Genomic DNA, 51,172 nt, shown 5'->3' on the forward strand with positions numbered 1-51,172 from the left:
TTGACACATGCTTATTCAGAGGCACAACAGAGTTTAGTACACACCCTTCCGTAGGGCGACCGGGTAATCATTTACATTGGAGATAAATCTCGGGAGGTGGGGGTCTTCGCTGGCGGAGGGGGGAAGTGACGGCAAAGATGCAGCCTGAGGACGAAGGGAAGCAAATATCTCGGAACGATAATACCAGGAGTCATCGAGTGGATTTACCGCCATCTAAGCTCACTGAACATATTGACACACAAGAGACTTCAATTGGCTGCCTATCGAGCTCAAACACTTGCTACACACAGCACCGATGCAACAAGCCAGGCCAATTCATTACTCTGCCCATACTTGCGAGACATTTCTCGAGATCAACCCTTGAACACAGTCAAAGCCGGGCCTGGGTTTGGTCGGCGCCAAGTTCTTGCTTGGCCTGCTCCCGTAGAACACGCTTCAAGATTTTCCCACTAGGATTCCGTGGAATAGACGCTAGGAATTTCACGCCGCCCACGAGAGCTTTGAATCGTGCCAACCGCGCAGCAATGTGTTCCTGAACGGCGTGTTCCGTCAAGTTCTGGCTTTGAGGGCCTGGACGACGAACGACGTAGGCTCGTGGCAATTCGGTGTTCGCGCCCGGGAGAGTTACCCCAATGACAGCGGCGTCAACAATCTGTGGATGCGAGAGCAGAACAGCTTCAAGCTCAGCCGGTGCCACCTGGAACCCGCGAACTTTGATCAACTCCTTTTTCCGATCGACAATGTACCATTTGCGAGTTGATACGTCGCAACGAGCAATGTCTCCGGTTTTGAACCATCCGTCTGCGTCAAAGGCGTCAGCATTGGCCTTGGCGTTTTTGTAATATCCAGACGTGACTGTAGGACCTCGGACGCAAAGCTCTCCGCAAACACCAAATTCTGAGATATTGTTGCCCTCTTCGTCGATAAGTCTGAACAAAAGTCAATACAATTGTGTGGCCCACATATAGGATAATCAAGTCCTGACCCCGAAGAAGAAAACACACGGAGCATGTAAAGATACATCTGAGCAATATACTTACTTCGCCTCAAGATTCGGGATCAGCCGTCCCACGGAACCTGTGTCATCGCATTCAGGGTATCGGAACATGGTCGCTATGCAAGAGGTCTCTGTCATTCCCCAGACTTGATTAAAAGGGACATCCTTCCCCAAGAGTGACCGAAATCGAGCCTGGATATCTTTGTCCAAGGGAGCCGCACCACATATAACCATGCGACTCTTTCGAAGGAAGGCTCTCTTGGTGGCGACAGGCGACATCAGTATCGCGATTGCAATCGGTGGGACCATCAGTAGGTCAGTCACGTTATATTTTTCGACGGTCTCGAGATACTGCTGTAGATCGAAACGGCGCAGCACATAAGCAGGTTGGCCTGCTTTTAAGGTGGAAATGTGAGTGGTTGGGGCAGCTGCCGCATGGAAGATTGGAACAGTGACTGCACGAGAGACCTGTGTTACAATGAGAACGGGTTCACAATCTGTTGAACTTTCGCAAACCCCTCTATAGACGTAACTGGAAAGTCACAATCACTTGCACGACTGAGATAACTTACAGGATAAGGCCGTGGATCGACCGCTATGGTCAGCTCATGCTGCGCAACTAGATTGTAATGCGTGATGATCACAGCTTTGGGCAGACCAGTTGTGCCACTACTAAATAATCGGGCAGCAGTCGTGGTCTGAGTACTCTGCAGGTCATTGAACCTGATCCAGTCCTCGTGGCCAAAGTTGAACAGCTCTTTCCAGGACTTGTGACCTGGTGGAATGGACTGGTGGAGATTATCAAAAATCCACAAATTCTCAAGGGGCAATCCTGTCTCTTTGGCGGCGGCAAGAAGAGGAGTCATTATCTCCGGTTCGGTAATCAGAAACTTCGTGTCAGAGGCTCGAATATGGTGAGCGAGCTCTGCGTGAGTATAACCAGGATTTGAACCGGTAAAAACTCCCCCGGCGCCGATGATGGCGAGGACCAAGATGCTGTAGTTGATCTGGAAGGCCACGTTCATCAGCTTCCGCCGATGTTTTGGACACGGTGATAGTCATTTTGCAAACCACTGAGATGAGAAGCAGAAACACGCACATCATTGAATGAGTGTATGAGAACGCAGTCTCCTCGGCGAAGTCCCGCAGCACGTAGCCCTGCAATCAATTGGCGTATAAGGTGCCTAGCTTGATTGCACGAGATCGAGCGTGTCGGGCGATGGGCATCAACGTAAATCTGACCGATATTTGCCAACCATCGATCAGTTTGGAAGCTCTCAACGAAAGACTACTTACTTGGAGCATGGCCTGAGTAGTTCATACCGGCTTGTTTTGGTCATATTGCGGACTGTCAAAAATATACGACAACAAGTCTGTTGTAGGAATCTGGGCTCGTTCGGAAGGCTCAAAGATCATTGTGGAAGGGATCAAGAACCAATAGTCATGCACAAACTTAGGATTAGAAGACTGAAGACCGGAACCAAGGGTTTCTTTTGAAGTGGGACTCTGATCGGTTCTGATATGGACGAGAGGTCACTCGGGCCCGGCTCATCGCGATATAAATAGGAGAGTAGGAGAGACGGATAGACGGAATATAAAAACGCGTCCAGACTGCTGATGCATAGATCTGGCCTATGGAACGAGGCTCAAATAAGCCTTCCACTGCCCCACGATCGACCGAGACACAAAATTGATTGCACATTGTTGGCCTGACTGCGTCTGTCGTGCAGCCAACAGTCAGCCGCCCTTAGGCGTCCAGCGCTTGAGCCCTCATGAACAAAATCACTGCTAATGCAGCCATAAACGGTGCAACCCAAGAGCCAACAGCCAAACGGGTTTATAGTTTAGAGTTGAGCCCGGTCCAACCGTGAGAGTTGGAGACTGCGTTGGGTGAGCCGGAGAGATCGGCGCCAAAATGGGTTTGTTGGTGTGTTGGAAATTCTATCATCTGCCAGGGGGCCTTAGGCGAGATCCGTAGGCCAAAGGAGTCTTCGAGAGAGCGAGACTTCCGACAGCCTTCATGTCTCTCTCAGTACAGACTGTTTCCGATTTCTTGGAAAACAACATCGGGCCACAGGGTGTGACAGGCCCGGCGAAGGCGTCTTTGGAGTGTGGAATCGTGGATGAAAGTTGACGGCCGAGGCTGGAGTTAAATGGGAAAACCCTCAGTTCAGCTCGAATTCCCGTCCCCGGCGGTGGCCCCTACTGCCTCCGCCTCGTACCCTGTGGGAGGCCTTGGAGATGCGTTAATTACGTGCGCCTGCGTCCAAGGCGAAACTGGGTTGTATCTACAAGCATCCATATCCTTCGGGGCAGAAAACTAACTTATGATGAGGCCCATGGCGCTCTTTGGAGCATGTTGCCCTCCCAAAGCCCATTCATCGAGAATTTTCTCAAAAAGCCGATTTTCTTCATTGGATGATGATCATGAAGCTCCATCTTGTCCAGCTGTCATGTCGTTCCAATAGCTCAACCCCACACAAAGAGATAGGAAGAGGTCTGCTGGATATGTACCGGTCCCCTCGCAGGTGTCATCCTCAGAAGCAAAACGAATGTTGCATTCATTTTCCATCTAGTGAGCTATCATGCAAGTGTACCGTCGAGCCAACGTAGCAAGTTTCACAGCCTTATTTGCAACGAGCTGGAGCTTGCAGTAAAGCGTGATTCAAACAACAGTCTATCAGTATTTTGATCTCACAGTGCCGTATGATACTCCGTTGAATTCCAGCTCAAATAGCAGTGACGCCAATTGGGGGGTAAGCTTCAACTCATACTCGATATAGTAGTATTTTATACCTTTGGAATTTTCTCGTATCTCGAAAAGCTCCTTTGGAATTCGGGACAGGTCTGATTCGAGGCGGCACAGCGTCGAGACCCCTTGAAAGCGTCCAGTCAGAATATCGCGATTATCAATCCCGAGCGGGAGGTGTTACTCACTAGAATTGCAGTAACGGGGTGCATCTTCAGCCAAGCAGAATTTCAGTTCGTCTTCGAAACGGTATGATTTGCGAATCGCGGCCCCGAAACCCACGGTGCGATAAAAGGTCAATTTAATAGGCTTGTTCTCGGCAATATCATCGCCCTAATATAACACAAGATTTAGCTGCTGTCGCCGGTGCTTGAATTGCAAACAAATATTCGATCCGCAAACCTTGCCAATAAACCATTGCATCCATCCGTCAACCACCCACTTCTCCTCGAGAGGGTCCCAAAACTTCTCTCGATCAGAATGAACAGATTCATAATACGAAGATTTGCAACTGATTCCATAGTGATATCTCGATTTTCTGTTGTCGATTTGACAGCCGTCAAGCCCTCTGTGAACTGCGCCACTTTCATGGAGATAAGCCATTTTTTCGCGTTCGTGGCTTGAGACCATGATGCACTCACCGCACAATCGCAGACCATCTGCCCGAAGTAACATATCGTCAATTTAAGACAGTCATTGGATCGGGGATTGGCCCACTCACGCATTCTGGGGTTGCAAAACCTGAACCTCGTCAAAAATCTCCTTGACTTGCTCTCGTAGGTAAGCCGAGGCACCCAGACCGCCGACCAGAATGATTGCCTAGCGGAAGTTATTCAGGGTCGCAATTGTCGAGATAAGCCCTTAAAGGGACTTTCTTACCTTCAGGAGATTTCCAGATTTCTCTACCTCCATTTGTTGCTCCGTGATGAGCTCCTGGACTCGTTTAACCACGGGTTGGAAGATGCCTTCCACTTCATGGCTGTAATGCCAGTCAACTTTGTTCTATTCTCGCACCCTTTTTTTTATCTTGACTTACCTCTTGATATTCAGGACTCCATTCTGTAGACCGGCTTCTAGATCATCAGATGCTCCAGGGATAGGAATAGTACCATACCCAACATCAACAAAATCGTCGATCTCATCAGGCCCCTCGAAGTTAGGCTTTATATAGTCTCGCCATCGGCTCATGGCAATCCACTTTGCCTTGTCGGAAAGACGACTGTACTTAGATTCACCGATCTTTTGGCGAATGAAAGTTTCAAAGTAATGGTCCAAGGCCATGGAGCCACAAACATCACCTGAAGTACTTCAGTTATTTCTGGCGTGTTGACGTACAACGAATGAGTACCCACCTGTTCCTTCAGTGACCTCCACGAGTCTGAGAGGGTCAGTCTGTGTGATACGATACGTAATCAGGTCCTGAGCATTGTCAATTAACATTGTCACGTCGGAAACATGTAGGCCCTTTCAACGTACCACAGTTCCTCCTCCAGCGTCGCACACGATTATACAGTCGTCTCTCTGTTTTTTTCTTCGGTTAGTGTGTTACCACGGTCAGTCATCCGCGTTTCCAGCCCCGAGTGACTTACGGTCAAGTTGTTTGGCTGAATTGTCTGTATGGCGTAGACTGCAGCTGCCTCGGGCTCTGAAATGAGATACAAGTCTTTCTGAGCGATACCAGCTCGACAAGCGATTTGCATCGTGGCATCCTTGGCTTTGTCGGACCAGATAGCCGGCACAGTCATGAAGAATTGCAGATCAATACCTTCAAGGGCAGACCCAAATCGGTGATGCAGAACGCTCTTGGAGTGATCCACAAGTTTCTGAACGTAGTCACCGGCTGCACCGATCGCGTCCTTGCCCATGTACTTAAGAGCCTCAGCAGCAGTGATAGATGGGCTGAAGAAGTATCTTTTTTGATCGTCTAGCAAGAGCTTGACGCCATGGATTGCTTCGGGTGCATTGTTCACTTGATAGCCCCAGTGAAGGTTCTTATCTTTGTAGACGAGAACTGAAGGAACCTTCTGTGAGGTAGCTGAGTTCAGCTGTCAGTTACACGTATCACTCGAATTTCTTGTGAGGAATTAGGTCTACCATTTCCCCCACCGGGCCACTTTTCGATCACCTCCACATCGGAGGAGCTGTCTTGGAGTGCCCAAGCCACCCTGTTCGTGTCAGCAATAAGTCGAGCCTGGAAGTCATTCATGGAGGGAATTCAAGCCATGCATACCCACTATATGTGGTTCCATAATCGATACCAACGATTATTTTGGGCTTTCCCTGTATGTCAGTCATCTCGGCAGTGACTGATGATCGTCTGGAGTAGGGTAGTAGGGGACCTCTGAACAATGAGTCCAAGACAAGTGATAGCACAGAGAAAGTCAATCTTCTCTGATGGATGCCCAGCAGGGAAAGAGGATTAATAATGTATCCGCATGAGTCCATAGAAACGGTCGACCTTTAGCGTTAACCACATCATTAAACGTAATCCATTTGGCGCCAACGCCAAAAGGAGCCTGTGATGACGAGAACATTAGCCAAGCTTCAGATTGGCGTTGACCAAACATAAGCTTCCTCGCTTTCAATTTCGAGTAGCCTAAATACTGCGTTCAACCATCTTTTGCAGAAATACTGACTTGTTCGACTTGATGAGCTTCATCGTTGAGTTCTTGGATAACGCGGCCCGCTTCCTGAGTGTGGTTTTCAAAATGGAGAACGTCCCTTGCGACGGGGAGCCAAACCGGCCGAGAGAGATTGACCCCCGCAAAACACCCACCTGCAGGTGCAAAACACGCTCAAAGAACCTGGAGCGAGTCAACGCCATTTTGCGAAAGAAATTGCATGAGACTGAAGCTTCATTGAAAATCTCACAGGATGCCCAGCTGACCTGGGCAGAGAAGACTCAGCAACAAGAGGAGCAGCTCAAGAAAGCCCGACTCCTTGAAGCAGAGAATAGTCGCCGATTCGAAAAAGATCTCGAAAAAGTACGCCTCGTTGAAGCAGAGAAAACCAGGCGGCTAAAGGAGCAGCTCGAGCAAGCCAGTGATGCAGCTGCTAAGGCGAACAAGCAACTTGTCCAGTGTTTGAAAAAGGTCAATGAGTTGCAGAGACGAACTGAGTCTGTCGATGAGAATCAAATTATTGACCGAATGCGGAGTCTGTTTCGAAAGTCTGAGACTTGGACGACACGACACTTTCCACCCAAGAGCGAGAGGTCCGCCATGGACGGAAATACAGACAACAGTAATGAACGCAATCTCGGCCTTGATCAGAACTGGCTTCCAGATCCTCAGTATATTCAGGCTGTGCTATCGTCTGCGATTTGGTTCCATATATTTTCAAAACCAATGATAGGGGCGCCGGATGAATTGGGGGGCCACTTGAGTAGACTCGAGATTGAAGTCGAGAGATCCTGTGAGACTGCCCCAAATCCCGAAAATATGCCGAGTGCTAAGATGTTATATTCAGTCCCTTCCCACATATGGCAACACTGGCGCAGTGCAACGAGCCAAAGCTTGGCCAACATAAATCCAGCGAGTGGCGATAAAGCTTGCAGCGCCATACTGCAGTACATGGAGGAAACATGTTCAGACCACTCCGTGTCCAGTCAGAACTTCAGGGTCTCACAGCTCGAAGATCTACTTACCGCTTGTATCGATTTCAAGAAGCAGCTTGAAAGACAAGAAACCATCTATCGCTTCGAGCATAGTTACCCAGACACGCCATTCTGCGAGTGGTACATGCGAAGCCACAATGGGACTTCTCCCGTCAACTCGTTTGTTTGCAGGTCATTGTGGCCAGGTCTCTACAAGGTCACGTCTGAAAAAACGCCAATCATGATCGAAAAACAACTTGTGGAGCTTGCTGAGGTATAATCTCTACCACTCGATGATACACTGAAGCCTCAATTCAGTTATAGCTGAAGTATTTCCCTTTGTTTCGAAAAGATGAAGCATACCTATGCTCTTTCGACGTTCAACCTAACCTTTACCTTACTAATATCATATTGACTTTTTTTAACTCATGGACTGACGCGAGAAAATGCTAGAATATGAAACATGGGTTCTTTCAATTTACATGAATCTGTCTGGCTGGGCTAATCTGATACTGCGTGTTGACTGTATCTCGAAGTGAAAAGGAAATTAAATTGGGCACGAAGAAAATCAAGGAGAAAAGAAAACACTCTTCACCAATCAAACTCCGTTAGCAAAGCCATCACCTCCAGCCTCGGTATCTACCTTCATAGATTCAGACAGACCACAAACCTCGAACAATTTGCGAGGGGAAAGACCTTCGGGGGTTCCAACAACACCCTCGGTCAACAAGCGCTGGAAAGAATCACGAATTCCCAAGTAAGCAGGTGCAAGAGAAGCAAAGGAGAAGATCATGATGCGGAATCCCATCTCTTGGGCCTCTTTGGTGGTGATGATGGGGGTAGCACCATTCTCTACCATGTTGAGCAAGAGGGGCCAAGGAGCGAGATCTTGCACCGCTTGGCGTGCCTGCTCCTTGGATGTGAATCCCTCAAGGAGACCGACGTCAGCTCCAAGATCCCTCGCAGCCTTGAGGCGCTCAATACACTCCTCGTATCCGTGTTGCTGGAGGGCATCAGTGCGGGCAATGAGGACAATGTCCGAGTGCAGACGTTCTTTGGTCTGCTTGGCCGCGCGAATGCGAGTCATGTATTCCTCGCGGCCCACGACCTTCTTGCCTGCGAGATGGCCACAACGTTTGTTCTGAATTTGGTCTTCAATGTGGAAACCGGCGACACCAGCCTGGATATATTGTTGGACGGACTTGGATACCATGAGGGGACCTTTAAAAATCATGTCATCTCAGTACACGCTACAATAATCCTCGGAGAACTGCGTATGCTTTCTGCTTACCTCCGTATCCAGTGTCCATATCAGCGATGAGGGGGGGTCCGAAGGGATCAAGGTTGGCAATCATCTCTGCATTGGTGCGCATGTCGTGAAGCTGGGCCAGGCCAAGATCAGCCATTCCGAGTCTGGAAGCAGTGGTTCCTGCACCGGTCTTTGAAAATTCAGTATCAGTACAACACTCTCGACGACCTGTCGCGTAGTGGGGATCAATATTCATACCATGTACATGGCTTTGAAGCCGAGCTCCATCGCAATACGCGCAGACAGACCATCGTAGACTCCAGGACACACAATCAGCTCCTTGGAGTCCTTCAACATGCGGCGCAACTTGGATGCGGCGGGAATGACATATAAGGAAACATTTGGCTCTTGACGAGTGCCGTTGACCTCGTAGAAGCCATCCTTCTCCACGGTGATAGTGATAGTCATGATTGTGATGGAAGTGTTTAGAGGGATGACAGTGAAATTATTGGAGTGGAAGTATGAGAGAGAAGAAGAGAGAATAATATAGTAGATGAGTGATTCTGATTGTCAGAGATGATGATGCTCAAGTTGCTACGTCGTTCTCGGGCTACTTATACTTTCGCCATCTTCTCCGAAAGCACCCAAGACTACATCAATAGCCCTGAGTGATTCAGGTCGGATTGGATTACTCCGATTCGAAGGCGTTATCGTCGTCGATCAATCGCGAACTGTGAGTGAATTTCTCTAGGGTTGCAACATCTGACCATGCGCCAAGATACGAATGTATCGATTGTATTTTCTTGGGTTGTACTGTCCTGCAAACAGGGGCCGAACGCTGGCCGAATGATCTCTTCGATGCATTTGGTACATCAACAAAGCTAATACTTGACAAGACTACCACTGAGTCGGCGGTGCGTCATGCCCGATAAGAACAAGCCATCTGCGGAACGGCGCGACGGCACGAAACTGGAAGAAGAGAGCCCGCAAACCTTAACCGCGATAAATCAGGGCTCGTCCAATCGGGAAAAAGGAAGAAGGGGTCTGATAAGATGGTCACTTCTTCAGCCTACGGGGCATGAGCCCGAGAGGATCAGCGTCGGAACAGCCATCGGCCTGAAGGGTCCTGGCAACGGCAAGCGAAAGCGCAGACGCTAGTAGGGAATAATCTCACTTGCATCTGCAATGCTTTCAAGTGCATCGAAGGGGGCAGTGCACAGCAAGCGACAAAATCACCGACTCGGCAGCAGACTTCGTCGACCACGGTCCGCCGAGCTGCCGTAACCAATCTATGATCCAGAACCTCAACGGCCACTTGTAAGAAGAGGGCATATCAACGTGGTATTTTTTGCATTGGGAAACATCTCACAAAAGGTACAAATTTATGTCCCCATTGATTTGTTTGGTTCTTGCAAGTGGATCCGGAGGGTGAGATTGGCCATCACCAGGCCTCAGCTCTCTCCCCTTGAAGATCCAAGACGGTCCACATTGGCGTCTCCATTATCGGGGAGCCCCGACCAGCATTTAGTTCGGGTGTAAAATCGGGTGTAAAATGATCACCGTTGCCAAGCCACACTTTCATCTTCTGGCCGCGCATTTTATCCAAATTGAATCAGGAGGGAAGTGACAATCTTCAGTCGAATGATGGTGGATCTCTCGGGACGAAACGTCGAGGCTGGCGGCGCCAAGCGGCTCGGCATCACAATCGCATCCCGCCGAGGTTGTCTTGGCCCCGAGGACTTGGTTGCATTCATCCGGTCCGCGGAGAGGAGGGTACAACCAAGACGGATGATAGAAAGACACAGAATTGCCATAAGCCCAGGGTGTGCATATGGGTGGAGTCTGAAGATGTCGCTGATTCTGCAGGATGCAACCCAATGCCCAATAAAGGGTCCAAGCTAAGTTCAATACTCAGGTGAGGATCAGCTCCTGATCCTGGATAGGTAGAAAATCAGGGTCAGTTTACCCCCCTGTTTTTCTTCTTGCAGCTGTACCAGTCGCTAGCCCCTCGTGGGGGTCTGTTTGGACTTGACAGTCCAGAATTATCAAGCCAAGCGCCAGATGCAGCTCCGTGTCAGCGTGCAGAATGCCCGAAATGAAGTCAGAGGGGCCATTCGAATCTGAAAGAAAGGAATTAGTGAGAACGGTACTTCGATAAGCCCAATGAGACCGCAATGACCCATTCACATATTTTCAGACACTTTCTGGCCGCCCGCGAAGGAAACAGATGTTTTTTTTTTCTTCTTCGTGATCACTTTTCCATCTTTGCTGTTGCTAGATCATATCCATCATCCTGTGTGACACCGAAAAACATGGGACAGCAGAAGAAGAACCTCTCGGGGCTCTCTACCTTTCTCAAGAACGAGGTAGATCCACGCCGTGCCGATCTGCTGTTATTCACTTGCTGTCTGTGTTCTGGTCTCGTGGACAGTACAATATACAAGGGTGCCGACCCCATGAACTTCTTGCGCAACCGGAACGGCAATTGAACTAACAATTCCCGCCAGCGTACAACACCTTCGTGTCTATGCAGACCGGTATGTCTCTTGTGTCATGATTCAAAGACGGTGCTTGTGATTGAGAGTGACTGTGGTCAAAGGCTAACGTTTCTGTGCGACCTCATCGGGCAGGAAACACGATTTTCGTGGGACTGGGAGCATCTAATCAGAACCCGCGTCCATTTGGATGGGCACGCTCCTTGACCTCGATCGGCTGTTTCGTTATTGGCTGCTTCCTCTTTGCTCGACTGAATCGCATTATGGGCGCTCAGCGTCGAGGATCCCTCATGCTATCGTTCTTCATCCAGGCCTCATTGGTCATTGTGACCGCCGCTCTCGTCCAGGCCGGGGCGGTATCTAGTGCCATTGACGACAACTCAGCGAATCCCATTGTCCGATGGGACCAAGAAGTTCCAATTGTGCTTCTGAGTATCCAGTCAGCCGGGCAGATTGTGGCCAGCCGCACTTTGGGATACAATGAGATTCCGACCGTTGTGATTACGAGTCTTCTTTGTGATCTGATGTCTGATCCCAAACTCTTCCTGCTGCGCAATGAAAAGCGCGACCGTCGGATCATTGCTTTTGTTCTGACGATGGTTGGCGCTATTGTCGGGGGGTGGGTCACGAAGTCAACGGGGAATATCGCACCCATTCTTTGGCTGGCGGCAGGCATCAAGTACAGCGTGGCGCTGGCGTGGGGATTTTGGAGGGTCAAAGCCTAAAAGCCTGGGGAGAACGTCCGCCATGGAGATAGAAAGAGATCGGATAGACGGAGAATAGCTGGAATCAATTGGAATGTTTTGATGCATCGTTCCCAGCGCTGTTTGCGACTGCAAAAGTCACCCCCACTCCTCCAGCATATCATCATCATCATCATCAACAACACACCACTTCCAGCAGTAGAGCCAAGACTGCCTAGGCTGGGCATCCCGTCACTAAGCAGACGGGCCGAGATTGGGCGGGAGGGAAGCGGAAAATAGAGGATGAATGTCGATCACCTACCGATTTAGGCTATGAGTATCCTGAAGATCTCGGCAGTCAAACTGCTTTGAAACATGGTTATCAGCGGGTGTCAGATCATCGTGGTGATTGTAGATTAGAGAAGGGCGAGATGTCACATACCGGTTCAATAGCCACAAGTCTCACGACAACTGAATCGTCTTCCTACAAACAACATCTTCTCCCATCGCCACGCGTTCTGCGTCGCATCGTGTTGCCTTGGTTTCTGTTGGCCGGGCTTCTCCACAAAATCAACAAACCTCGCCAAACATGGGAGCCCACCGGGTCTGTCCACCTAAGATACGTGAGGTCCACGCAGACATGCACTGTGCAGCCACACCATCGGTGGTTCTCATGATGATGCGCCAAGTCCCAGATCTGGTGTCATCCATGATAAGTGCTGACTGGTATCTGACCCGTGCGAGATCGAGCCGACGGTGCCTTGACGTCAGTCTCCAAATCAGCGCCAGCAAGGTTTCGGCCCCAGTTAAGCCGGGCGCGTAACACTTCACACACGTGTTGTGCTTATCGAATCGCTCTGTGGTTAAGATCAGATCCCAACTGCCAAGGTGTGTTGAAGTCCTGGACCGACCATCATGGTATACTCGGTGATATTGGACCCTGGGTACCCTGCGTGGTGGTCATCTTGCGGGCCCGTCCGCGTCCTCGTTGGTGAAAGATGTCTGGGCGCTGCCGCGCGAGTCACGATGACTGACTGGTATCTCTGACCGGATACATTGTGTGATTGGTGCCATGTCAAGGTTCTCCCGGATTTATGAGTAGTCACGACTCACTAGTCACGTCGGTCTCATGATTCGATCTTTTCCCCGCCAAAGTGGACTTGAATGCCCGCTGCACACTGGCACTCCCGTAGGTGTCGGTGACAAGGGATCGAATCGGTTCTTAGGTCTCTCCTGTGGAGGCGCTCTTTGTGTTCGGCAGAGAGGAGAGCCCTCAAGTAGCCCCATCAGGTCAACGCATACAAGAATCTGCAACTTGTATGTCCTGAACTGCTACAGCGATCCGGCCTGCCCATCTGCCCACTCCACGCAGTCGAGGTGCGTTCCGTGATTACAGATAATTGACCAAAAGGAAATTCTGCCTGTGAGCAATTCAAGCTCGGCGATGACCGAAGACTTGTAAGCACTGATTGCAATGCTTTTCTGGCACGGTCCGTCTTCCCGAACCCTGATTTCAGGGTTTCGGGGCATGAAGCTGACATGCAGGTTGACTGTCTCTTCTGGGTCAGTTAAAGCAGTCCATAATGGCTTCGTGTAAGGGAATCTGGAGTTGCTCAGCCAAATAGGCTCGTGTTGGCCGTTCTCGGATGTTCCGGGAAATTTCCGACACCCGGAGCTAATCATGATCACGATTTGAGCATTGATCATAGTTCTGCTTCTGAATCTCGGGAAGACGCTTCTGGTTCTGCAACGCTGCAAGATTGTGCCAGCGACCTGACCGGACTGGTGGCGTCAGATGGAGTGTTTGCGAGACGGCCCCTCGAGCCCAGAGGCGACCTCACGATTGGGGTGGACCCGCAGGCGTGGGTTTCGGTGGGGATTGTTGTTTCAGGCCGCTCCTTGGAAAGACCCGTCATTATTATTCCCAGAACGAGACTGCAGAAGAAGACAACGGTGTCTCGTTGACTGATCTAGACTAGTGAAGGCGGAGAATATCAATCGCCCGGTAGGTAGCTAAATTGCTGACGAAGATCATCACTTTTGAGTCGTGTTTGAGGTGAAGCCCCTGCTCACCATCCAACCAGGTATTTTCGCGACGGGTCCTATACCTTTCGCCATTTGCATGGCAACAGATTCGGCAGGCACTGTCTGGTCTACCACACAGCAACAGCTTAAAACGCCTGCTTACAGACTCAACCAGGTACTATTTCGCTTCCACCCACATTGATTGAGATCGTGTACCACGCTGGCATGCAGTGGTTGCTGGCATCATCTCGCTCCCGCTTTTCCACAAGTCCACAGTCCACACTTAATGACCACCCCTCGTCTGCAGCTCGAGATGTTTCACTCGTGATTTCTGCTCCCATCCTGCGAATTCGTCGCCATGTGGTCGCTCCGTTCTTGGTCCTCGCGGAGATTTCATTCGGGATTTTTCATCAATAAGGCAAAAACCCGGATCCTACGCTGATAATGGTATTTCTCCGTTGCGGGGCTTCTGTTCAGGGATGATCGCCACGATGAGCAAACTGCCGCAAGTTGTGGAAAGAGAGCAAGAGCTCCCGTCTCCGCAGGTGAATTCCCAGTCTCGCCGTATTCGAGACAGATCGAAGGCTGAAAACGCGAGTGAAATGGGAGCCTACAGGCTGAATTATAAAGCTCGGATCGCTTTCGTGAGATGAGGTTCCATTTAAAAGCACACTGCGGGCCCACGACCCGTCGCCGTTGTTGATATCCATTCGAGTGATTCTGGAATCTCTTGCGTACCGCCACCTTACGATCAATCAGGTCGACCCTTTTTTCTGTTGGAATACACACTCTTTCTGTCACTGGACTCTGGTGGTACCAACAGCCATGCTCTCCAAGCAACAGTTTTGGCCGTGGGCCTGCACGTTGCTTTCCTTGAGCACTTTCGGGAACGTGGCCAAAGCAGATAATCCGATCGTGCAGGACATTTATACTGCAGACCCGGCTCCAGTCGTCTACAATGATCGTATCTACGTGTTCACGGGCCACGACAACAACGGTGCCACATTCTACGACATGACGGACTGGCGTCTCATCTCATCCGCTGATGCCGTGAATTGGCAGCATCACGGCTCCCCCATGAGCCTCACCACTTTCAAGTGGGCCAATGCGAATGCATGGGCAGGCCAAGTGATCGAGCGCAACGGCAAGTTCTACTACTATGCTCCCGTCCGACACTCCACAGGCGCCATGGCAATCGGCGTGGCTGTGAGCAACAGCATCACCGGGCCGTACACGGATGCGTTGGGCAAGCCACTGGTGGAAAATAACGAAATCGATCCCACCGTTTGGATCGACGACAATGGACAAGCCTACTTGTATTGGGGTAATCCAGGCTTGTACTACGTGAAACTAAACGCGGATATGATTTCCTACAGCGGTGGAGTCAACCAGGTCTCCCTGACCACTGCTGGCTTTGGCACGCGGACAGGGAACGCCCAGCGGCCCACGACCTTTGAGGAAGGCCCTTGGCTCTACAAACGCAACGGTCTTTACTACATGATCTACGCCGCCGACTGCTGCTCGGAGGACATCCGTTACTCAACGGGACCTACAGCCACCGGACCCTGGACGTACAGAGGCGTCATCATGCCGAGCCAAGGTCGCAGTTTCACCAACCATCCTGGCATCATCGACTTCAAGGGAAACTCGTACTTTTTCTATCACAATGGCGCCCTCCCCGGCGGTGGTGGCTACGCTAGATCCGTCGCCGTGGAAAGCTTCACCTATCGTAGTGATGGCACAATTCCTCAAATCGACATGACCACCAACGGGCCAGCCCAAATCGGAACTCTCAACCCCTATGTCCGACAAGAAGCCGAGACTATCGCCTGGTCCTCGGGTATCCAAATTGAGACCTGCAGCGAGGGCGGATACAGCGTCGGCTACATCAAGAGTGGCTCCTACATCAAGGTCAAGGGTGTCAACTTCGGCAATGGTGCCAAGACCTTCACAGCACGTGTGGCCTCGGCCGGTAATGGTGGTGACATCCAGGTACGCTTAGATAGTCAGAGTGGTTCCATTGTTGCTACTTGTACCGTGCGCAATACTGGTGGTTGGCAATCGTGGGCCAGCGTGAGTTGTCCCGTGAGTAACGCCAACGGGGTCCATGATGTCTACTTTGTCTATTCCAGCAGCGACAAGAACTCGTATCTGTTCAACGTCAACTGGTGGCAATTTGCCTAGACGTTTCAGTGATGTTGACATTGACAAAAGTCGAAGGTCTTCAACAATTGCTTCTTACTTCTTCATATTAGGAGACAACCGTCTGGGCCTTTGTTTATTAGCCCGGAGAATGCCAGTGTCTCTTAATCGATAGCGATTTCAAATCCAGTCGCAGATTTGATCCTGAGATTGCTCGTATTCATCTTTCTTGGAGATTTGAAGGGTTTTCTGCTTAGAGAAGAGATTCCGTGTCATAAAAATAGTTGCCTGTCATTCGTGGTTTTGGTAAGACAGCCAGTCCGTCGACACCAACACGGATGTTGAAATAGATCGACGGCCCTCGTACTTGACTCGTCTGGAATAGCTAAGACCAGACACCCAGCGACTTGCCCTCTGGGGACATGTCGGATCTGACCGGTCTTCAGTCCATGTCAATCATTTTCGGGGGCACTTTGGGTAGTATACCTCTACTCCAGCGTGATAAATCATTGACCCTTTCTGCTCCGACCGACCCTCTCTCCCTGCAATGCCCTGACCTGACTGCCTAGCCGTTCCGCCCCGCTTGATCAGAGATTCGTAGACACTGCCTAGGCGGAATAGTCCCGACGGGAAGGAAACATACTCTTGGCTGGAATAGTTCCTCATCCTTCGGTTCGTCTGGAGCGTATTTGACGAACATCTTTGAATGGAGGGGAAGACGATTTCCTCCACTGGTGTTTGCAGTCCTTTCCACTTCCCATGTGGCTTTATGTCCAGTGCATTCCCATGACCCGGGTGCTCATCTTGCACAGCGGTCGTTTCATCTGCTTCAATGCCAAGGTCAGCAATGCTTGCTCATCTCCGAAGAGCATGCCAACAAAAGCGAAACAGTCTAGAGCACAAACGACTAGGGCGACCGCCTCCGCCAGGAGGCATCACTAATTGGCTCGAGAGGATCGACTTCGCTAAAGCCACACAAGCTTCTTCAGCAACACTCACCGGGCGGAGAATCCACCGGTGTTGACGGGCCATGCCAGGGTAGCTCTTGTCTGATTGAAGGAAATTTCCACCCCTGTCTCTTCGTTTGGAGTTTTGCCAAGATCTTCTGCAACAGATTGATACAAGTGCATGCTTGGTACGGCTGCAGATGCATGCACCCCGCAAAGGAGAGACCCTTCACGCGCTCAATCCGGGGTAGCTTTTGATCCTTGAATCACTCACATCGTTGTGCTTTGCTTGGGAATCTGACTCGGGACTTGGGTGTTGGAAACGATGCGCATGACCGTACCACGAATGAACCAAAGCCCTACATGAAATACATGCCCTAACAACTTGTTTGTCAAGAGGACTTGCTCTCGGCTATGGTGGAAAAATTGGCAACCGCCGAAGCATCACAGGTCGTCACAGACAGATGTGAGGTCCGGAGATCGACGACAATGTGAACTGTTCATGGAAACTTGAGAAAAATGTAATCCCCCGACCAGTTTTCGGGGCGCTCCTTGATGAAAGAATTGGTTCACAGGAGGTTTCGTCGTCTCGATGAGTGAGGCTGTCTCTACTATGAGAGACCGGTTCCAGATATGAAATTATCCAAGAACATGCCAAGGAGTCGCAAGTACAAAAGGCAACAGAATCCTTCAACAAAACACTCAACTCATCAAAATCGACTTTCCTTTCTTTTCAGAGGCAGCGACAGGTTACTTCTCAGCGCATTAATCTCCACCTTTTTAACTTCACCTACAAAATGGTTCGCCGTTGCTCTGGCAAGGTGTCTCTCCGGAGCAGTCCTTGCCGCGCCGACAGCGACCAGTGACAACTTGATTGTCAAGCGTGCTGGAATCAAGGATGTCAGTCTTAAAGTCCCAACCTCTCCGCATAATCCAACAAGTACCCTCGTTCAACTTGAGATGCTGACTCTGACTCGGTCAAAACAAGGCTGCAACCGGTTTTGCAAGCCAGAACGGTGGGACAACTGGTGGCGCCGGCGGCACCACCACCACCACTACCACTGTCTCTTCTTATGCTGCCTTTACGGCGGCAGTCAAGGAAGACGCGAAGAAAGTGCTATTTGTGTCTGGAACAATCACTCAGACTGCGGATCAAGCCCGGGTCGGAAGCAACACCAGCATCATCGGCAAGGACTCCAACGCAAAGCTGGTCAACTTTGGCGTGTAAGTGAGCAGTACTGAATTCAACCTTTGCTGTCCTGGAATGACCAGCCACGGCTAGCTAGTTATACCCTTTGTCTAGCCTTGTCAAGGGCGTTTCAAATGTCATCATTCGCAACTTGGATATCTCCCAAGGTCCTAGCTGCCAATGGTGATGCGATTGGCATCCGTAAATACTACAATACCCTGACCCCGTGAAGGCCGGGGGAACTCACTTGGCTTATCGCCAATGATTCGCATCAGAGAAATCGACCAACGTGTGGGTTGACCACTGTGATGTCTCTTCTGATAGAGAACACAATAAGGACTACTACGATGGTCTGATTGACGTAAGTAGTTCTGGTCTCTTGACTTGTCACCTTGCTGTTTGTCGAAAGCATACTAAATCCCGCGATCGGATCACCCACGCCGCAGACTATGTCACGGTCTCTAACAGCTACATCCACGACCACTGGAAAGCATCCTTGATCGGCCACTCGGACAAGAACGGCGCCGAAGATACAGGCCACCTCCACCTTACCCAGAACAACAACCACTGGAAGAACATCCACTCCCGGACTCCACCCATCCGGTTTGGCACCGGCCACATCTACAAGAGCTACTCTGAAGTTGACGACAGCATCAACACCCGCGATGCCGCGCAGGTTCTCGTCGAGTCTAACGTGTTCAGCGGCTCAACCAAGCCTCTCTACTCAACTGATGCCGGCTATGCATTTGAGAGGGACAACGACTTTGGAGCCGGTGCGAACGCGGCCTTGGCCGGCACGCTCAAGTCTGTGCCTTATTCTTATTCGCTGCTTGGATCGAAGAATGTCGAGAGTGTGGTTGTCGGCTCTGCTGGTCAGACTTTGAAGTTCTGAGGTAAATGCAATGTCGAGCGGATCAGGAGGATGACCAGGAAGGGAAGCGGGCTGTATGTGGAGGACAGTAGGGTCAATGTCAACGGAGTATGAGTCTCAGGGTCACAATTTCAGGCACACGCAATTGACCGATAAGGTCACACTACTAGTACGGAGTACCGTGTCTAGTCTGAGATTGTTTCTTATCCAAATAAATCTTACTCTTCAAAGAGGTGATCAGGAGTTCTACACAAAGACTAGAGGTCTTACATGTCCAGGTGCAGTGCCAATACCTTCGAAACTCTGTGACCATCTAAGACGAGTCTTCTCCGTGTCCCAAAGGCAAAGCTTTGTCATCTGACATGTTTTGGTCACTCCACTGCACGTAGTACTTCATCATTATTCAATTCCAAGGGGTATATATCCAAATTAGGTAAGTATCCTGCTTGAATCCAAAACAAGTCTCTCCCGGAAATGCGCCTCGTCGGCTTGACCATATCCAACCCGGTTATCGCTGATTCGTCACACCTTTTCCTCCCTCAGAAACGAGTTCAACGACACCATGTCCTCACTCGGTGTGGGAGTCGGGAGCAAGACCTTTGTAGCATCGAATTCCCACGCAGATTCCCGCTTTTCACGACGATTGCGAATCTGAAACGGCATCATCCATTCCTTCAGTCGACTCTCTAAGAATCCCATGTCACGATTTCGATCCCACATCCGCCTTGATTCTTTAAAAGCACTTTCCACCGTCTCTCGGCGAAGTCGCTCGTATGCTTCAAAGACCTCTGTCAGCGGTTCCTGGTAGTATCGAGAGAGAATGCGAGCGAAGAGGATCGCATCGTCCAATGCGTATGCGGCAGATTCGTCTCGGGGTGGCATCTGGTGGTGGGAAACATTAGCGAAATGATCAGGAATGATGATGTTGAACACGTCTCTACCCCTGAGAAGCTACTCACCGCATGTGCTGCGTCTCCCAACAAAATGACGCGATTCATGCACCAGCGACTCCCTGGTTGCACCTGGTATACTGGATAAAGCATCCAGTCTGCCTTGCTATCTACCATCTCGCGGATGCAAGGCAGGGCCGACTTGGCGAATCGCTCCCGCATCTCGTTCCGTAAGTCTCGACGGATTCGATCCTTCGAAGCCCAATCCTGTCCGGAGTCCAGGCGGTAGTTGCTCAGCTCTGCTTCATCGAATTGCACGATTGCCGCAGCAAAGATCTGTTCGTGATCGGAGTCGATAAAACTCGTCAGCAACGAGCCATGACGCGAGACGTTGAGAGCTGAGGATCTGAAATGTATTTTGGACGAGAGACTCTTGGTCGGGATGGTCGCTTGAAGAAAGGACATGCCCGTGTACTGAGATACACTGTCGGGATCAACCCAGCGGGTGCGCACGGCCGAGTGCACCCCGTCACAGCCGACCACCAGATCCGAGATGACCTCGGTGCCATCACTGAAATGCAGAACCGCCTTTTCATTGATTTCCTCTCCACCCAGCACCTTCTTACCAAAGACCACCTCCACATTAGGCGTGCGCTCAATGACCGCCATCATCGCCATGGAGAGAACGATCCGCATGACACGGCGGCCCTTGTATCCTCCAAACCCATTCCCCTTTTGATCCACAAAGTCGATGGACCCAATAGGTCGACCGGAGCGCATCGAGAACAGTTCAATGGCTTCCACGTCCGCGCCACCTTCGGATCCCATGCGGTCCAGCTCGTCGAGCACCCCCAGTTGTGCGAGATGTCGTTGTGCGACCGGTGTGAGATTGATGGCGCCTCCAGATGTCGACAGAATATCATGGCGCTCGTAGATGGTGATTTGGAGGTCGGGTACCAAGGGTGTGAGTTCTCGTGAAAGTGAGAGTGCACAGGCAATGCCCGCAATGCCCGCACCGACGATGGCGATGTCGCGAGGGGGAGTGAGAGCGCTCATCGTTGCGTTTCGTCTTGGAGAATGTTCTGGTGGTTGTGCAAGTATAAGAGTTGTCCTCGTAGGGAGCCCTTATCTGGGAGAGAATGATCGGCCAGTCGGGATCTCTTGGACACGGTCCGCGACAGCCCAATGTCGAGATTTTGTAGCGTCTGCCCCACGCGGACAGGGACGGGGGAGGTCGTTGGCAGTGTCAATCGACACGGTCGAACCGCTTGGGCTCAGAATCGGTTTGCTCGCGTGAACACACTGCGTTCGAGCCCTCCAGAGTGTTCGCGTCCTCAAGAGTCCGAGAAAGAGACCAGCCGGGAACGCACTGAGGAGAGCACGGAGAATGATCAATCGGCAAAGCCCACGGAGGTGGGGGTGTGAGATAAAAATCGTGTGAAGAAATCTGCACCGTGCTGTGTCGGCTCTTGATAAGGATTTTCTCTCCTCCGGTCTCTAAGGAGGACCTAGACCGGCTTCCAGACTTCCAGACTTCCAGACTTCCAGACATCCCCACGTCAACGCAGCTCTGACCCTTGGGCCTGAATATCTGGTCCAAACCCCTCGTCCATGACGAGGCAACACCGGCTTGACTCTTCGAATCGAATCACAGGCGCCATCCGCTCGGCCGGAGAAGGGCGATCGTTCGGCATTTGCTTATTGAAGAAGTATCTCCCCCCAAAAAAGGGTGTGACAGCGCCACGTCCCGTGGAACCAAACCCCCGAGTGGATCCGGTCTGATCGCCAGGAAAACGGGGAAAAAAAAAAAAAAAAAAAAAAAAAAAAACAGATTTCCACAGTCCGAAGGATGAATTGAGTTGATGGGGGGATGGCTTGGAGTTCAGAGGCTGACAGCCATGCAAAGCTCTGTTTCAGTCGAGCCGATCGAATGCTCCTGCCTGAATAGTTTCGACGAAAGTACCAAGAACAGTATGACAGGTCTGTTTTCCCTGGCACCAAATTACATTTCCAGCGAGCATGGGTTCCATTGATCATGGCCAGCGGCCTTTGGATAGCTCATCTCTGCTGTGGTGGCGGTGCACCGGTATCCTCAAGACTCTCTCGCCAGCGCACCCCAGACCGAGATGACCGTAATCGAGCCCATTTGCAGTCCTTTCCTTTTGCCGCTTTGACGACTACGGCAGAGATCCGATTGTCCCGTTGCCAAGTTTGCTGTCGACATGTCTCCGTCGGCAGACGCATCCCACGAGTCGCGGCGCACTCTGCCGAGAGCCAGAGACACTCTCGACCTGTCAAATCGTGTCATCAAAGGTGAGTGCTGCATTCACCCCCAAAACTCGGGGTCTGTGAGTCCCCACCGTTCGTAACAAGTGACAACTAGTCAACTACAGCAAAGGACCCTTTTTCACTGTTTCCACCCAGGTGCCTCGTTCAACCCTCATTTTTATCCAACATGTAGGTGGCATCAATCATTTTGCACAGACATTTTCATGATGCATCTGGAACGATGGAACGATTTGCTACACATTTTGCATTGTTATCTTTCAAGAAACCGATTGATCGCACGCTTTCTGAAATTGTCAGAAGACCTAAGGATGACTGAGTATCTACCAGCCAACGGCCAGGTAGAACTTAGAAGTGTGGTGGGTCGGCCGGTCAACGTTGCCATGTTTTGAAGTTCAAGACCCGCAGATTCACCCTTTGTACTTGAGACTTTCACCCGTACACTCTCACAGATCTAGGTTTCCCATGCTCCAAGGGCAACCCCGGCCGAAGAGCGAGGCTGTCATCGAATGCACACGCATTCGATGATCAGCCCAGATGCCCACGACCGTATCGGTATGCGGAGAATGTGAGGTCATACAAAAGTGGCCTTGCCCAATGAAAGACCCATATCCGAACCACTCAACCATGTTTACATTGAGCCGATGCTCGTCTCGAAATTCAAACGAGGCCGATGCCGTGGGACCTCCCGCAACGCGCGGCACGGTGTGGGTGCACAGATCAAGTATCAGGTATGCAGCGGGTTCACTTCTAAGATCTAGACGCAGGGTGAACCGGACGTGGGTAGCACACAGTAGAATGTTAAGGGTGTGAATAAATTGATGAAACTCAACCTTGAAGCATCGGCTATAGCAGAGATTGCGCTCAACCAAGAGATACTTTACATGTTCGAGTCAGACACCTTCGAATCCAGTGACTCACCGACGGTTCGGCTAGTACAAGTGCAGTGTATACTTGCATCGGGTCATTTCTACATGCACTCCTTTTCTCAGGAGGACTATAAGTCCCGCGGTTCGATTCCTAGTAATTCCAGTGCTGTCTTCGTCCGGCCCTTCGTCTCCAAACATGGCTCTCGATTTCTGGGTGGGATTCCAGAGGTGGACCAAAGATGTTATGTGGTGATGTCCCCCGGACACACCACTGTTCCGGACCGTGACCATTGACGGTCAAGTCATTCTTTTTTAGAAACCGCCAGAGTGTCTAGGAGGCGAATGGGCAATTGAGAATAGACTTTGATTTTCGCACGAATTTGAAATCCTCTGTTCTTTGACCCCATATTGTACCTCATCGTCGCACTCTATCTGAGATTCCACGCAGCCTGTACAGCACAAGTCAAACACATCATCGCTACCACATGTGACTGGTCAGTCAAGCCACATCCAAAATCGTTTCAGTGCTGTTTGAAGGTCAGGGTGTTGACAGCCGCGCGAGCTCTCAAACTCACCAAGAACGCAACTCATCTCATAATACCCCCCGTTTTCAACAAGCCGGCCAGAAATGATAGGTCCCAGGAAAAGTCCCAGTTTGACGCTGAGACTGCTGATCACCATGGCGTGGGCGACGGCCTCTTGGTCGAAAGCCCTAGTTTGCTGAGTTTCGAGCTCCTGGACAGCACCTGATATGGAAGACATGTCAGTTGAGGACCTGTTTTGATTTGCCTACTCACCCCGACTTTTGTCACATCGCGGGTGACTCTTACAAGCAGTCTCCGTTAATCCAGCTCCCTGCAACAATGACATGAACACTCCGGCGGCAGCAACGGCGCTTGCATAAATCACCGCTGGTCGATCGCCCGAAGCTGCCCATGAACCCTGTTCACTTCCAGGAGTTCCAGCCAGCCACAAAAGTACACCCAACCCCAGAAACCCCACGGATGCCGTGTGATGTGATCCGACTCGGTTCTTCAGCCAGTGCGTGGGAACACTAAGAAAGACATGCGGTCCGTGCAAGACAGCAAACAGAATACCAGTCAGCTGACTGCCCCATCCAAAGGCTTCACCTACGTGCAATGGCATGGTTGTATCGAAGCTGACTGAAACAATGGTAAAGCAAACTGAGATCATGATGCCACCCATATAACGACGGCTAGTGAGCAGGTGGAGATAGAGATTGAGGTCCCGTTTCACAGATTCTACATCCGCCGGTAGGTGAGTTTTGATCGTCTTCGTGGACTCGAAGGATGACGACAGCAGAGAACTTCTTTCATCTGGTCCTTCTTCGGGGTACCGTGGTACGTCACTTACCTCGGGCTCACGGGGCAAGTCTTCTGACGGGACCAGCATCAGACTCTGCAGAATAATGCCGAGAGAACTTGCCGCAGAGGCAGTCTTCCAGGCAACCCAGTAATCAGAAATCTCAAACAAGGTCCCGGCTACTAAAGGACCTCCGGATGAGCCAGCTGCAACGGCAAGACTCAGATACCGTTGAGTTTTCTCATGTCGATTCGACGAGCCGACACTCGACAGGGTCTTGACGCCTTGAACACCCACTATCGTATTTGCCAGTGCCTGGACGGCCCGCCCACCGAATAAGCCGATCACTGGGATAAGTTTCACATGAGTCATTTCTCGCCTGGAATGTGTAGGTGTTGGCTTTACTCAGGAGTGTGTGTATCAGAGTCTGTCCAAGCAAGAATTGTCATTACCTGAGTGCGAAGACGCAACAACCAAAGAACCAAGTAATTGCCCCAGAAGACCGAGTTGGAGCCAAGTCCTTGCCCCAAGGCAATTCGCCAAACGACCGATCAACGGCGTCACCAGGAACGAAATCAGCGCCGTCTGAGCTAGCAACGCGACACTCACGCGCTGCAGAATCTCCGGTTCTAGGTCAAGTCGGTCTTCTAGAATGGATGGCAATATCGAGACCACGAATTGGTGGCGATACATGTCTGTTTGAGAGTTTGATCAGTGTCTTGAACCTAGAACGAGCTCACAACCGGACAATGCGCACCGGTCAATACTGAGGTCGCGGTGGCAATGAGAATGAATCGGCCAGAGGACCTCCATCTGTATCCCCATGGAACACTCTGTTCCTGAGACTCTCCCATCCTACAAATCTGCCTCGGGGTGACTCTTCAGCAGACTCGTCTTGTGAATTCAAACGCAAATCGTCACACCCTGTAATAGAACTAAATGAGTTTGATCAGGCGTCAAGTTTCGCTCATCCCCGGGGATCTGCCGCTTCTTCAATACTAGTTCGCATTCTGTCGATCGCTGCTCGCTCTGCATTGGGTTCTTGTCCCCTGCATACCAGATGCCCAGGATCAACCATACATTGGGCTGCAGGTGGCCAATGTTCTTCGCCAGGCGGAACCACAGTACGCCCCCAAGTGGTGCATCTCTGTATTCTTCAATCGAGATAATTCGTTCACAATCTCCCAAATTTGGGTCTCAAAAGTACATGTATGGGCGAACGAGAGCATATGCATTTTGTGTTGACAATACGAGTGAGACGTCTCAGCGGGATTGGAACCCGAGTTATGAAATGACGGGCTTGATCGATCACGCTAGTGCCATGATCCAAGGGTAATTCAGCCCTATCATCGAGATGTTCTTAATGAAGAGAGTCGAGTGGATTGCGTGCTCTCGGGGATGTACGTTCGAGTAGGGGATCGTTCTCCATACCCACTTCACCAATTGAAATGTTGCCCCCTCCATCATGCTCAGTTTGTCCGTCCTCACGTAGGTCCAGTGGATCCCCTGATCTGAGAAAATATAGAGTAAGTACGGGCGCCCCTTACATTGTCAGCTGAGGAGGGGCAATATTGATGAACGGAGTGGCATTATTGAACAAACCATTGGATTATCAGGTGCAGCCTCGACAGCACGTCAGATTGTCGATCTAAATAGCAGCCAGAAAGCTCGATCGGGAATCACATGGCGAGTGGGGAAATCGAAAATTTGAAATTAGTAACTTTATCAGATAGCTGATCGCAATAAGATCTCCAACCAATTGGCAGGAGACAACAGGTGAGAGTGGCAAGCTGACAACGAATACGACTGACAGATGGCATCCGTTCAGATTCAGAGGTTGCGGAGAAAAAATAGGACGCGGGGAGACAAGAAATGTAAGAAGAAGAAAAAAAACTTCATGAAAAAGAAAAAGCCAAAGACAACTCCTCGTCTCCTTGTGGATATACTTCGGCACTCATTAAAATGTAGACAAAAAATCAAGCACAGGACAATAACGCTCGTGTGATCATGTCGCATGGTATCGTTGGATCGATCCCGTTCCCCGGTAATAAGAATGCTTGATCGTCCTCCTCCTTCTCCAACTCACGTTGCCCGTTCCAAACTGGGTCTCCTTCGACGCAAAAAGTTCACGGATCACATTACTGCAACGTCTCGGAGTGAGAGAACAAGGTCCATTCACCATCCGACCCCTGGCCCCAAGTCGAGGAGCATGTGGCGCGATATTCTCTCTTGCCACGAACGGCGCGAATCTTGTAAGTCACGGCACCGGCCATCAAGTCGATGATGATGACTTTGACATCGTCAAACTGGTACCCGTCGAAACGGTGGAAGGGAGGTGCCATGGCTTCACGGAATCGGTCCTTGTCCTTCATTGACAGGATCTCTGGCATTTGGGGAAACATGAGGACGCCCTCGGGGTTGGTGAGTTTCTCGACGGCGGGGCCGGGGTCGGCAGAAGTCAGGGCGGTCCAGAGGGCCTGCTCCTTAAGGGTCAGGTCCTCACGGATGCGATCGTACATGGACGGCATAACGGCGAATGTGAGAGGAGGTCAGGTGTTTGAATAGTTCAGAGTGGTCGTGAGCGGGTTTGGAGAGAAAGAGCTGCGATGCGGTGGTCAGGTCTGGCTCATTCAACCCAGTCCCCAAGAGCTGGTCGGACGAAGAAGGACTTACACCCGGGGTGGAAGACTCGGTCGCGCAGAGTATGTTATGACTCGGGGTAGTGTGGTGACAGTGATCAAGAGGAATTGGTTCAAGCGGAACAATACGATTATGTATTCAACTGGTTCTGCTCCTCCACCAGAGAAAAGCCTCTTGTGGTGTCTGCGCAACATAGATTAAAGTGACGTCAGGGGAGATGACGTTGGAACGAGGTGGTCAAGGGTACTTGGGATCACTCAGTAAATGAGTTGGACGGGAAGTCAGAGAGACCGAGCAGTACAGGAGATTGATATCTGCGACATCTGCGACCTTGAAGTTATTGTGAACCCGCTTCTCCTGCTACTGGTCAACCTCATCTCTCTGGGGCCTGGTGCGACCGTTGAATCCAGGGCAGCCTGGTCGTGGCTCGGACTTGCTGGTGTCAAGACGGAGTTCATCAACAGAACAACAGCCGACGCCTTACCACTAGTCCGTCTCACTTTTGCAGCGTTGACCTGATGGACAGAGTATTCGACTGCATCTTCCAGTGTTCAATCTCAATGACCCTGCTCTCCCGAGGCTACCCTGCCTCTGTAAGCCGAGTCTCCTTCGTCGATTCCCTTCCATCTATGAGTTGGACAGGTCTCGCCCGTTGGGAGATGCCGTCATGCTCCACTAAGTGGCCGAGCTTTTCTCCCCGTTGTGGCTTGAGCCCCGCGCGTCATCGGGGATTTTCATGACAGCCTGTCACAGCAGACTCAGAAGATCACAGTCCAGGCGGTCCACCGACTGAAGATTCAAGCCCACTGCTGCTGTCAGGTGCTATCAGATGTTCTCGACCCCTTATAGATGCAGAGTCCGTGTAGCCTTGGTCTTCGTCAAGGTCACGGCTAGCAGGTGTACAGAGTGACTAACACGTAGGCACATTACATTTAGTAGTAAGGTAGCACAGATCAACCTTTTACCTTCGTAAAGTGACCGCCTCAGGCTAAGCGGGTGGGCACCGCGACGCTCTGGCTCCAAATTGTGTATCTCTTGGCCTCAATTTATCCATCTTTGGAGCCCGACATCAAAATCTAGGAGCTCAAATAGTAAGTGCGAAGCCATATTGATTGGAGGAGGTTAGTCGTAAGTTACTACCTCCGGTTGTTTATTTGCGCGCGAGGACGATAGAGTAGTTGTGCCTTGGGCCCAAGGCCTCTCAAATCGACATCATGTGACTCCAAGACTTTTGTACCTGGCAACCTTTCGAACCCTAGACGGTTGACCGCCCGGAGCAATTATGTAATTACTTTGCCAGGTCCTCTCAGAGGATCTCAGGTTTTCTTTCTTCGGGGCGTTCCAGAATACAAGTCAGGTCCTCCGGGCAGTACACATGTTGCGTTGATGCGCTGGACACTGCGATGATCAATTGTACCCATCCATCTCCGAAAATTGACTCGATCTCGCTTGGAAGTTATAGAGATCCAGCACAGGCAGATCAGAACAATGACTTTGGTGGGGAAAGCCATAAGGTATTTGCTAGAGTTCAGCGCGGTACCTTATGACTCCGGGACTAGCATCACAACATCGAAACCATAACCGCTGAAGACTTCGGTTCTCAGGTGTAGCAGGCCGCTATCTTCCTCCGGTCGGTAACGTAATTCCCGGCCGTGTCGGTCACCCGGCCGTCCCGGTCACCCTACCATAGTTTAGAATTTCAAAATCGATTATTTCCATTAACACCCATAGAATTTGCTATTACTAACGATTCTTACATTAATTGATCCTATGCCCAATTACTCCACATCCACTATAGGTAGGAGGAGCCCTCCTAACCGGTTAACACGGCTGATCAGGCAGATCGACCTATTTATACGAATCAACCCTATTATCTTCCTCTGGCTGGTTTAGCTACGTAGCTAGCTATATAGCCTCTTTAATGGTTAAACCCTCTTCGCAGGGTATCTTCTTAGTTAACCGATTACGCTTTTTGACTATCTTCTTATTCGCTATACGTAAATTCGCGTTATCCTCTACCAGTAGTATACTACTATAAAGCGCTAGGTAGTAACCCTTAATAAGCTAGTCTAGTATGGTTTTTGATAGACTTAGTAGGCTATTTAACCGTCGCTTTAGTAGGTCTTTTAATATCGAAGCTTACTTAAATAGCTAAGTAGCGGTTCTAGGCGTTTTTGGTATAAATTAGCTAGATCTACTACTTAGCCGGCTATTTAGTAGTATTAGAGTTTATAGAGAGATATTAAGCTTATTAAGTACTCTCTCGGTATCTAATAGTACTAGACTACTAGCTACGAAGCTATTTTTAATAGTAGGATTAGTTAATTAGAAGGCTTCTAGCTATACGTACTAGTAATCTACTAAGAAATCGTGCTTATCGATATAGTTATATCCTCTACGCGTAAGATCGCTAACGAAGTAACTATACACGCGCTTAACTACTATAAAATACCTAATATCTAGTAGTTATAGTAGATATAATAAATACGTAGGTATATAAAGAGGTATAATATTATTATCCGCGTAGATTCGATCGAATTAAGGCGTAAGATAGCTACTATAGCTATTAAGAATTAGTAGCCGAAACCGGCTATATACGCGCGAATTTGTTAACAGGATAAATAGCTTTTATAGCTAGCGTAGGCTAATCTTATCGGTAGTCTAACCGTTAGTAGAGACCTCGATTCGCTAGTCTTTCGGTAGGTTTTCGTTAAACTATCCTATAATAGCTACTTTACCTTTAAAGACTATATACGGCGGTAGTAAATAGCTATCTACACAGATTACTTCGATAGTAGTAACCTATTCGCGATTTCCTAGTTATAGAAGAGACCTCCGACTATAGTATTTAGCTCTTATAACTACTTTCTGCGAAGATATAAGGCCTATTATAAAGCCTATCTTATTTGTTACGGCGTAGCCGAACAAGTTGCGATACCATACTATATATACCGGACTCTGGGCAGTATCCGCAACTGCGGATATTAGTGATCTTTTATGGTCTTGTTGGTTAGTGTCCGCCCAGAACGCTTCCGTAACAAAATATCCGCAGTTACCGGTCTAAGGTCTTAGGTTCGAATCGCGGATGATTCGAGTCTGCGACCGGGGGGCTGACAAGAAATACTAAGGACGGCTAGGTTACCTACCCGTTCCCTGGTTTACGCTTGGGGGTCTACGGTATTGCGTATGGCTGATACCCGCAGAGTGCGGATGCCGCGAGTTATGCGAAGGGGTTTTCGGTATACCCAAAAACCGGGGTCCCACGTTGAAACTAGAGATCGAAAGGATCCTAGGCGTGAGGGCACACCTCAGGGAAAGAGGAGTATAGTTGTTACGGCGTAGCCGAACAAGTTGCGATACCATACTATATATACCGGACTCTGGGCAGTATCCGCAACTGCGGATATTAGTGATCTTTTATGGTCTTGTTGGTTAGTGTCCGCCCAGAACGCTTCCGTAACATTATTAAAGTTATAGATATCCTTTAGTTATATACCGTTCTCGTTAATTATACTTTATATAGTCGCGAACTACTACCGAATTAATTTCGGATCTTCGTTTAGGGCTCTTTAGTAATCGTATCTTCGCGAGAAGCATATACGAAGCTCAGGGCGGTAGTTAATAAAGATTAATAGCTAATTCTTTTTAACGGTAGGCAGAGGGTAGCTACTGCGTATAGTAAGAAGGATATTAGCTATTTCTCCTATAGTTACTAGCCTAGGCGCTACTCTACGTATATCTATAGAGAGAATCTATTCAGTAAGCGAATCCTCTTCTAATTAGGTTAATTTATAGCCTATAGGGCGAGAATCGACGCGGCAAACCACCCCTTTAGCGCGGTCGATCAGTGTTGACTTCGGGATTTCGTATAGGATAGCCGCTACGCGGAGAGATTTGACGCGGCCATTTTTTAGGTCGGAAAGGGCTAATAAGATCCTGCCCTCTTAACTAGCTAATTTATGGCTAGATTCAGTGCGAATTGGTGGCATGGTAGGTGGTTGAATTAGGTATGTTGGTAGAAAGACGCGATTTTAGAGAGGGTGACCGGGACGGCCGGGTGACCGACACGGCCGGGAATTACGTTATGGGCCGGGACAGCCGCTTCAAGCTGACGTGCCTAAGGTTACGGGCCGAAGTTCGAACTGGGCCGAACTGAAAGTGGAAGAAGGCCTTTGGCGCTAATCACGATTAAGCGGCACGACGCGGATGCGCCGATGCTTAGGGTTTCCTCTTCTGGAGGGAAGGACCCTAGCGAGCTCACCTCCCTCATATGGGATTGCTGCAATTGATAATTTGATACACACTGACGCAGTTCCCGGCAGTCTCTCTCACTCGGAACTTGGGATCCATATTCAAGAATGGCATCGGGCAGACAGGGCAGTCTGACAAGAAAAAAGCAAGCCTCAAATCTTCATGCTCTCGTCCACAGAACAACCTTAGTGTTACCTCCACACTCATCCCTCGACGCTGGCGGCCGCTGCGCCTTCCACATGTATGCACACTTCACTAATCCTATCCACTCGTACCGTGCCCCCAAAGCCTTCACCCTCTGCCACCGGGCGAATCTGAATGATTTCGGTCATTTGTCGTATTCGAATGACTGATCAGCTCGGTCTGCTCGCTCCGATTAAAGTTCGTTTTAGGTGGAGCTGGGTCGAGTTGCTGGAGCTCATCCGACGATATGCCAATCATGCCGCTATCGCGGTGAGGCTCCACCGAACATTATCAGGAACTGCCGCTGATCGCTCCTCAATCGAGAGCAGGCACGATCCGCTTGGGAAAAATTTCATGGATGCGGCCGACGGGCCGCAGATACCACGCAGGTCTTGTTGAGGGACCATGACTCAATTGAAATCCCATCGTCGTCAGTCGGGTCCTTGTCGGTTACCGTCATTCGCTCCGACAACTATAAGAGAGCGCGGTCCCTCTCCGTCACGAAGCATTGCGAATTGTTTGGACAGGAGTGTGGTCTGATTGAATCCCCTCGATTGCCTCTCAACATGCCGTCCCTACAGAAGTTTGTAACTTCTCTTTTGCTGGCTGGAAGTGTGTTGGGTGCACAAGTCACTGCCAAGCAGTTCTCCCACCATGACGAGAAGATCACGCCCAAGGTCTTCATTGTCTCGATGGTATGTTTCATGGGCAAAAGGTGGCTGTAGAGAACCATCGCTGACATGTCTGCCCTCATCTGACAGTTCGAACCGGAAGCCAAGGCGTGGTGGAACATTCCTGAGTTTAACCTGCTAGCCCACAACATCACCATTCCCGGTCTCTCCCCGCTCTACCCCGACATTCACTGCACGGAAGACCATGAGGTCTGCCAGCTGATCACCGGAGAGTCGGAGATCAACGCCGCGGCCACCGTCAACACTGTCGCCTTCTCCCCGGTCTTTGACTTGAAGAAGACCTACTTCCTTGTGGCGGGAATCGCCGGTGTCAGTCCCAAGCGTGCCACCCTTGGATCGGCTACTTTTGCTCGCTATGCAGTCCAAGTAGCTCTGCAGTATCAGATCGACATCCGTGAATTGCCCAGTAACTATTCAACCAGCTACATTCCCTACGGCCGAGTCTTCCCTGGCAAATATCCGACCACCATCTACGGCACCGAGGTCTTCGAGGTCAACGCGGCCCTCCGTACAGTCGCCGCGAACTTCGCCCGTCAGGCTACTCTTGCCGACTCTGCAACTGCCCAGGCTTACCGTGCTCACTATGGCAATGGCACCGGAGAGTACAAGGCTGCCACCCTGGCGCCCGGCATCGTTGAATGCGACACTGCCACCTCAGACGTCTACTACAGTGGCAATCTTCTGGCCACCGCGTTCGAGAACACCTCCAAGCTCCTCACCAACGGCACCGGGGACTATTGCTCCTCTGCACAGGAAGACAACGCCACGCTTGAAGTCCTCCTCCGAGCCGCGTCTCACGAGCTGGCCGACTTTGCTCGAATCATCGTCATGCGGACTGCATCCGATTTTGATAGACCCTACCCCGGTGCCTCAGCCGCGTACAACTTGCTCCTAGCAAACCAAGGTGGCTTTGAGCCCGCCTTGGAGAATATCTACCGCGCCGGCATCAAAGTGGTGCAGGGTATCCTCAATGACTGGAATACGACCTTTGCCGAAGGTGTGAAGCCTACCAACTACATTGGTGATATCTTTGGTACTTTGGGAGGCGAGCCTGACTTTGGGCCGGGTACTGCGCAAGCTTTGGCGGGCAGTGGAGCTTACAAGAAGCGGAGCTTGGAGGGTCGTTCTCGCCGACGTGGTTGACGACGTCTCCTCCAGATCGGGGATGGGAGTAGCAATATAGGAGGTACTATAAAAGTTTATAGAGGTATGGATAGATTGTAAGACCATTTCTTATCAAATAAAGAAGATCCATGTTTTGACACACCCGTTTCAAGCCATGGTATGACTTCTCAGGCTTGGTTTCACAGTCCCTCGGCGAGATGTGAGGAGTTCAAGCTATAAAGGTCTCAGTACTTTGTGCTCAGGGAAAGTGTAGCGGGCTTTATCCTGTAACGGAATGACGGATCATAGTCAACGAATTTAGAGGTGCGCGGGCCTTTGCAATATTTTGTAGAGGCGGAGGTTGAATAACGTTGGTAAGGAGTTCGTCTTTCGAGAGCGCTGTAGAGGCTTGGTAATTGTTGGATAGCACGGCCTTCCCTTGTGATGGACTCTCAGTACTCACTGGCTGAGCGCTTGCATAGGTCATTCCTACGGATGTGCATAAGCCGCCTTTTCTGGGCACTTTGTTCAATTTTGTGCCCTTATCGCACAATTCTATTTGCATCGGAGCGACGAACCGATTATCCAAAGGGACACAAAGGGCATTGGCCAAGATGAGTCCAAGCCTTCGGCCCACTATCTCCGGCTAAAATCCGTGATGACATCGACATGAGCGTCTGCCCGTTCAGTTGTGTTGGCGCGGGGGCCCTCCCATCTCCTCCAATTCTCCAATAAAGCCCCCGCTTTCGGCACAGACGATTGAAGTGAGCCTTCAGTCAATCGATCAAACACCAGCAGACACACTCACCTCTGTATTTGCATCCAATCTCACCATGACTTCCGTCATTCAAGATCAGAAGACGGCATTAATCACCGGCGCAGCATCCGGCGTGGGATTCGCCATTGCGAGGCTCTGCCGTAGTAAAGGCATGCACCTCGCGCTAATGGACATTGACCAAACCAATCTGGTCAAGGCCAAGACTTTGCTCCACGATCTCAATCCTCACCTTCTGACGGAAGCATATGTGATTGATGTTGCGGATGCCGAGATCTGGAAAGCCACGGCTCAGCAGATTGCGAAGCTCTTCCCATCCATCGACCTAGTGGTGCTGAATGCAGGGAGAGGATATAAAGCACAGGATCAAGGGAAAGACAAGCTACGCCCCTGGCTGGATGGCAGCTATTGGCAAAAGGTATGTTGGACCCTCTGCGAAATTTCCTCGTCTACTCCTTTTTCGCTCTCTGTTTCCCTTACTCTTGAATCGCGCTGCTTAGACTAATACCTTTCTCAAGACCTTTGACACCAATGTTCGCGGGCCACTAAACGGGCTTGAAGCCCTGCTACCCTTACTTCGCACCGCGGAATCAACATCACCCAAAGCGATCGTCATCACCGGCTCCAAACAGGGCATCACCAACCCTCCTGGCGGCGGCAACCCCGCTTACAATGCCTCCAAGGCAGCGATCAAGAGTATCGCCGAGCATCTCGCCCACGATCTACGCTCGGATCCAGCCACCGCGCACATCACTGCTCATCTGTTGATTCCCGGTTGGACATGGACAGGGCTGATGGGTAACGTGGGACCGACCGAGGAAAAGGACGTGCAGAAGCCCGCAGGCGCTTGGTTCCCCAGTCAAGTGGCGGAAGAGCTCTTGAAAGGACTGGAGACTGGGACATTCTACATCATCTGTCCCGACGGCGAGACCAGTCGCGCTCAGGATCAGGCTCGGATGAAATGGGCCTGCGAGGATGTAATTGAGGGACGTTCAGCGCTGTCTCGTTGGGATGAGAAGTGGAAGTCTCAGGCGGCCGAGTCGATTGAAGCTGATGCAAACTCGCGAGGATCATCGTAGATCTAGAAATGCCAATGTTGTGCAAGAGTCTAGGTGGCCTCTTCCGGGACGGGGCAAGTTTCTTCTCCCCGTTGCCTGCTGAGTATGGTTTATGTAGGTCCAGTACAACCTCAACTTGGGTCATTGTCGCTTCTAACTCGAGCTCAATTACAACCTTCGAGGCTGAAAAGCTACCAACATGACGCGTCAAACGCTCGTTGTAGACGCACTCACTAGATACGTTTCCAAGCCATGATCGCAGCCCAATTCCCAAAGAAGATCGCCGTCTGGAGCACACGTGCTTATCCCCCGTTGTGCTGCCGGAAATGGAAATGAGTCGTCAACTCCTCCAGGTGCAGCACTCAACCACCCCTCGCCGCGTGGGCGAGGAATGCGCCTCCTGGGTGACTGGAAATATGGGCTGATGCTTTTTACTGCTTAAACGGAATGATTACGGCAGCATTCAACATGATGATCTTCTTCTCAATATCCTCGTCAGAATCGAACGACAAGACCGACTATCCGCCAACTGTAACCCTTCCTCTCTGTCCAGTTCCGACTTCCCACCGTCAGCTGGATGCAACCGTCCAGCAGAAGATCGGCAGCCCCCGCTTTTCCCCCCCCCCACAAGCTTCGACAACAACTCGGCTTCCTTCTTCCGCGCAGCTGAACCACTTCATGGCAGTCAATCTCTTGCCTCTAAACCTCATGCGGAGAAAACACAGGGAGGGGTCACATCGACCGTGCCAGTAATGCAACGCTCTGCTTATCGGTTCACTTGGAGGAGTGGGGGGAACTGGCAAGAGCAAAGGGTGTCATAGACATGACCTCTTGATTAAAAGCACCATGGCTCTCGGGGGAGATTGGGACGTCCTTTCGCCTTTGTAAAGACGGCGATGCGTGGTGATACTTGCCTTTCTAAACATCGATTCGACCGATTCGACCGATTCTCTTCGGTTTGGGAAGCTAGAACTGCAGGCTGTCTTCGAAGGCTGTTCCAGCGTCCTGCTTGTTGTCTATGGATCGTGTCACTGGATCACTCGCTCCAAGAACGATGAATCGCGAACATCATAACCAATCACCGATGGAAGAGACTACAAAGTCAGGAGCTCGGGGCTCGGTGGAAGAGCCCGACAAATTACATGGATACCCTTCGGTACCAGGGGCGGTGGATGAAGTCGCCTATGTGGTGGATCATGAGGCTGAACGGCGTCTTTGTCGTCGATTCGATTTTCGACTGCTTCCTATTCTCGCAACCATGTGTGAGTGTGATATGACTTTGCCGGCGGACTGCACGACCCAGCTCGGTTTTGTGGAAAGGACCGTTATTGACGACGGCTATGCAGATCTGTTCAACGCCCTCGACAAGGGCAATCTGGGCAATGCTAAAACAGACCATATGACCGAAGGTAATGATCTCTTCTTCAAGTTGACCGTGGTGACCCTGCTGATACGTTTTTTTTTTTTTTTCAGATTTGCATTTCCAACCGAATCAATACAATCTTCTGCTCTCCATCTTCTTCGTGCCGTTTGTGATCTTCGCGCCGCCAATCGCCATGATAGGCAAAAGGTTGAGTCCGGCTCGAGTCTTGCCTATCCTGATGTTCTCATTTGGCTGTTTTACGCTCCTCTCGGCGGCAGCACAGAACTTCAGCGGTCTATTCGCCCTGCGTTGGTTCTTGGGCATGTCAGAGGCAGCCTTCTTCCCACTGGTCATCTATTACTTGACCACGTTCTACCGTCGAGGCGAGCTGGCTCGCCGATTGGCCGTCTTCTATGCAGCCGCCAACATTGCAAATGCTTTCTCTGGCTTGATTGCATTCGGCGTCTTCCAGTTGAAGGGATCGAGTATTCCGAACTGGCGATATCTTTTTATCATTGAGGGCGGCGTGACCGTCATCTTTGCTATCTTCGCATTCTTCACTCTACCGAGGAGTGCAGCCGAGGCTCGGTTCCTATCCGAGGAGGAAAAAGCTCTGGCCTTCCATCGAATCCAGGTGGACTCTAGCGCCGTGGTGAACGAGATATTTCGCTTCCGGGAGGCACTTGCCATCTTCAAGCATCCGACTGCCTACGTCTTCCTTCTCATCGAAATATGCTTGGGCGTACCTTTGCAAGGCGTCGCCCTCTTCATGCCGCAAATCATCGCTCGGCTAGGCTATCCGACCGTCAAGACCAACTTATACACTGTCGCTCCTAATGTGACGGGAGCTGTGATGTTGCTCGTTCTCGCATTTTGCTCCGACTACACTCGACTACGGTCTCCATTCATCGTTCTCGGCTTCTTGTTCACTTTCACCGGCTTTATCATCTACGCGTCCATCAACGACGTACAAAAGCAGATCCATGTGGCCTACTTTGCGACCTTTATGATGACCTGGGGGACGTCGGCACCCTCGGTCCTTCTCAGTACCTGGTACAATAACAACATCGCTCACGAGGGCCGCCGCGTTCTGTTGACCAGTATCGGCGTGCCACTGGCCAATCTAATGGGTCTTGTCAGTAGCAATGTCTTCTTGGAGAAAGATGCACCAAAGTACATGCGCGCATTGATCACAGTTTCCGCCTTTGGAGCCACGGGTGCCTGTCTTGCGGGACTTTTGGGGTTGTATATGTGGTTCGACAATAAACGACGCGATCGCCGGGAGGGCGTTAGGCTGAGAGCGAGGGATATCCCTACGGAGCGTATGCGCAACGGGCCATCTTCGGAAGAGTTCCGCTGGTTCTTGTGAAAGGTGGACAATCATGAGAAACTTTCGTGCCGAGGAAGTGTGCGTTCAATCGTGCTTCTTTTGTCCATTACACAGCTAGTGTACATTCATTGTAGATGGCCGAGTCTAATCTACGCCTGGATCTTGATCACAACCTTTCCGAAGTGACTGCCGCTCTCCAAGAACTTGAATGCCTCCTTGGCCTCGGCAAAGGAAAAGACCCGATTGACCACAGGCTGCACCTGATGCTTCTCGTAGAACCGGATCATCTCTTCGAACCGATCCTTGGGCCCGTTGATGATGCCCTTGAGAGTGACGTTTCGGCGCAACGCCAGAAGGTTGACATTCATGCGGTCATCCGCGGGATCCGTCTTGCCAGACACGTAGCCGATACAGTCGATCAGACCACCGAACGCAATGCAGTCGAAACTCTTGCGCAAAGTCTGTGCACCACCGGTCTCGAGAATGATATCCGCGCCGTGGTTCTGGGTGTATTCCATCACTTTTTCTTCCCAGTTGGGGGTGGTACGGTAGTTGATGGTGAAGTCGGCGCCGAGCTTCTTTGCTTGCTCCAACTTGTCATCCGAGGAGGAGGTAATAATCGCTAGAGAATTAGACACGGTCAGCATGCCCCCCCGCAAACCTCTTCTTTCTCGGAAAGATCCCGACTCACCCTTGGCACCAGACGCCTTGGCAATCTGTAATCCGGAAATTGCAACCCCTCCAGTGCCCTGAAGGAGCACGTATTCACCCTCACCACCGCTCTGGTTCATTGGTCGCATTCCATTGATAGACATCCACGCCGTCACAGCCGCAATGGGCAGAGTAGCCGCCTCCTCGTCAGACATGTAGCTCGGGGCCTTCACGAGGCTGTAATCGGGGAAGACGCGGTGAGTGGCCAGCACTCCGTTCCTGGGGAGACCCATACTTCCTGCCATCTCCTTCTCGGTGACTTGGCCGGTCTGGTGCTCGGGGAGGAAGGTGGACAGAACGCGATCTCCCTTGACCCAGCGGGTGACACCAGATCCGACTGAGACGACGACACCGCACATGTCCGAGCATGGGACGATCGTCACATTTTGCTCGGCGGTCTTGTGGTGCTTGTATTCTCCCTTGGTGACTATGATGGAATCAAGGTCAGTGTTTCTCTTTTGTTTTCTCAAAGTCCAGCGTATCTGGTGATCTGTGCATAAAGTTGCATTTGCGGGGGTCATTTTGTCCCACCTTCCACATCACGATAGTTCAATGAGACCGCATGTATCTTCACAAGAACCTCGCCAGCGCCGGGCGACGCCATGGGCACCTCGGTCTGACGAAGGCTGTCCAAGCCCTCGAGGGGAGTGATCCACTGCTGAATTGACATTTTGTATGCTTTCCGAGTTACTCGACGATATGATGTTCGAACAAGGCGGATAATTAAAGTTCTGACCGATTTGATTTATAGAATCGCGCAAATTGATCAGTGATGTCATGCACGGGTGGCAGCTAGTCAGATTCGGACTTGGATTCTTCGGTTCGGAGACTTCCAGATCTTGTTCATGAGTCAGCACTGCGGCAGTCTCCCGACCGATTGCTCCAGTTTCAGGAACGCTAGACAAGAAGGTACAACTTCCGACTATACATAATTACATACGCCATACGGTCCTCTATATGATGGTGTGATCATACATCGTATTAGGTATTACTGTGAGTGTGCGCTGAAATCTGCAACCTTGGAAGGTGCGTTACTCTCAATCTGCAATGACGATTTCTACAGTGTGTGGCTTCATCACTCCTCTCTCTCGAGGTACGTAAGTTCATATGGCGATCATGCAGTAGAAACGTTTACCATACAACAAGCTTGTAGTTACCTACATATGCTGTGTCAGTGGGTCACTGTGTTGTACGTGATTTTCTGTACGTCCAGGCATCCTATTCCTTGGTCCTTCGGCTTCCTTCTATTTTGTTTCTTTTTATGGGTCGACCGGGCAAATGACCCAATTCGGTAATTTTTGCGGATCAGCTGGCGGAGACAAGGAAAGGTGGATGGGTTATGGACTCTTGATCCTCGATTCAAGCTAGGTATGATGGACCCTGGACCCTGGACCCTGGACATTAGACAGTGGACAGTGGCACCGACTTGGCACTTGAAGAGAGTAACCGTACGGCAGGAACGCGCACGAGTCAGTTGACCTTGGCGCAAACATTATTCTTATCCAAATCGATGATGCCGATCCATGGTCTTCACACTAGATGATGTGACTTGGCCCTTTCAACCGCGTACATCAGCAAACACGTCGACACCTCAGAAGCATGAGTGGAATGCCGGCGATATAGTCAAGTACTACAGTACTGGCTCTTAGAGTTAATACGCATCACCTGAGGGGCATGACTAAGAGCACACGGTTATTGTGCTGTTGCCCGCGGGGTTCTCTCCATGTGACGCAGTCCCAATTCATGACACGTGGGTCCTAAACTCCGCCAATCTCCGCTCCACCCGGTCCCCCAGTTCACAAATCAAGAGACGGAGATGATGTTGTTCAGGCCGACCAGGCAGCCTACGATTGGTATTTAGGCGGCCGGTCCATCTTTTAATAATGAAAAGCTGGTCGTATATATCCCTCAAGATCTCTTTCACCTTCCCACACTCTCTTCAACCGTCACCCTCACTCCTTTGCCCAAAATGAACGGTAGCCAGACAACATTGGCAGTTCCTCGCTCCGAGGCCGATCTTCCCGCTAGTTCCCTGTCTACGGGTATGCAATGGTCCCCTTGTCACATACGCAGGAGTATAGCGGGAGCTAACGAATGCTGGAATTTATCCCGGACTCAAGAAGAACTTGTCGGATCGTCTTCATCTCCAAGTAAACTAAAAGGCTCCGTGTCTCTCCCACAGACCATATCACACCGTGGATATAAGGGCAAATTCCCCGAAAACACCCTCGCCGCAGTGAAAGGCGCTACAGAGGCAGGTACAGATGCGTTAGAGATTGATCTACACCTCTCGAGGGATGCACAGATTGTTCTCTCACATGTGAGTGTCGTCCCCGATATGAAAATTCGTAATACCATATGCTTTGACTAACTCAGTCGTGATCCTTGTTTACTCCGTGAAGGACCCAACCTTGCAGCGATGCTATGGCGTCAAGAAGAAGATTGGCGATTGTGACTGGGCATACCTCAAGACTCTTCGCACGGTACAGGTGCCACATGAACCTATGCCCAGGCTAGCAGAGATCCTGGAGTATATCAATCAGCCTGAAAAGGAACATATCTGGGTACTTTTGGATATCAAAGTAAGTAGCGGCACCGCGGCCTCTGCAGCCTCTTCGCCTCGAAGCAAGTATACCCGGAGACGACCTACTAACTCACGTTTCCATAAGGTCACCAATGATCCAGACATGATCATGCGCCGTATTGCTGAAATCATCTCCTCCATCCCAGCTTCCTCTTCATCAGGTTCTTCTCGGCCTTGGCACGAGCGCATCGTGCTCGGCTTCTGGTCAGGCGACTACATCCCCCTGCGCAACAAATATCTCCCCAACTTCCCCATGGCCCTAATCTGCTTCGATTTCAAATACGCCCGCAAATTTCTGCACGTCGAAGATCTAGCCTACAACGTGAACCAAAGCGTTCTCATGGGCCCATTAGGCTGGGGATTCCTCGACGATGTCCGTGCCGCCCAGCGGCAGATCTACTTGTGGACTGTCAACGCGCCCAATCTCATGCGGTGGGGCATTCGACACGGCGTGGACGGGGTGATTACGGACGACCCCGCTCTGTTTCGAAAGGTCTGCGAGGCGTGGGAGAGAGAACATGGAGGTAGAGATGGGGCGGACACGGCCGTGGAGTTACGGACCGATCGTCTCAGCATGGGACAGAGGGTGAAGATTGTGCTGACGGCGGTGCTGGTGGTGATGTTCGGATGGATGATAAAGCGGAGGATATCGAAGAGGATGAAGAGTGTTCATCGTACTGGCGGGCAAAAGGGAGCATGATGGACGCCTACCTACATGATGATGATGCTTGATGAGCTTGATGAGTAATGATCATGTCTGTGCCCGATAAATCCCTACTTGTCGCCAGTGGATGGAGCCTTCCACTCGAGAACCTACTTATGACACAATCCCCGAATATATCAGCGCATGCTTCACAAGATGAGTCCAGATCAAGGTGCTCGCTGTTCCAGAATTGACTGGGGAAAAGTTCATTGTATAAAACAAGATGACATTGCAGTAAATGGATGGAACAATCTCAATAAACTGAGGGCGATCTTGCTACGTGATGCCGCTATTCAAAAGAGTAAAGCAGTGGATCACGCAAAGTGCCTGCAGCATTGATCCAGACGATGATAGAAAAGCAGGCTATCATCAAAATGAATTATGAATAAGACTAACACCGTGTAGTGAAGGTGGGGGGTATAAGGTAATCTATCAAACGAATGGCAGACGAAAGACGGCGGCAAGAGACGCCGCAATCAATAAATATATGAGGAATGCAACATCAAATCAGGCGCTTGACAATGTCAACGGTGGGCATCAACGTATCGCTTCAAAATAAAAATAAAAAAACAAGCACAATTCGGGTTGAGTAAATCAAGATCATGCTGCGCATGTTCTTCGTTCAGGTCATCATGAGTTTGGTGGTTCGTCGTTCTGGAAACCGCCTGGCACCACCCGAAGAATAGCGAGGACCGGGTCGAAGACCTCCATTACTTGGGGTTGGGGAGGGAGGCGGGCGGTATCCTGCAGGAGGAGGGGGATATGGACGCCCATTGGGGGCTAATGGAGGCCCGCCAGGTGATCGACGACGAGCACCAGGACCTGGGGGTCCAGGTGGTCTCAACGAGCCGGGAGCACCAGGCCCGCCACCATGTGGTGGTCCCATGGGTCCCGAATGTCCAGGCGGAGGGCGATAGTAGGAATTGGCGGCGCGTCGGGCATCCTGTTCGCAGTAGACTTCGCCGTTCCATTCGAAATAATCACCCTTGAGTAAGACCCGACAAGTTCGGCATTGCAGACACTCGGGGTGGAAGCGTCGTCGTTCCAGACGACTGCCGTTGTGTTCTACGGTTTCCAGGTATTGACCTTCAATTCCATGGTGACAGGTGGAGCAGAGGGATCCATTGCGCTCGTGGTAATGTTGAGCACAATAAGGTCGATTGTTCAAGACGTAAAATTCGGCAGACGGGAAGGGCGAGTGACAGTCAAAACAGACAAAACATCCACGATGATATCGCCCGGTCAAACGACCGTCTGACGATGATATGGACTTTCCAGTGATGGGTTCACCGCAACCTTTGCAGTCTCCTTTGGGCCGGGCTCCGGAACGAGTTGGAGGACGACTGATAGGCTCCGTCGCAGACCTTTGCATTGGTCGAAAATGGGGCACAGGCTCGTGAAATTCATTTTGCGAAGACTGTGGCTTTGCCTCGTGGTTAGGTAAAGGTTCAGTAGATGGCAACTGACAGAAAGCCTCCGTGGCTTGCGGGGGTTTGATGGATCGTGGCGCTTGTGTAGGCGAGGGTGAGGGCAACTGTGATGGCTGCTCCGCAAGTTTTTGTATCCCTGACTGCTGTGATAGTAGCGAGCCCTCACGCTTCTCATCGATCAGTGAGAGACTGCCCTGACCAATTGCGGGATCAGTCGGCGAATCAGGGCTGAAGAAGACGGCAGGAATTCGAGGAATCTCGTCCAAGGTGTCTCGAGGACGACCTGGCATTTCCACAATGGTCTGTCGGGTCCGCGCCGGAAGATCCTCCACCAGACTGCTCAGGTTGAGCGGATCAGAGTTCTTCTCCCGATTCAAGCTCGTATCGGAGGGCAGGCTGGACATGGAACTTCCGCTTGAGCTTCCTGTGCGTGCGCCCGAAGACTCGTATTCAGAGGCCGTAGATTCTTCCCGCGTGAACCCTGAAGGATCATCAAAGCCCATGGCCCGTGCGAATTCCGTGATAGATGTGGCGCTCTCGCTCGTTGCTTCAGATGCCTTACGAGGGAAATTGGCATTGATATTCAGTTCTGTATCGGCTAGATCCAGTCGGTTGGTGCTGTGACTAGAGGACAATGAGGTATGTTGGCGACTCTGCTTGGTAACCTCGGTCTGCTCATGCTTTTTCAACGATGGTTCGAGCTGAGTGGGTCTGACTGTACTCGGATCGATCCCGAAATCGAACCCACTGTAGGAATTGCCTCGTTCCGAGCGGGCGATAGGAGTCCGGTTAATTTCAGATTTAGAGTCGTTTCCAAGCGAAGCTTGATTCGGTGTGCGCAGGGGCGCTGGCGGAAGAGGCGGCGTGTCATTGATAAAGGAGCGTAGGCCTCGGGAAATACTCTGGGTCGATGACCTCGAGGCCGATGATCTTGTCGTCGACTCTCCATGACGCGTGCTTCCAAGCGAACTACGATAGCTACTCTGACTCGCAATCGATTCACCCCGACCGTGGCCCTGTTGACCCAGTTCCGCCTGAGGGGGCAGCGGGCTCGGGGGAAGCTGCACGTTTTCGGGAACCACATTAAGTCCTGGGCGCGGGGACGGAGCCGAGGCGATTCGAGCTGAAGTCCGGAGCGAAATATCGTTCTTCAATGAAGGTGTTCCCACAAGAGCCGGAGGGCGACTGCCGGGCATTGGAAAAGAGAAGACCGTGTCTTGGTCCAGCGTGGGCTCATCCTCGGGAGACGAGCGAGGATTTGATTCCACTGACTGAGACATGGGTGATCGAGGCGCGTCATGAATTGAAAGCGGCGAGGGAAGATGCGAACCAGTACTACTAGCTGGCGTAGTAAGAGTCGATTGAAGGAAAGGGCGATCTGAATCGAAACAGTCAGTCAGTCTCCGTCAAAACAGACCGCATACTGCAGTCATCAAGCATCTACATCGAGACATACTGGCGATCGACGGGTCGATGCGAGGGGGTGCTCCCAATCGACTTGATCTACTACCAATAACCACCTTCAAGTGATCCGGAGTCTCCAAGCCTGCCGACGGTGGAGGAGAAGGGAGTCTGGTCGCATCTGATGTGGCATTGGAAGTCTTCGGGCTGATCATGTTGGATGGGGGTGATCCCATTGCCGTCACCGGTGTCTTCTGCTCACTCGGGGTGCACACATGGTCTCCCATGGCCGAAATCTCGACATTCTGCCCGCAATTCGAACATTTGATCTTGGGCAAAAAGCCCAGGTCCATGGATGTCATTTCTGTTGGTGATTCAGAGGATCTGGACCGCGGAGGATGTCATTTGTATTGGGCTTAGGGCTGATGTGCCCTTGTTTCTCTGGACCCAGGTGCCCCTTCTTCCTCGATCACCAGAGATCACAATCCTCGATGGATTTTTGATTTAACCGATTGGTGACCCGCACGTCTCCAGTTGCACAGGGGAATAATGTGTCAGACTAGAGGAAACTATGGCAAACAATGGCCGTTCGTGGGGGAAGAGAAGGAGGAGAGGAGCGCTGGAGTAACGAATTCCAGAATGAATCAGGAATCACACATCTGAGGATCGACCCCCGGGCCTCAAGGTTCCTTCGACCATATGTAGGGCCACCAGGCCCCATGTCGGAATTCTCCAGCGAGGTCGATTGCGGGCATGTCTCACGGGTCCATCGCCCCAAAGTTCAATCCACGCGAAGCTCCATTGAGAAAGCGCCCGGGCCCCGTGCAGCGCCGCTAGCGCGTAGCGTCTCCAGTGCGGATGCGGGATTCGTCAGTCGAGGCCATGGAGAGAAGTTTTACGGTTCAGGGGTTGGCCAATGCCCGGTGCGCTTGTTGCCCAGGCATCAACATCGAGGCCGTAGAGTTGGTTTCATCCATGAAGATGCTCGGTCGCGGGAGCAGGATGGTTATGGACCATGTCAAGCAATAAGCGGTCTGAATTAAGGGGAACCTCTTGCATTTGGTGGCTACGACCTTATCCATCGTCTCCCATGGCGCTGGGACGGAGTAGGACGAGAGGCACACAGTCACACACTCTCGGCTTGTCTCCGTGGGTCTTGGATATGCCGCCCTGTGTATAACAATCGTCAGAGACTCTTGTTCTCTCTCTCTCTCTCTCTCTCTCTCTCTCTCTCTCTCTCTCTCTCGTGTGTAACTGTCTCCCTCCATTGTGCCTGCGTCATCTGGGTCATCCGAGCCATTGCCAGGGGTTGAACATCTGTCAAGACGGTGATCGGCTCCAGAATTTGAGTTCATTCAGGGGGAGGCGGAAGAGAAGTGGAGCCCGAGCGTAGTCGTCGTCTGCTCATTCGGGAAGGGAGTACGGCTCGCCAGTCGGTCAGACTCGGAGGAACGTGACTGGGGCATTCTGCCGTCCGACTCGTGCACTCAAGGATCTCTCGTCCGCCAAGATGGAACACGACTCTACTCACGGCATTGAGCATTCACATCTTACAACGGAGGGAGCGAAGCGGGCGTTGGCATTGACTAGTGTATCACTTCCGATGGTCGCTTATTCTCATTCGCTCGGCACGCTGTTTTCTAGATTATTAGGTCCCTGTCCTACCAGGTCTACTGAGTAGCTATAAACATATGTCATCACCATCAATGGAGGTGGCTGGATATGTGATTGGGATCAACGGTTCCCTTCTCTCGCACAAGGAACCAGAGCGGGTTGGAAGGCGCGTCTCCATCTCCATCATCGACCCTTCTAGTTACTGTCTTTGTCCCGACGACCATGGATCCTTACTTCTTGTCAAAACACACTGGGCTTGGCCAATGCTACCTCAAATCACAGGAGATGTCGATCACATTATTATCATCATCATCAGCTGCGGAGACGCTTCGGTTGAATTGGCCAGGTGGGGCCCTTGTCTGCTGCGGCCCACGAGGTCAAGATCTGCGATGCAACTGCCGTCATAAGCCCGTGGTCAAGGCTATCTGGTCCATGCTGAGAATGAATCGGATCCTTCTGAGATCTAAACTCCGATTCGAAACTCCCCGATGCTCCTGGAAGGTGCTAATGATAGATCTCATCCGTCCCTACTACGCGCTCCTAGCCAACAAGTGTATGATTCGCCCGCGCTCGAACCTGATATCGACATTCGTCAGGGGTGTCGCTTAGCATGTGTATGTAGAAGGTGATCCTACTCCTAGTAGTGCTCCTGATCGATCTTCTACAGGCCTACCCCTTTCCATACGGAGGATCAGACCAAAGACCCACTCGGCTCAGCCGATGAAGACAGTAGTATGCCCGAAACCTACCGCATGTTGCCTATGTGGGAGCTTAAGATTCTCTCCATACTGGATCAGTGACATTGCCAACGTACAAGTCAACAAACAATCATGGATTGAGTGGACTACGGGTCCGGTGCGCTAAGATCAAGTGGGTTCTTCCACGGCGCGTAGAGGCACTTGGGGTTCAAGCTGAAAGATTCCACATCTCTCATCAGTACCCTTCTCTCCTCGTGCTTGACCATGGGAGATGGCGCTCACGGGCCTCGGAAGATGCTAAGATCTTTGAAGCGCCAAATTTTGCGCGGAAGACTTCTCCACATCTGCTTGGCCCATTGCGTGGGGTCCCAGTCATATCACTCCTGGTTGGATGATCCCAGAACTTGGGTGGTGCCTCATCATGCGTGATGTTATCGCGTACATGGAGATGGTTCAGCTCGTTTGCGCAGAACTTCATCGGCATTAACCTCTCGAATTGGGGTATCACGGTAAGTGTGTGGATAGTGATACAACATCTGACGAAGCACTGCCTTCTAAGCCGTGTCTATCTTTGTCATGACATCTCAAAAGATGGGAAGGCTGCACCGAGGGATCACGTCCAGCGCAACAGAATCCCTCAACAGCCTTCAAATGTATCCAAATCAAGAGCTGAACTCTGATTTCAGAAATACACACTACCCGCTGTATACAGCCTACAGCTGGAGAAACCTATGCGCAATTGGAACATGTCGTCTATGAGCAGCTGATGTAAGTTTGCGGAATAAACGCTGGCGGCGAGGTGTAAGTAATATGCATTGACCTCTGACAGCAATGAGTATTGGAGTATTGGTGCCTGAGACCTGACGTGACGGCAAGTGATCTGTAATGAACCGTAATGTATGCTTGATGAATTCCCCTGGGCCCTGGGGCATGGGCAATTCGAGTTTCCGATCCGATACCTTACAACCTGAATTGTACATATCTGACTCAGCCGTCGTATCCTGCCAGGCCCGCACTTCCATACCGAGGGTCGGAAAAGTCGACCAACCAGCGGAGAGTAAGGAAGCGGCAGAATCGTAGCTGACAATGAGAGCGGTCAATTTCGGAACCTCCAGTAAAATTCATATTACTACATAAACTGCAGCTTCATCGACAAACTGGTTCCATAACTCAGTTGGTTAGAGTGTGGTGCTAATACGAACTAAAAGTTCTGAAACGCCAAAGTCGAGGGTTCGACCCCCTCTGGGACCATTTTTTTGTTATTCCATTTTTACAAGATCTGCTCCGAAAAATATCTCCATTACGGCCAATATTCGCGCTGGGGGATTTTTTTTTCAATTTGAAGAGCCCGGATTACCGTGTGCGCTGAAAAGGCGAGTCCCATCCATCTTGTTTATGTTCTTCGGCATCACGGGCTACTGAAGTACAGCATGTATGTACTATGATCGAGAATCCCGATCCATGTCCGCCGGTCCGACACAGATCACAGAAGGTGTCGCACGTATACATTTCATATCATACTGGTACCGTCACTTTACAGTGGTGGGTACTATATGTGTCTAAAGCATACGGCGTAATGATCAAGACAGTGCGAGCGGTCTGTGCGAACCCTCCCGCTCACGGGCGGAACGAAATCTGCCATGGCGGGAGCAACATGCCGCGATGTACGACAAATCCTTGGCACCGATTCTCGTCAAGACCACAAAAAGGCACGGAGAAAGGATTATCAAAAGAATCAATTGAGCAAAAAGTGATGGTCCCAGAGGGGGTCGAACCCTCGACTTTGGCGTTTCAGAACTTTTAGTTCGTATTAGCACCACACTCTAACCAACTGAGTTATGGAACCGATTTGTTGTGGAGACAAAAATTTGACAATATCAATCAACGTGAGACTTCGAGCTGACGGTCCCCACTCTTGCCTCAACCCAGGACGTGCCCTAGCCGCTTTTGCCCTAAGAGTGGATACATTTCGCTGTGACGTCGTTGAACATCAAGAAATATGTGAACTGGCCACACAGTCAGATCGATAGTACGAACGGTTCAACATTGAGTGAGACAAGAAGAAGTACAGGAGAATCTATTAGCTTAATCGTTTGTCTCACAGTCTCAATGAGCAACTGTAAACTTTCGACTTAGAGCTTGTGACGTCCATTTAGACGCTAACCCAGGTATGGAGTTGCCACTAGATCTATAGATCCAAATGCTGCCTCTCTCCCACAGCAAGAAACGGGTTCCATAACTCAGTTGGTTAGAGTGTGGTGCTAATACGGTTACGTAACGCCAAAGTCGAGGGTTCGACCCCCTCTGGGACCATTTGGATGGACTTCATGCCTTTCCTTTTTGCATCTCTGCTTGCTCGATACCTCGGACCAGAGGACAGAGGGGCCCACTGACATATCCAGCTTCGCTTGAGGAGGGTTTTGCTCTGTGACCCCCGGGCGGCTGTCTGGAGGTTGAATGTAGATTCATCCCGGCGAGATGAAACAAGTTCACCGGTTCTGTACCGTCCAGCGGCAACGCTCTTGAATCCTCGGGGCTAGTACTCGCACTGAAATTAAAATGCAGATACGATATAACGCGCTTGAGATGGAGAAAGCAGCTGCAGACCATGTCATGAGTAGAGTCATGGGAGAGGCAGCTTCACATTGGATTTCCCAAAGGGTTTGACCGGTGGCGGCGAGCATATGAGTTTCACGCAGACTAAGCTTTGCGAGCGAGGCAGTCTTGACGCCTTCGTCCGTGGGAGCACACCATCGTGATGTCTTCGGCTACTGCGTGCCTTGTCTGCAAGGACCGAGCAGCTGTGTGTGAGGGTGCCAGTGTGTTTCCTCGGTCCTCATTTTCGAGCAATTGAGAAGAATCGAGAACCCTGGCCCCTTCACGTATTCATAGAGGGCCACTTCACCGAATCTTTCTCTTTCGTCGCTGGTCATGACCATAAAATCCCTCAAGCAATGTATAACAGACATACGGTGTCGAAAGCCTGCTTGATCACCTTTGATCAGTCGTTTGGATGCCCGCTTACCTCGGAATGTCAGCTCATTCTGCCTTCTTCAAAACACGTCGACCACGGAGAGCAAAAGACCATCAAGGGCAGACACAATGTTCGAGCATGTTCGGAACTTCGGACTAAGAAGCTTGCAACACTCAGAGACGATGATTCGACCCACTTTCTCATGAGAATTAGAACAAGCTTCTTCGAAAACGGTTCTTCATCTTATTTGGAAGGGTCAGAACAACAAGAACCCCCAGAACATATACTTCTTTTTCCTCCTACCCGAGCCAAGCGACATGGACGCCATGCAGGAGGTATGTCCTCACTTCTCAGAAGTGCCTTCTCCAGCGATGTGTCAGTGAACTCCAAGGTAAGCCTGGTGATGATTCTTCTGGTCCATGGAGGGGTGATTTCCATTAACTCACAGGGCCCTCTCGAGTGACATGGATGTGTGTTTCGGTGACAGGACAGAAACACAGAAGGAGAAAATCCCCCTCAGTGCAGAGCTCATCCAACATCTTTAGCACATCTTAGTTGCCCACCCGCAACTAGGTCCCTCCGTGGAATCAACATTGTTCTGTCGCCTCGACTCCATGTTGTGCACTGCTCATGCCTGGTACCTATGCGTTGATTCCCGCGGGGGGGGCCACCTGTCCGAGATCCAAATTGAGTCGACACAGCGGAACCAACCCGAGGTGGCGGTCTCTGTTTGCATTTCATCCGAGTCTCTATTTGCATTCTGACTGACTCTCGACGAGCATCTGTGAGCCTTTCCAGTTGGATGATCTTGAGGCCATGTTATGCGAAAGCTGCAGCGACCTGGTCGAGCAGTCGGGGGCTCCTCTGCACGGGCCCGTCAAATCCGGGGCCGCTCCAATGTGCCGAGTCTGACTGATCTGATTGGAGCTGCTGGTCATCTCCCTCCTTGTGGAGTCATCTTTTGCTTCCAACCAATCAACAGTCCGGAATCCCCCCACGAGCGGACTTGAAGGGCCACGACGGCTCCGCCCGGACGATTGCATTGCCGCTCCACCCAACTCAGATGCATCTCTTACTCTGTCAATCATCGTCTTGTATTATCCTTTTACTTTGTTGGGATTGTTCACACTGTTCGCTGTCGACCGCTCACGGCCGATGTACCCAATGTCAACATCTCACCATGTCACCCGTTTTGGTTGCGGCGATCGAGCGATCCTCGGAAAAAACGGCCAGCACATGCCGATGGGCCGAGCTGTGAATGGTTCCTGCGTGGCGGGTCCACTGCAAGAGGAAGCTAATTGCTCTTAAAGTTGAGGAGCACGGGTCAATCTCCATTTCGCCGTATTCTGAT

The 51,172-nt window shown here is 50.9% G+C and overlaps 17 protein-coding genes across 17 annotated transcripts; 9 read left to right on the forward strand and 8 right to left on the reverse strand.

Annotated features, from left to right (window-relative positions):
• Window positions 1–370: 370 nt before the first annotated feature.
• N7539_006036 (acyl--CoA ligase) lies at window positions 371–2,413 on the reverse strand (the record flags this gene model as incomplete). Its single annotated transcript, XM_056935638.1, has 5 exons — window positions 371–929; window positions 1,041–1,465; window positions 1,570–2,004; window positions 2,097–2,234; window positions 2,321–2,413. The coding sequence occupies 5 exons, from the start codon at window positions 2,411–2,413 to the stop codon at window positions 371–373; spliced, it is 1,650 nt and encodes a 549-aa protein (XP_056789106.1).
• A 1,264-nt stretch (window positions 2,414–3,677) lies between these two features.
• N7539_006037 (Hsp70 family protein) lies at window positions 3,678–6,041 on the reverse strand (the record flags this gene model as incomplete). The annotated part of the gene is made up of 12 exons (XM_056935639.1): window positions 3,678–3,874; window positions 3,935–4,079; window positions 4,149–4,257; window positions 4,388–4,405; window positions 4,468–4,565; window positions 4,626–4,725; window positions 4,783–5,044; window positions 5,099–5,165; window positions 5,223–5,267; window positions 5,336–5,781; window positions 5,841–5,911; window positions 5,977–6,041. The coding sequence occupies 12 exons, from the start codon at window positions 6,039–6,041 to the stop codon at window positions 3,678–3,680; spliced, it is 1,623 nt and encodes a 540-aa protein (XP_056789107.1).
• Window positions 6,042–6,454: 413 nt separating this feature from the next.
• Window positions 6,455–7,621, forward strand: N7539_006038 (uncharacterized protein; the record flags this gene model as incomplete). Its single annotated transcript, XM_056935640.1, has 1 exon — window positions 6,455–7,621. One exon carries the CDS (start codon window positions 6,455–6,457, stop codon window positions 7,619–7,621), a length of 1,167 nt encoding a protein of 388 aa, XP_056789108.1.
• A 318-nt stretch (window positions 7,622–7,939) lies between these two features.
• N7539_006039 (isocitrate lyase/PEP mutase family protein) lies at window positions 7,940–9,058 on the reverse strand (the record flags this gene model as incomplete). The annotated part of the gene is made up of 3 exons (XM_056935641.1): window positions 7,940–8,562; window positions 8,633–8,780; window positions 8,849–9,058. 3 exons carry the CDS (start codon window positions 9,056–9,058, stop codon window positions 7,940–7,942), a joined length of 981 nt encoding a protein of 326 aa, XP_056789109.1.
• Window positions 9,059–9,511: 453 nt separating this feature from the next.
• N7539_006040 (uncharacterized protein) lies at window positions 9,512–9,748 on the forward strand (the record flags this gene model as incomplete). Its single annotated transcript, XM_056935642.1, has 1 exon — window positions 9,512–9,748. One exon carries the CDS (start codon window positions 9,512–9,514, stop codon window positions 9,746–9,748), a length of 237 nt encoding a protein of 78 aa, XP_056789110.1.
• Window positions 9,749–10,902: 1,154 nt separating this feature from the next.
• N7539_006041 (YoaK family protein) lies at window positions 10,903–11,810 on the forward strand (the record flags this gene model as incomplete). Its single annotated transcript, XM_056935643.1, has 3 exons — window positions 10,903–11,020; window positions 11,098–11,127; window positions 11,221–11,810. The coding sequence occupies 3 exons, from the start codon at window positions 10,903–10,905 to the stop codon at window positions 11,808–11,810; spliced, it is 738 nt and encodes a 245-aa protein (XP_056789111.1).
• Window positions 11,811–14,618: 2,808 nt separating this feature from the next.
• Window positions 14,619–15,977, forward strand: N7539_006042 (glycoside hydrolase family 43 protein; the record flags this gene model as incomplete). Its single annotated transcript, XM_056935644.1, has 1 exon — window positions 14,619–15,977. One exon carries the CDS (start codon window positions 14,619–14,621, stop codon window positions 15,975–15,977), a length of 1,359 nt encoding a protein of 452 aa, XP_056789112.1.
• A 1,538-nt stretch (window positions 15,978–17,515) lies between these two features.
• On the forward strand, window positions 17,516–18,963 carry N7539_006043 (pectate lyase A; the record flags this gene model as incomplete). Its single annotated transcript, XM_056935645.1, has 3 exons — window positions 17,516–17,782; window positions 17,871–18,106; window positions 18,396–18,963. The coding sequence occupies 3 exons, from the start codon at window positions 17,516–17,518 to the stop codon at window positions 18,961–18,963; spliced, it is 1,071 nt and encodes a 356-aa protein (XP_056789113.1).
• A 501-nt stretch (window positions 18,964–19,464) lies between these two features.
• Window positions 19,465–20,888, reverse strand: N7539_006044 (FAD-dependent oxidoreductase; the record flags this gene model as incomplete). The annotated part of the gene is made up of 2 exons (XM_056935646.1): window positions 19,465–19,824; window positions 19,902–20,888. 2 exons carry the CDS (start codon window positions 20,886–20,888, stop codon window positions 19,465–19,467), a joined length of 1,347 nt encoding a protein of 448 aa, XP_056789114.1.
• Window positions 20,889–23,482: 2,594 nt separating this feature from the next.
• N7539_006045 (uncharacterized protein) lies at window positions 23,483–25,164 on the reverse strand (the record flags this gene model as incomplete). Its single annotated transcript, XM_056935647.1, has 4 exons — window positions 23,483–23,733; window positions 23,785–24,657; window positions 24,763–25,005; window positions 25,068–25,164. The coding sequence occupies 4 exons, from the start codon at window positions 25,162–25,164 to the stop codon at window positions 23,483–23,485; spliced, it is 1,464 nt and encodes a 487-aa protein (XP_056789115.1).
• Window positions 25,165–26,448: 1,284 nt separating this feature from the next.
• Window positions 26,449–26,838, reverse strand: N7539_006046 (nuclear transport factor 2 family protein; the record flags this gene model as incomplete). Its single annotated transcript, XM_056935648.1, has 1 exon — window positions 26,449–26,838. The coding sequence occupies one exon, from the start codon at window positions 26,836–26,838 to the stop codon at window positions 26,449–26,451; it is 390 nt and encodes a 129-aa protein (XP_056789116.1).
• Window positions 26,839–31,950: 5,112 nt separating this feature from the next.
• On the forward strand, window positions 31,951–33,219 carry N7539_006047 (purine-nucleoside phosphorylase; the record flags this gene model as incomplete). The annotated part of the gene is made up of 2 exons (XM_056935649.1): window positions 31,951–32,079; window positions 32,146–33,219. 2 exons carry the CDS (start codon window positions 31,951–31,953, stop codon window positions 33,217–33,219), a joined length of 1,203 nt encoding a protein of 400 aa, XP_056789117.1.
• A 794-nt stretch (window positions 33,220–34,013) lies between these two features.
• On the forward strand, window positions 34,014–35,034 carry N7539_006048 (SDR family NAD(P)-dependent oxidoreductase; the record flags this gene model as incomplete). Its single annotated transcript, XM_056935650.1, has 2 exons — window positions 34,014–34,373; window positions 34,474–35,034. 2 exons carry the CDS (start codon window positions 34,014–34,016, stop codon window positions 35,032–35,034), a joined length of 921 nt encoding a protein of 306 aa, XP_056789118.1.
• Window positions 35,035–36,097: 1,063 nt separating this feature from the next.
• Window positions 36,098–37,745, forward strand: N7539_006049 (putative MFS transporter; the record flags this gene model as incomplete). Its single annotated transcript, XM_056935651.1, has 2 exons — window positions 36,098–36,422; window positions 36,487–37,745. 2 exons carry the CDS (start codon window positions 36,098–36,100, stop codon window positions 37,743–37,745), a joined length of 1,584 nt encoding a protein of 527 aa, XP_056789119.1.
• Window positions 37,746–37,855: 110 nt separating this feature from the next.
• N7539_006050 (zinc-dependent alcohol dehydrogenase family protein) lies at window positions 37,856–39,087 on the reverse strand (the record flags this gene model as incomplete). Its single annotated transcript, XM_056935652.1, has 3 exons — window positions 37,856–38,328; window positions 38,398–38,844; window positions 38,949–39,087. The coding sequence occupies 3 exons, from the start codon at window positions 39,085–39,087 to the stop codon at window positions 37,856–37,858; spliced, it is 1,059 nt and encodes a 352-aa protein (XP_056789120.1).
• A 1,299-nt stretch (window positions 39,088–40,386) lies between these two features.
• Window positions 40,387–41,701, forward strand: N7539_006051 (uncharacterized protein; the record flags this gene model as incomplete). The annotated part of the gene is made up of 3 exons (XM_056935653.1): window positions 40,387–40,459; window positions 40,538–40,741; window positions 40,794–41,701. The coding sequence occupies 3 exons, from the start codon at window positions 40,387–40,389 to the stop codon at window positions 41,699–41,701; spliced, it is 1,185 nt and encodes a 394-aa protein (XP_056789121.1).
• A 625-nt stretch (window positions 41,702–42,326) lies between these two features.
• N7539_006052 (LIM domain-containing protein) lies at window positions 42,327–44,897 on the reverse strand (the record flags this gene model as incomplete). The annotated part of the gene is made up of 2 exons (XM_056935654.1): window positions 42,327–44,512; window positions 44,591–44,897. 2 exons carry the CDS (start codon window positions 44,895–44,897, stop codon window positions 42,327–42,329), a joined length of 2,493 nt encoding a protein of 830 aa, XP_056789122.1.
• Between the last annotated feature and the right edge of the window lie 6,275 nt (window positions 44,898–51,172).

Source organism: Penicillium diatomitis (assembly GCF_028827545.1).
Source record: "Penicillium diatomitis strain IBT 30728 chromosome Unknown utg000007l_segment0_segment0, whole genome shotgun sequence".
In the NCBI taxonomy this organism is placed as follows: domain Eukaryota; kingdom Fungi; phylum Ascomycota; class Eurotiomycetes; order Eurotiales; family Aspergillaceae; genus Penicillium; species Penicillium diatomitis.